Below are 72,089 nucleotides of genomic sequence, written 5' to 3' on the forward strand. Positions count from 1 at the left end.
AGGAGACGTTTACATTCCTATGAGGGAGAGCTGGATAAGATTGCATGATTAAATGAAGATGAAATGAAGACACTGTACATAAAGAGTGTCTGAGAGCCCATCTCCTGCTCTCGGTAGATATCTGTCTGAATTACAGACTGTGGGGTCATTATATATGGACCAGGCATTCAGTCAAGCCTGTGTTGTGGAAGTGTTTTCAAATCAGGACTATATTAATAGAACTGAATCTCATACCTCTCTCTCTCGCTCTCTCTCAAACACACACAACCCCATACTCTCTCTCTCTCACATTCCATTCGATCAGTCTCTCAGTATGGGAGGCACAGAGCCTGCCCAGAGTTGGACGTTCCAGCCCCCCCCCCCGTTAAAGCACCCCAAGCTCACAGACAGACAGGCAGACATGACGAACAGCACTCCATACAGACAGCCATGAGGAGGAGGATACAACACAGATCACTCCACTGTCTGACAATGTAGTCTACATCACACAACTGTGTAGTGTGGATCCCTGGCCTGGATCTGGACCAGCAGCAACAACTAACAAGACAACTGGTGATGAATTGGGATGAGTTCCACACTGAGACTTGAGAGGACTTCTCATCCATTCCTACTGATGGGAAGCGGCCATCTTTCTGGATCGACGATCTACCTCCCAACCGTCTGATTGACGACAGGACAGGAAGACATGCTGTGAAGAGAGACAGAAGACAGACAGACAGTCTAGTTGGAAGGAATAAAGGAGGACCGTTAGCCTGTGTTTCCTGCTGCCATGCCGTGGTACATCCTGCCCTGCCAGCCCAGCTGCCACATGATCTGGCTGGTTCTGGCTGCCCTTCTGCTGCTACTGACGGGCTGTGTGTCTGTGTCTCTGGAAGAGCTGCCCAGGGGCCCAGGGGACATAGCTGGCAGCGGGTCCATGAGCGCCAGCACTAACACGAACGCTCGCCAGTACAACTCTATCCAGCACGGATCCTGCACCTATACCTTCCTGCTACCAGAGAACGCTGGTGGGAACAGGCCGTGCTGGACGGAGGCCGAGGGGGGCGGCAGCTCCAGCACCAGCCAGGGACAGGGCCAGTACCAGGGGAACACTCTACAGGGAGATGCCCCCCTGATAAAGCCCAAGCTCCCAGGACTGGCCCCGGCTCTGGGCAGCCAGAGGATCCAACACCTGGAGCACGTCATGGACAACTACACACAGTGGCTTCAGAAAGTAAGAGCATGTTCTCCACACATACAGTATAGTAGTAGTTGATACAAAGATTAAAGCCTGACATTTCAGTCTAAACAGAGCTTTATCAGATATCTATACTCTGGAAGGAAATGCATGCCATGTCTCATGGCTGTGCAAGTCAAAATAATCAGCTTTTTATCAGATTGAACTATGTGCTATTGCATTTATAACACATTAGCCATTGTTGTTTTCAAAGTTATATAGAGGTGGAACATCTGGCCAAAGCTAGAAAGTATACTGCATTTCATCACATTAAAATCTATCTTTAGTGTTTTATACTGTATTAAAGCTGCAATATCTAACTTTTTGGGCAACCCGACCAAATTCACGTAGAAATGTGAGTTATAGATCTGTCATTGTCGTTGAAAGCAAGTCTAAGAAGTGGTAGATCGGCAAACTATTAGAATTTTAGCAACCAGGAAATGGGGGAACAATTTCAGCACAGTGCATCTTTAAGTGCACATTATCAGCATTGAGTGTGTTTCAACCCCATGAACTATTTGGGCCGAGCCAAATGTGTCCTGCCATAATGAATATTATTATTATAGGACAACATTTGGCTCGGTCCCACCTGGATCCATCTCTTTCCTCTGTCTCTGTTTACTCAGGAGCAATATGATATAAGATACCCCAGTACAATTCATCATTGCTTTACAGTCTATCTACATTTTACTCCCCATAGTACAGTATACAATAGATACTGTATATTTGGGGAGATCTGTTGTTTGGATTACTCCATACACCGAACAGCTCTAAATGACATGAGCACCAACCCAACAGAAACAGAAACCTTAAGGATACTAAAAAATCTCTCTCTTACCCCATCAGTGAGGAATGCACCATATCACCCGCATTATTAACTAAAAACACTGTCATTTCAAAAGGACTATTGTTCCAGTGTGTGTGGACCCAGGGACTATGTTGCAGCCCCAGGGATGAGAGATTGATGGCAGGGAATTGTTTGACTGGGCCGTGGTAAAATGTGACAAACTGGCTGTGGCTCTTGGTCGCTGGGTTGTGATGTTCTGAGTGTGTCCGGCTGGCCTGGCTGTCCTTAAGAAAACACTGTGTTGTCTGTTTGAACCCTCTCACACTATGTCACATTGACCCAATCCAGGGCTGGGGGTGGGGGAGTCAATTTCAAGGAATGGGCTCAGCGTTAGGCAGTGCTCTGTCTGTGTCTGTCTATCTGTCTGTGTCTGTTGTCTGTCTGTCTGTCTGTCTGTCTGTCTGTCTGTCTGTCTGTCTGTCTGTCTGTCTGTCTGTCTGTGTCTGTCTGTCTGTCTCTGTCTGTCCGTCTGTCTGTGTGTTCCCTGACCCACCGGGACCTAGGCCAGCAGCATTCACATTCCAAGGAATACCAGAGATGATTCTGTCAGGGAGAACAAGGCCACTTCAGTAGTAACAGACTACCACTTCAGTATTACCAGTGCTGTGTTTGGTAATTGAATTTGGTAAAATGTAATACAGGCTATGCTTAAGAGTGAGCACTTGGAACCCTGCATATATGCAGTGAATATAAAATGACAAACTATTCTTCGTCTCACTGCACCCTCAAATGTTTTTGATATGTGCTTCTGAAAACGGCCAGGAGATCAGTTGACAGTTAAGAAAGCAACAATAATATAGTTTTTATGTGGGGCCATGCTTTTCAGAGGACTACAACCTCAGTGTTTTTGTGGGATATCAGTTTCACTGTCTTCATAGTTTCAGGAGTTCCTCTCCATGGCCATTCTTTGATTAATTCAAATCAAATGTATTTATTTAGCCCTTCTTACATCAGCTGATATCTCAAAGTGCTGTACAGAAACCCAGCCTAAAACCTCAAACAGCAAGCAATGCAGGTGTAGAAGCACAGTGGCTAGGTAAAACTCCCTAGAAAGGCCAAAACCTAGGAAGAAACCTAGAGAGGAACATGGGGTGGCCAGTCCTCTACTGGCTGTGCCGGGTGGAGATTATAACAGAACATGGCCAAGATGTTCAAATGTTCATAAATGACCAGCATGGTCAAATAATAATAATCACAGTAGTTGTCGAGGGTGCAACAGGTCAGCACCTCAGGAGTAAATGTCAGTTGGCTTTTCATAGCCGATCTCTACCGCTCCTGCTGTCTCTAGAGAGTTGAAAACAGCAGGTCTGGGACAGGTAGCACGTCCGGTGAACAGGTCAGGGTTCCATAGCCGCAGGCAGAACAGTTGAAACTGGAGCAGCAGCATGGCCAGGTGGACTGGGGACAGCAAGGAGTCATCATGCCAGGTAGTCCTGAGGCATGGTCCTAGGGCTCAGGTCCCCCGAGAGAGAGAAAGAAGGAAAGAAAGAGAGGAAGAGAGAATTAGAGAGAGCATACTTAAATTCACACAGGACACTGGAGAAATACTCCAGATATAACAGACTGACCCTAGCCCCTTGACACATAAACTACTGCAGCATAAATACTGGAGGCTGAGACAGGAGGGGTCAGGAGACACTGTGGCCCCATCCGATGATACCCCCGGACAGGCAGGATATAACCCCGGCCACTTTGCCAAAGCACAGCCCCCACACCACTAATGAATGCTATAGTGTGGTACTGAGGTAATGTGTTTTCCTCTTTGATTGATAAAATGAATGCTATAGTGTGGTACTGAGGTAATGTGTTTTTCTCTTTGATTAAATGAACGCTATAGTGTGGTACTGAGGTAATGTGTTTTCCTCTTTGATTAAATGAACACTATAGTGTGGTACTGAGGTAATGTGTTTTCCTCTTTGATTAAATGAACGCTATAGTGTGGTACTGAGGTAATGTGTTTTCCTCTTTGATTAAATGAATGCTATAGTGTGGTACTGAGGTAATGTGTTTTCCTCTTTGATTAAATGAACGCTATAGTGTGGTACTGAGGTAATGTGTTTTCCTCTTTGATTAAATGAATGCTATAGTGTGGTACTGAGGTAATGTGTTTTCCTCTTTGATTAAATGAATGCTATAGTGTGGTACTGAGGTAATGTGTTTTCCTCTTTGATAAAATGAATGCTATAGTGTGGTACTGAGGTAATGTGTTTTCCTCTTTGATAAAATGAATGCTATAGTGTGGTACTGAGGTAATGTGTTTTCGTCTTGATTAAATGAACGCTATAGTGTGGTACTGAGGTAATGTGTTTTCCTCTTTGATTAAATGAATGCTATAGTGTGGTACTGAGGTAATGTGTTTTCCTCTTTGATTAAATGAATGCTATAGTGTGGTACTGAGGTAATGTGTTTTCCTCTTTGATTAAATGAATGCTATAGTGTGGTACTGAGGTAATGTGTTTTTCTCTTGATTAAATGAACGCTATAGTGTGGTACTGAGGTAATGTGTTTCCTCTTTGATTAAATGAACGCTATAGTGTGGTACTGAGGTAATGTGTTTTCCTCTTTGATTAAATGAATGCTATAGTGTGGTACTGAGGTAATGTGTTTCCCTCTTTGATTAAATGAATGCTATAGTGTGGTACTGAGGTAATGTGTTTTCCTCTTTGATTAAATTAACGCTATAGTGTGGTACTGAGGTAATGTGTTTTCCTCTTTGATTAAATGAATGCTATAGTGTGGTACTGAGGTAATGTGTTTTCCTCTTTGATTAAATGAACGCTATAGTGTGGTACTGAGGTAATGTGTTTTTCTCTTTGATTAAATGAACGCTATAGTGTGGTACTGAGGTAATGTGTTTTCCTCTTTGATTAAATGAACACTATAGTGTGGTACTGAGGTAATGTGTTTTCCTCTTTGATTAAATGAACGCTATAGTGTGGTACTGAGGTAATGTGTTTTCCTCTTTGATTAAATGAACGCTATAGTGTGGTACTGAGGTAATGTGTTTTCCTCTTTGATTAAATGAACGCTATAGTGTGGTACTGAGGTAATGTGTTTTTCTCTTTGATTAAATGAACGCTATAGTGTGGTACTGAGGTAATGTGTTTTCCTCTTTGATTAAATGAACACTATAGTGTGGTACTGAGGTAATGTGTTTTCCTCTTTGATTAAATGAACGCTATAGTGTGGTACTGAGGTAATGTGTTTTCCTCTTTGATTAAATGAACGCTATAGTGTGGTACTGAGGTAATGTGTTTTCCTCTTTGATTAAATGAATGCTATAGTGTGGTACTGAGGTAATGTGTTTTCCTCTTTGATTAAATGAACGCTATAGTGTGGTTCTGAGGTTATATATTTTCCTCATGTGAAAGTTTCTAACAGAGGTTAAACTGAATGAACTGAACATTTGTTCGTGTTTGGCACCAATTTGTTCCACAATGGTTTGGAAGAGTGTTTATGATATATGAACATAATATAACATAAATGCTAATTAATAAGATGGCAAGTGTTGTAGATAGCCGTCGTTTATTTGTTTAATCAAAAGTCATAAACATTGACGTATGATAGCTCATGGCCACATGTTAAAGAACCTCTATGTAAACTCCAGATTTCCCATAATATGTGCCAAGATAATACAATCTTAGAGGGGTTGATTGTGTGAAAGTATTCTGTATGCTGCATACATTGCCAACCAACAAAATGACACGTAAAGACTTTCCTCAATATTCATTCTGGTTATCTTGTGTCGATTACAACTACTCAGGGCTGGATTACCTAATGCGCACGCAGGACAAGTGCCCCGGGGCCCCCGACCCCCTAGAGGCAATGGCAAAGTGTGTAGAATTGCAGGAAATTCAATTTAAAACTGCAACATTTTCTCTCAGCTTCATGGCAAAATGTGAAGACTAGCATGAGATGAAAACACGACATCTTTCTCTCCACCCCATGGAAAAATATGTAGAATAGAATTATAAAACTGCACATTTTACTCTCTGCCCCATGGCTAAATTTGTTGAAATGCAGGATGTTGGCTGTTTTCCTAAAATAAATTTGTTTTCCCAAAACTAATAATAAAAAATGATATACAGTACCAGTCAAAAGTTGACACACCTACTCATTCCAGGTTTTTTCTTTATTTTTTAACTATTTTCTACATTGTAGAATGATAGTGAAGACATAAAAACTATGAAATAAACATATGGAGTCATGTAGTAACCAAAAAGGTATTCTTTTATATTTGAGATTTTTCAAAGTAGTTAAAAGTAGACAACTTTGCACACTCTTGGCATTCTCTCAACCAGCTTCATGAAGTAGTCACATGGAATGCATTTCAATTAACAGGTGTGCCTTGTTAAAAGTTAATTTGTGGAATTTCTTTCCTTAATGCATTTGAGCCAATCAGTTGTGTTGTGATTGGTAGCCTAGTGGTTAGGTCATTGGGCCATTAACCGAAAGGTTGCTAGATTGAATCCCCGAGCTGCCCCTGAGCAGCCCCTGAGCAAGGCAGTTAACCCACTGTTCCTAGGCTGTCATTGTAAATAAGAATTTGTTCTTAACCGACTTGCCTAGTTAAATAAAGGTAAAAAAAATGTTTGCACTATTTGGTAAAATACCTAGTCCATATTATGGCAAGAACAGCTCAAATAAGCAAAGAGAAATGACAGTCCATCATTACTTTAAGACATGAAGGTCAGTCAAAATGACAAGAACTTTGAATGTTTCTTCAAGTGCAGTCGCAAAAACCATCAAGCGCTATGATGAAGCTGGCTCTCATGAGGACCGCCACAGGATAGGAAGACCCAGAGTTACCTCTGCTGCAGAGGATAAGTTCATTAGAGTTAACTGCACCTCAGATTGCAGTCCAAATAAATGCTTCATAGAGTTCAAGTAACAGACACATCTCAACATCAACTGTTCAGAGGAGAATGCGTGAATCAGACCTTCATGGTCGATTTGCTGCAAAGAAACCACTACTAAAGGACACCAATAAGAAGAAGAGACTTGCTTGGGCCAAGAAACACGAGCAATGGACATCAGACCGGTGGAAATCTGTCCTTTGGTCTGATGAGTACAAATGTTATATTTTTGGTTCCAACCACTGTTTTTGTGAGAATCAGAGTAGGTGAACAGATGATCTCAGCATTTGTGGTTTCCACTGTGAAAAATGGAGGAGGTGTGATGGTGTGGGGGTGCTTTTCTGGTGACACTGTCTGTGAATTATTTAGAATTCAAAGCATACTTAACCAGCATGGCTACCACAGCATTCTGCAGCGATACGCCATCCCATCTGGTTTGCGCTTAGTGGGACTATCATTTGTTTTTCAACAGGACAATGACCAAAAACACATCTCCAGGCTGTGTAAGGGCTATTTGACGAAGACGGAGAGTGATGGAGTGCTGCATCAGATGACCTGGCCTCCAGAATCACCCGACCTCAACCCAATTGAGATGGTTTGGGATGAGTTGAACCGCAGAGTGAAGGAAAAGCAGCCAACAAGAGCTCAGCATATGTGGGAACTCCTTCAAGACTTTTGGAAAAGCATTCCACATGAAGCTGGTTGAGAGAATTCCAAGAGTGTGCAAAGCTATCATCAAGGCAAAGCGAGGTTACTTTGAAGAATCTCAAATATAAAATATATTTTGATTTGTTTAACAGGTTTTTGGTTACTGCAAGATTCCATTTGTGTTATTTCATAGTTTTGATGTCTTCACTATTATTCTACAATGTAGAAAATAGTAAAAATAAAGTAAAACCCTTGAATGAGTAGGTGTGTCCAAACTTTTGACTGGTACTGTATATTTGGTAGGTTCCCCGGGGCCCCTAATGTGGTAATCCAGCCCTGCAACTATTCCTCTCTGGACACTGTAATAAAGAGACAGCCACTTGACACGTTTTATCCTGCTCAACATGTGTACAGTGCACTAGACCTTCTCTTCCTTTCCTCTGCATTGACATTGGCATCTTAATGCACTCTGATCTTACAGATGAATTCATTCCTGAAGGATTCCATTAGCCGACTATTCAATTGTCTTCGTGGGAAGCTGCTCAGACCACATAGCAGCAGAGATAAACAGTCTGACACTGCACTTTCAGTAAGTGTCATAGAGACCAGGTCTTTCTTCTGTCTGTGCAGAGGGAATCTTTCAGTAAGTGTCATAGAGACCAGGTCTTTCTTCTGTCTGTGCAGAGGGAATCTTTCAGTAAGTGTCATAGAGACCAGGCCTTTCTTCTGTCTGTGCAGAGGGAATCTTTCAGTAAGTGTCATAGAGACCAGGCCTTTCTTCTGTCTGTGCAGAGGGAATCTTTCAGTAAGTGTCATAGAGACCAGGCCTTTCTTCTGTCTGTGCAGAGGGAATCTTTCAGTAAGTGTCATAGAGACCAGGCCTTTCCTCTGTCTGTGCAGAGGGAATCTTTCAGTAAGTGTCATAGAGACCAGGCCTTTCTTCTGTCTGTGCAGAGGGAATCTTTCAGTAAGTGTCATAGAGACCAGGCCTTTCTTCTGTCTGTGCAGAGGGAATCTTTCAGTTAGTGTCATAGAGACCAGGCCTTTCTTCTGTCTGTGCAGAGGGAATCTTTCAGTAAGTGTCATAGAGACCAGGCCTTTCTTCTGTCTGTGCAGAGGGAATCTTTCAGTAAGTGTCATAGAGACCAGGCCTTTCCTCTGTCTGTGCAGAGGGAATCTTTCAGTAAGTGTCATAGAGACCAGGCCTTTCTTCTGTCTGTGCAGAGGGAATCTTTCAGTAAGTGTCATAGAGACCAGGCCTTTCTTCTGTCTGTGCAGAGGGAATCTTTCAGTAAGTGTCATAGAGACCAGGCCTTTCCTCTGTCTGTGCAGAGGGAATCTTTCAGTAAGTGTCATAGAGACCAGGCCTTTCTTCTGTCTGTGCAGAGGGAATCTTTCAGTAAGTGTCATAGAGACCAGGCCTTTCCTCTGTCTGTGCAGAGGGAATCTTTCAGTCAGTGTCATAGAGACCAGGCCTTTCTTCTGTCTGTGCAGAGGGAATCTAGCCACAAAGTAGACATGCTCAAGTTGAAAATCATACTTAGGGTGATCTGTTACGTTATTAAATCAGGGATAAAGTGAGACATGAAATTCTAACTTTGCAATGTAAATATTTCATATACCATTATTGTGACTACCTAACTGTAATTTCCAAACTGTACATTTTTGAAAATACATAGTTTAAAAAGCTGTCCAAGGCTAAACTGATTCACATGAACTGAAAAAGCCATGGCTTGAAAGCCGGGGTAACAGGAAAACTATAAACTTCAATGAATCACTGAATGACCCTGAGCTATCACAAAAAAAACAATATATTTTTTAAAGCACATTGCTGGGAAAGACCTCTCCTCATTGTAATCATCATCAGGATAGTGAACTTCAGATGGATAATGTCATTGGCAGCTGAGCCCTGTCCACATGATGTATCTGTGGCAGAAAACATACAGATGCAGTCCCATGACTGATCTCTCCTGGTTGACTAAAAGGAAATGACTGAACTCAACAACCCTGAAAGATCCCTCCCTAAGTAGCTGACCAGGGGCCAAGGAAATCCTTAGACAGGACCATATCGATGCAGTCAATCCTTCAATACACAATTGCTGAAGGGAATGAATACATATCCAATCTTTTTTCTTCCCTGGATATAATTTGGTTATTTATGGTTGGTTCCTTGGAAGTTGTGGGAACGTATGTTTTTGGTTTCACATTGGTTGTGGGAACGAAGCCATACGTTTCCTGACCGGTAAAACAACGTTTTCAAACGTTCTGAGAACAGAAGATTTTGTCTCTGTTCTGGGAACTTTTATTTTTAGGTTGCAGAGAGGTTCTGGAAACGGATATTATAGGTTATATTGAGGTTTTTTAATAACTTCCTTAAAACATTCACCATGTCTCAGTAAGACTTTTAATAACACTACTAGCTTATTTGGGGTTTACTTTTTTGAACTGCAAGCACAGATAGACCAATTGGTTGTTTAGCAACAAAACCAACGCTTCCACAAATATGGGGTAAAACAGACGGGGTTGGCTTAGATTGTTGACAACATGTAAACTATATTTTGTCTTCAAATGTTTATTGAAAACATAAATACATTTTCACAACGAGCACAAATACATCGTTACAGTTGTTGGTTAGCTAGCTATCGAATTTTAGCCATATAAGCATTGACATGAAATCAGTCAAAACACGACATGGTTTCAAGAACAAGATAAAACTAGCTGAAAAAAGCCACCTACGATTGCCCACATGGCAGATTCTTTGTCATTGTTGCTTGCTATCTTATGGTTCAGAATCATAACAAAGCACATTTTCATGACGTTGTCAGACAACTCATCTATCGGACACTAATCCTATAAATGTGTTTGCATTAATCATCCAAACACATTTCTTTTTTATTGTGACATGGCATCATCTTCTGTCGTCTATCCATGGAATTAGTCCAGTGCGCCACCAGTATGGAGCTAGCGTGTCATGTTTTTTTACGCATTCACAGTTGTTATTTTTTGTCTATTCAAACAGACCCCATTTTAAAAGGAAACAAACACTCATTAAGATCGAACACTTAACAAGACAGAGGATAGAGTTTTGTTGATGCTGAGAATGGAACTCTTTTATGGAACGTTTTCTTAACGTTCTGAGAACGGGATGTATGTTTTTAAATAACATTTTACAACATTCTCTGAACATTACAAAAGTTTTCTTGTGTTTTTTATGGAAAGTTTTCTTAACGTTCTTGGAACAATTTGAGAACATGACTTTAACTAGAACCAAGAGGAAACCTGTAGGAAACGTTATGCTGAAGTACTGAAACTCCCACAGAAGGAAGTTGTTTTCTGAACTATGTGAGAACATGTTCAATGTTAAGCCAGTTGGAGAATGTTCCTAGGACATTACCAAAATTGAAATTAAATGTGAGTGTGCAGAACATCCGGAGTCTGGCGAGAGAGGTAAAGCCCTAAACATCCCTTCATACCTCCTCTGTGTTTGTGTGTCAGATTGAGAGATATGTGAAGGACAGTCTGAATGTGGAGATGGCTCAGCTGCAGCAGAGTGCTGTCCACAACCACACAGCTGCCATCTTGGATCTAGGCACCAACCTCCTGACCCAGACTGCCCAGCACACACGGAAACTGACAGACGTAGAGATCCAGGTGCATTATGAATCATATACAAATATCCCTCTCCAAAGAACATTCAAGTGCATGTTATGATATCAGTAACACTTACTATTAATCATGTAGCCTACTCAGCAAGTATCCTCATTTGATTGGATAAATAGGCCTATGACGTACATTAAAATACATGGTGCCACTTTTAGCCTATATAGATGTCTATACACTTGGGTGAAAATGAATGATAGTAACAGCTTCCTGATGGACAGGTGTTGAATCAGACCTCCAGGCTGGAGATTCAGCTCCTGGAGAACTCTCTGTCCACCAACAAACTGGAGACCCAGCTCCTCCACCAATCTACAGAGATCAGCAAGCTGCACGACAAGAACAGGTCAAATCAACATGAATGATTTTCTTCCCATGAACAGTTCTGTCTTGATTTATTGGCTGACTGACTGATCGACTGATCAACTGATTTTCAAATCACTTGTATTGATCAGGCTCTTAGACCAGAAGATGCAGGATCTGGAGTCTGGGCACCATGAGGAGCTGGTCACCTTCCAGGAGGAGAGGTCCAGCCTGCAGCAGCTGGTAGCCAGGCAGAGCAGTGTGATCACAGAGCTGCAGACCCATCTGGACCAGGCCACTGGCAACAACAGTATCCTGCTTAGCCAACAACAGCAGCTCACTGACACCGTCAACAGTCTGCTGAAACTCTGCTCTAAGGACAGAGGGTCTGGAGGTACTGGATGGATACTGGGGCCAATGTTTGCTGTTAAAGAAAGTATAAACTAAATACTCTGGGGTATGAATATCGTAGCATAGATAGTAATTATTTGCAGGAAGAAGGAGTTGGCTTTAAAAACTCTAGGTAGGGTTAAATACAACAGAGGTACTGGAGGATATATTGTGTGTTCACAGGTTCAGACAAGATATTCTCTGTGCACAGATAAAGCCTGTAACTGGACTAAGAAGGCTGGACTAACCCAGTGAGCACCGGCTGACGTCCATGGACGTTGAAAATAGGTTGAAACTTGGTTCGAACCGGGCTTAATTTCAATGTCCACATGTTCTAAGATCATAAGAAGATGCATTCCAGAACAGAATAACCTGTTCTAATAGGAACCGACCCAGTCTGGGCTGTTGATTACATAAGAACCTGTTCTAATAGGACCTGACCCAGTCTGGGCTGTTGATTACATAAGAACCTGTTCTAATAGGAACCGACCCAGTCTGGGCTGTTGATTACATAAGAACCTGTTCTAATAGGACCTGACCCAGTCTGGGCTGTTGATTACATAAGAACCTGTTCTAATAGGAATTTACCCAGTCTAGGCTGTTGATTACTTAAGAACCTGTTCTGATAGGACCTGACCCAGTCCGGGCTGTTGATTACATAAGAATCTGTTCTAATAGGACCTGACCCAGTCTGGGCTGTTGATTACATAAGAACCTGTTCTAATAGGACCTGACCCAGTCTGGGCTGTTGGTTACATAAGAACCTGTTCTGATAGGACCTGACCCAGTCTGGGCTGTTGATTACATAAGAACCTGTTCTGATAGGACCTGACCCAGTCTGGGCTGTTGATTACATAAGAACCTGTTCTAATAGGAACCGACCCAGTCTGGGCTGTTGATTACATAAGAACCTGTTCTAATAGGAACTGACCCAGTCTGGGCTGTTGATTACATAAGAACTTGTTCTGATAGGAACTGACCCAGTCTGGGCTGTTGATTACATAAGAACCTGTTCTAATAGGAACCGACCCAGTCTGGGCTGTTGATTACATAAGAACCTGTTCTAATAGGAACTGACCCAGTCTGGGCTGTTGATTACATAAGAACTTGTTCTGATAGGAACTGACCCAGTCTGGGCTGTTGATTACATAAGAACCTGTTCTAATAGGACCCGACCCAGTCTGGGCTGTTGATTACATAAGAACTTGTTCTGATAGGACCTGACCCAGTCTGGGCTGTTGATTACATAATAACCTGTTCTGATAGGAACTGACCCAGTCCGGGCTGTTGATTACATAAGAACCTGTTCTAATAGGACCTGACCCAGTCCGGGCTGTTGATTACATAAGAACCTGTTCTAATAGGACCTGACCCAGTCCGGGCTGTTGATTACATAAGAACTTGTTCTGATAGGAACTGACCCAGTCTGGGCTGTTGATTACATAAGAACCTGTTCTGATAGGAACTGACCCAGTCTGGGCTGTTGATTACATAAGAAGCTGTTCTAATAGGACCTGACCCAGTCTGGGCTGTTGATTACATAAGAACCTGTTCTAATAGGACCTGACCCAGTCCGGGCTGTTGATTACATAAGAACCTGTTCTAATAGGACCTGACCCAGTCCGGGCTGTTGATTACATAAGAACCTGTTCTAATAGGACCTGACCCAGTCTGGGCTGTTGATTACATAAGAACCTGTTCTAATAGGACCTGACCCAGTCCGGGCTGTTGATTACATAAGAACCTGTTCTAATAGGACCTGACCCAGTCCGGGCTGTTGATTACATAAGAACCTGTTCTAATAGGACCTGACCCAGTCCGGGCTGTTGATTACATAAGAACCTGTTCTAATAGGACCTGACCCAGTCTGGGCTGTTGATTACATAAGAACCTGTTCTGATAGGAACTGACCCAGTCCTGGCTGTTGATTACATAAGAACCTGTTCTAATAGGACCTGACCCAGTCTGGGCTGTTGATTACATAAGAACCTGTTCTGATAGGAACTGACCCAGTCTGGGCTGTTGATTACATAAGAACCTGTTCTAATAGGACCTGACCCAGTCTGGGCTGTTGATTACAAAGGATTTTGGATGCATTCAAATTGGAGCCTAGCTGATAATGTGTTTGCTCTTGTTTCATTATCTACTTAAACAGTTGTCCCAAACAGCAACCTTGCCTTTAAGCAGAGAGATTCATCTCATGAGGAGAGAAAGTATCGGGACTGCTCTGAAATCTTTCAAGCTGGCTTCAACAACAGTGGAGTATATACTATTCACATCAACACACAGGAGACCAAAAAGGTACGGAAAACTTGATATATTATCTTCAATAAATATTAGAGGGGGAAAAGAGATGTAAATTCTATTAGCAGAATGTGTAATATAGAGGCATATATTAGATGATATATGCAGGCCTGGCTTTACCTCTGCATGGAAACAGCAAAAACAGACATGAAAAAATAAACGGCTGCACTTTGTTTGACTGTAACCTACTTTAGTTTACTTGCAAGTGAAGTGTCAGCATTTAATATACGGTACTCTAAAGCCGCTTGCCAAAAGATTCAACAACAATATCCCAGGAATATGTCAGGTATTGGCTGGCTGGGTGATATGCTGGAGCTGGAAATACTCTTGGCTGGCCTCTTCAGCACAGCTACACAGCAGATGTCCTCCTCCTCAGTAGTGTCCTGCCAAGCCGCAGATGGCTGACTGGCAACAGTGTTGCTGTCCATTATCAGCTGTGCTGCTGTCAGTGTCCATGGTTACACTGAGCTACGTCCCTGGGCTTAGGACACATTCCGTCATTGTGGCCTGACCATGGTACACAAAACTAAGGACCAGGGAGCCTCATCTACAGGAGTCACTCCTTTTACATGAAACAGTCTTTATTGTCATGATATGCACTGCATGTGTGAGAGTAGTGTGTAAACTACTCATGTCACGGTCTTTCTGTCTCTCTCTCTGTAGGTTTACTGTAACATGGAGGCAGCAGGGGGAGGATGGTCCGTCATTCAGAGGAGAAAAGATGGAACCATGGACTTCCAGAGGACGTGGAAGGAGTACAAGATGGTGAGGAGGACAGGGTGGGATATCCTCACAGCATTCTTCTGATGTTGGTGAATACATAGCACCAGGGATTGACATGGGTAATCGGGATCCCGGGACTTTAGCGGGAACACTCTTCACGTTTACCCCCAAAATACATGACAAGACCCGGGAAATTACAATAAAATTCCCCAATGTCTGCACTAATGAAATCCCTCAGCAATAGATCAACAAAAACATTTATTGGACATTATCCAAACAGGTTGTCACATTGAAGCCTTTAGTCTAGCATATTTGACACAAAGTCGCTATAAATTCAAAGCGCACGCATAATTGACACTGCCGGTCGTGCACACGACCCGAATACAGTTAATAAACCCCACAGGAAACCCTACATTATAGCCTTTTAAAGAGCGTGTGCCTCTTTAAGCTGTCATTGTAAATCTTCAGACAGTCACAAATTTGATAGGCCTATGTACAATTCACTACATAGGCATCTCTGTTACAGGCATGAAGTCTGTTAACAAGGCACAAGGGAAAATTATATATTCTCATCCTAGAACCTAGGCTATTTCCCTATCTAATCCCAATCCTAATGAAACCCAAAATCCTGACTCCTGTCTCACTCCTGTAGCTCATTTTATTCTGTAATCCACAGGATGCATTATCAAAGCATGTCTCTCACCTATGCATGTCAAAATACCTCTTTCCCCCCTTCTCTGTGCTGTCTCATAGAGAATGTGTGATCAACAAATGATATAGAGAGTAAGAGAAGATATGGATATTTTTTAAACAGTCCTCGTTAAGATACCTTGATATTTAAACTATTTCCACTTCCTCTCCCCGTTATTCATGAGCTGATCTGCTTTCTGTATAATCATCAACTTGATTTAGCCAAATATGGGAGATATTCTGTCATTCATTGAAGGAGGTTATCTATCAAGTTTAGCAACTTTGGTCACTTGACTTTTGTTTGACTGCTGTTACAAAGAAACACCGCTTTACTCAGAGTGTGCTCTGTGGGGCTACTTCTGAAATGCGCTGGCGATCAAAGATAGAACAACTATCATGACTAAATGTACATTTCATTTGCTCTGAAATCTTTTCATAGTGGCGCAGCACCCCTCTTATTTGGGGAGAACCCTAGCATAGTGACCATCTTGGTTTTAAAAGGGCACTTCTGATTTTTGCAGTATTTCCCAAGACTCTCGGGATAAATAGGAATTATTCCCGGTATTGAAACTTGGTAGATTTTTGGGAAAATACGAATCTGTACATTGCACAACATTCCACCATATGAATGTATATGTCAAACTACAACAGAAAAAGGAGCATGTACAAACGCATAGCACAAAACAGACTTTGTGCATCCCAAGTGGCACCCTATTCCCTATATAGTGCACTACTTTTGACCAGAGCCCTATGGGGCAATAGGGTGCCCTATGGGGAAATAGGGTGCCCTATGGGCCCTGGTCAAAAGTATTGTACTTTAAAATGAATAGGGGCCATTTAGGACAAATCCACTGTGTTGCCACTGCCAGCCCCATTAGGCCTTGATAGAGCCCTGTGGCTATAAAGGCCTCGGCCTCAGGGCTGAGCGGACTGTCCTCCAGTCAGGGGCTAAGGAAGTGTGGAGTATAGCCTGGCAAAGACGCTGGCTTACAACGGGTATGTGTTTGCTCGGTGACCCCTCTGTTGGGAGTGTTTCTTAATGACACTAATGGCCTCTGATTGAACTCTTCTGAGAGAAAATGACAGGAGAGAGGAAACTGTTTAAGTTGAGTCTAAACATAGTGTGCTTAGATCACCATTCAAATGTTGATATATTGTAAAATGTCTCTGGTAAAGAAAGATGAATTCCAAGGTCTGGTCTAGTACTGGTGCTGCAGAATCCAACCTATCTCTCTATATCTATATATCTCTTTATATATATATCTATATATCTCTATCTTTCTATCTATATCTCTATCTCTCTCTATCTTTTATCAATCAATCAAATGTATTTATAAAGCCCTTTTTACATCAGCTGATGTGACAAAGTGCTATACAGAAACCCAGCCTAAAACCCCAAACAGCAAGCAAAGCAGATGTAGAAGCACGGTGGCTAGGGAAAACTCCCTAGAAACGCAGCAACCTAGGAAGAAACCTAGAGAGGAACCAGGCTCTGAAGGGTGGCCAGTCCTCTTCTGGCAGTGCTGGGTAGAGATTATAACAGCACATGGCCAAGATGTTCAAACATTCATAGATGACCAGCAGTGTCAAATAATAATAATCACAGTGGTTGTAGAGGGTGGAACAGGTCAGCACCTCAGGAGTAAATGTAAATTGGCTTTTCATAGCCGATCATTCAGAGTTAGAGACAGCAGGTGCGGTAGAGAGAGAGAGAGAGAGAGTCCAGTGAACAAGGCAGGGTTCAATAGCCGCAGGCAGAACAGTTGAAACTGGAGCAGCAGCAGGTAGACTGGGGACAGCAAGTCATCAGGCCAGGTAGTCCTGAGGCATGGTCCTAGGGCTCAGGTCCTCTGAGAGAGAGAGAAAAGAGAGTTAGAGGGGGCATACTTACACAGGACACCGTATAAGACAGGATAAATACTCCAGATATAACAGACTGATCCTAGCCCCCCGACACAAACTATTGCAGCATAAATACTGGAGGCTATAATTCAATTCAATTCAAGGGGCTTTATTGGCATGGGAAACATGTGTTAACATTGCCAAAGCAAGTGAGGTAGATAATATACAAAAGTGAAATAAACAATACAAATTAACAGTAAACATTACACATACAGAAGTTTCAAAACAAAAAAGACATTACAAATGTCATATTATATATATACAGTGTTGTAACAATGTACAAATGGTTAAAGCACACAAGTTAAAATAAATAAGCATAAATATGGGTTGTATTTACAATGGTGTTTGTTCTTCACTGGTTGCCCTTTTCTTGTGGCAACAGGTCACAAATCTTGCTGCTGTGATGGCACACTGTGGAATTTCACCCAGTAGATATGGGAGTTTATCAAAATTGGATTTGTTTTCGAATTCTTTGTGGATCTGTGTAATCTGAGGGAAATATGTCTCTCTAATATGGTCATACATTGGGCAGGAGGTTAGGAAGTGCAGCTCAGTTTCCACCTCATTTTGTGGGCAGTGAGCTATATATATCTATCTCTCTATCTATATATCTCTATCTCTCTCTCTATATATATATCTCTCTATCTATATATCTCTATACCTCTCTATCTATATACCTCTCTATCTATGTCTCGCTAGCTATATCTCTCTATCTATATATCTCTATATATCTCTCTCTATAGGGGCGGCAGGTAGCCTAGTGGTTACAGCGTGGGGCCAGTAACCGAAAGGTTGGTGGATCAAATCCCCGAGCTGACAAGGTAAAAATCTGTCGTTCTGCCCCTGAACAAGGCAGTTAACCCACTGTTCCTAAGCCATCATTGTATAAGTCAGTCTTAACTGACTTGCCTAGATAAATAAATGTATCTTTATCTCATCTGTCTGTCTCCCTCAATTCCACACTAGTTATAAAAAATTAAAAAAGAGAATAAAGATTCACTGAGTAGAACATCCCTCTAACAGTCTTAAGGTTCTACCTTTTTGTGATCTTATGTAGAAGAACCCGATATGACATTCATTATTTTTCTATAGCTCCATGTGTTGCTGGGACAAGGCAGGTGTCTTGTCAAGGTGTCCTGTCCAAGGGGTATACTTGTACATCAAGCTGCTTTACACTACAGAAACAGGAGACAAGGCTTACGTACACAAGTGTTGCTGTGCTGTTGTGTTGTTTCAGGGCTTTGGGAGTCTGTTTGGAGAACACTGGCTGGGGAATGAGTTTGTGTTCCTGCTGACCAGTCAGAGGCCCTACAACCTGAGGGTGGAAGTGACCGACTGGGACGGACAGCAGGCCTTCTCCCACTACGACCGCTTCTATATCGGCAGCGAGAAGCAGAATTACAGGTAGGATACCAGCAAGAGTCTCACAGTAGGAGTGCTGATATCAGCTTCAGATGTAGGATCTTAATTTGATCACTCTTTTGTTGCTGAGAATTTTCCTGCACAGAAGGAAATGCTGAGTTGAGTTTAAAAAAATCTTCTAAAGTTTGTAATTTCCACTTTGAAAACTCAGACTTGATTTGCCCTAAAGAAAAATGTTTTAACCCTGACATAAATTTCCATTAATTATAATCCACATAATTAACATTTCCTGTTGCTGCAGGATTATTTTCCTGCTCTAGCAAACTGGCTCAAATTAAGATCCTACATCTGTATGTACCCTAAGTGGAGGAAAGGAAGTTTTGTCGTATCTCAGCGCATTGTATCGTACCTACAGTACAGTTTTTAGGATCATAGGACATTCCCCACTACATACGCCCACATTACTATTTAAATAGTCACTCAACTACTCAACTGTGGTTGCATTTACTTGCTTGAGGAACTGCAGTATATTTTTAATGAAGTGGGAATGAGATATTGGACTTTGTTCTATCACTGACAATGATGTGCTTGGTGTTGTATTTCCATCACAGTAACGATGGTGAGGCACTGGTGACTCAGATCATGATTTGTAATCAATTAATGTATACATTTTTCAGTTTGCTTGACTTCTTTGTCCATAACCTTCTGATTGAGGCTTCTAGGACTTCAGCAGATCATAATTCTTACTTTTTTATTTATTGTCTCTTCAAAAACATACTGGAAACATGTTTTGCGTTCTGGAATGGAATCAATTTTGGTCTCTAGATTCTTATTTCATTGCCATTCTGTAATACTTGTCATGGAGATGGTCCAAAACAAACTATTGTCACACAGCTTCTTAGGGAAAGAGAGGCTCTGCCTCATTTCACAATGCCATTACTAACTAAATAAAATGTAAGATCGTAAAAGGGAATTATTATATTTCCTAGAATGATAACCAGCAAACTTTGTCTCAATCTGATTTAGTTCACCCACACACGGACGTGTGATCACACAAACGAACACACTTGTACCATTTCTTTTTTACCTGGCTCACATTTGTACTAACCAGTTAAAAACAAGGAAGGATGTACAAAGAGCTATTAGAGTAACTCTTGAGTAGTATTGAGAGGGAGAGTTAAGAGTCCATCAGTGGAAATGGAAAAGTAATTTACAGTACATAGCAGTCAGTATATACTGTGTAATCCGTTATTGGGAATGTATGTAAATAATGACCATTATTTTAAACATGGCTTATAGAGGAAGATCACAGCCTTTAAAAGGAAACATATTCTATGGAGTGTGGCGTTAAATGGGCCTACAGCTCAAATCCAATAAAATGTTACTGGTTGTGTACACAAGGCTTGTGTTCCTAGCTCCAACAGTGCAGTAATACCTAGCTAAATGCTTGTGTTCCTAGCTCCAACAGTGCAGTAATACCTAGCTAAATGCTGGTGTTCCTAGCTCCAACAGTGCAGTAATACCTAGCTAAATGCTGGTGTTCCTAGCTCCAACAGTGCAGTAATACCTAACTAAATGCTGGTGTTCCTAGCTCCAACAGTGCAGTAATACCTAACTAAATGCTGGTGTTCCTAGCTCCAACAGTGCAGTAATACCTAGCTAAATGCTGGTGTTCCTAGCTCCAACAGTGCAGTAATACCTAACTAAATGCTGGTGTTCCTAGCTCCAACAGTGCAGTAATACCTAACTAAATGCTGGTGTTCCTAGCTCCAACAGTGCAGTAATACCTAGCTAAATGCTGGTGTTCCTAGCTCCAACAGTGCAGTAATACCTAGCTAAATGGGGAGGTACATTTTTGCCTTAAGTAACAATCTGTCTCATGTAACCATACGAAACGAAACATATAATATTAAATGGAGTGTCTCGGATTTATGTACAGAATAATATGAAATGAAATGATCATAGAAATGTGGTCTCGTGCTGTGAGGCCTGATGTGTTGAACTAATCAACCCTCTCAAAGTGACTGTTGTACTGTATCTATGATGGTCTAACATAGACACAGTATTCAACATAGACACAGCATTCAACATATACACAGTATTCAACATAGACACAGCATTCAACATATACACAGTATTCAACATAGACACAGCATTCAACATAGACACAGCATTCAACATAGACACAGTAATCAACATAGACACAGTAATCAACATAGACACAGTATTCAACATAGACACAGTATTCAACATAGACACAGTATTCAACATAGACACAGTATTCAACATAGACACAGTATTCAACATAGACACAGTATTCAACATAGACACAGTATTCAACATAGACACAGTATTCAACATAGACACAGTATTCAACATAGACACAGCATTCAACATAGACACAGCATTCAACGTAGACACAGCATTCAACGTAGACACAGTATTCAACATAGACACAGCATTCAACATAGACACAGCATTCAACATAGACACAGCATTCAACATAGACACAGCATTCAACATAGACACAGCATTCAACATAGACACAGCATTCAACATAGACACAGCATTCAACATAGACACAGTATTCAACATAGACACAGTATTCAACATAGACACAGTATTCAACATAGACACAGCATTCAACATAGACACAGCATTCAACGTAGACACAGCATTCAACGTAGACACAGTATTCAACATAGACACAGCATTCAACATAGACACAGCATTCAACATAGACACAGCATTCAACATAGACACAGCATTCAACATAGACACAGCATTCAACATAGACACAGCATTCAACATAGACACAGTATTCAACATAGACACAGTATTCAACATAGACACAGCATTCAACATAGACACAGCATTCAACATATACACAGTATTCAACATAGACACAGCATTCAACATAGACACAGCATTCAACATAGACACAGTATTCAACATAGACACAGTATTCAACATAGACACAGCATTCAACATAGACACAGCATTCAACATATACACAGTATTCAACATAGACACAGCATTCAACATAGACACAGCATTCAACATAGACACAGCATTCAACATAGACACAGCATTCAACATAGACACAGTATTCAACATAGACACAGTATTCAACATAGACACAGTATTCAACATAGACACAGTATTCAACATAGACACAGCATTCAACATAGACATAGTATACAAGACCACTGACTAAGAATAGGGCCTCTCTCTTGCGTGAATTATCCATCACCTGGTTCTGGAAAGACATCAAAGATGTCTGACTCATAAACCACAGTTGGAGCTGCCGCTGCTTGACATGCAGTACAGTAGATAGGGCCAAACAATGCAGGAGGAGGGAGTGCAAAGGGTGCGCAGGGAAGTACACATACGGCTTGAGACAAACGAGGAAACCAACAATGTCCTCATAAACCAGGATTTTCTTTATAAAAGCAACAGGTGTGATTGGATTTTAATATAGTGTACGAGAATTTCAAAGACACTTATTTGGAAGGGTACATATTCCTTGTAGTAGATTAGAAGAACAGTGTGGTGGTGAATTTATGTCCTCAAACGTTCACACAGTGAGAACAAGGGGAGGTACATTTTTGCCTTAAGTAACAATCTGTCTCATGTAACCATACGAAACGAAACATATAATATTAAATGGAGTGTCTCGGATTTATGTACAGAATAATATGAAATGCTCTGAGACCAGGTTGCAAGGGGAGGTACATATTATTTAGATTAGAAGAACAGCGTGGTGGTGAATTTCTGTCCTCCAGCGTGCACACAGTGAGAACAAGAACAAAGCATTCTCCAGCTGCTAAAGGGCACTAGCATTGTGTTTCTGCTTTATTTCCCTCTGTGTTTCCCTGGCGACTGTGTCAGGCTGTTCCTGAAGAGTCACAGTGGAACGGCAGGCAGACAGAGCAGCCTGGTCATCAACGGAGCAGACTTCAGTACCAAGGATATGGACAACGACAACTGCATCTGCAAATGTGCTCTCATGCTCACCGGGGGTATGTCTGAGGTTAAAGTCCACATTAACCCCTAAACACATGCACTCGGTATGTACTCCTGTAGAACTGAAACAATTTGATAAGTAGAAGCTATAAGACAACAACAACCACCCACCCAGACTATGCTAGGTGAAGCATTTGTCATTTTGGTAAAACATTTTCAACCCATTGACCTCCCTGTCACCCTCACCCACTTTATCTCCGGTCTAGAAGAACTACAGAGCAGGCCAGAGCCAGTTAGTATGTATTCAGCACTGTTACTGACATATCAAAGCAGAGAATGGTATCTCAGCTGGTGAAGCCAGGTGGCAGCCTCATTTTACAGAATGATTGACACATGCCATGGCTGGTTTAGAAGTCCAGGGAACTGGCCAGCAGAATAAATCAAAATGACAGTGAAATTCCTATTTGAATGAGAATGAGAAGCTACAATCTCATCAGGATTTAGATCCAGAATGTACATCAGAAAATACATGACAAACATACATGTCTTTATCCTCTTATCAATGTCTAGACCAGCATTTCCCAAACCCGGTGTCCCCCCCCCCCCCCCAAGTAGCTGGTCCAAACGTGTTGGGCTCACAGAGATTGTTGTAGACTATTTATGTTTTGTTAGTTGCCCTCATACTCCGCTCTCACCTGTAATGAAAGGTCAGAGGTCAGAATGGGGCAAAGCTATCCAAAGAGAGGAGTGCTGGAGTCTGCTCTAGTGTTGACTACTTGGCGTTGCAACAAAGCTATCCAGAGATAATCAGAGGTTACAGGGAGGTCACACAGTTATGACTTTGATAGTTCTCTGATAGTGTAACATCATCAAGCCTAAAATCTATTTTCTTTGTTTCTCTCTGCGTTTCTCTCTATGCCTTCAGGTTGGTGGTTCGATGCCTGTGGACCATCGAACCTGAACGGGATGTACTACAGTCATGGTCAGAACATGGGTAAACTGAATGGGATTAGATGGCACTACTTCAAAGGGTCTAGTTACTCTCTCCGTGCTACCACCATGATGATACGACCAGCAGACTTCTGAGATGACCTTTTGGTGACTGTCGTTGTGTACATTGTCCATAGACATATTTGCATCATTAGCCATGTTTCCATCCAACTGTTTTTATGCGATAAAGTACTGTCCTGATGCATAAAAGAAAGTCACAACAGGTGTGACGGAAACACAAAATACAAGGTGGGATAATTGTTTGTACTTTGACTTAAAAATTAGCAACATCATTTTGCTTTCTATGAGGAACTTGGATTCTGACTTTCTGGTGCTTACATGTCCTCTTGAAAGACATTGATTGTTTGAGACAGTATGCTTGAGCACCAGCTCTGCAATGAATCAAACTGTAGAAGTGGGTTACATGAAGAGGATATGAACGTAAGACTTGGTGCTTTTGAAAGACTTTCATTTGGCTCGCTCTCATTTGTCTCCCTTTCATTTGTCTCTCTTTTCATTTGTCTCTCTTTTCATTTGTCTCTTTTCATTTGTCTCTTTTCATTTGTCTCTTTTCATTTGTCTCTTTTCATTTGTCTCTTTCATGTATCTGTTGTGTATTGTTCTTCTATGGGTAAGGTATTCCTGTTAACACGTTGTGAATCAGTGTACTGCTCTCTTAGTCTGCACTGTGGGCAGAGATGCCTGATGGCCTAGACTGGATACACTTCAGAACACTGTTATGGATATTATTTGCCTATATAGTGGATTGCTGGTGTTTGTGTGTGTGTGGAGTGTACTGTGTTTTAAAACATTATGTTTAAGGCAAGGTGTCTAAGTGTCTCTCACCACACTGTAATATTTAATGGAATAGAGATAAATAATTGATGTCTTCACTTTCATGTAAGTGTTCAGTATTAAAAGCATTGTTGCTCTTATACCCTTCCTAGATTTGTACAAACATGACCCACCCAAAGGCAGACACATGGAAGTACTCTGTCCTCGCTATCAGCATCCATACCAGCAGACCAAACACCTGAGGGGACAGGGAAGCATATAGCCAGCATTCCAAATGGTATCCTATTCCATTTATAGTGCACTACTTTTTAACAGGGCCCATAGGGCTCGAGTAGAAAGTAGTGCACTATACAAGGAATAGGATGCCATTTGGGACACACCCATAGTCAGTGATGGCTGTGCTCTGGTGGTGTCTACTTTATCGTGTATTTAAATGCATTTGCTGTGCTTATCTTGATGGCATACTGTAGAAAGACATTACAATGAAAGGAAATAATATAGCCTAAATCAAATCAAATCATATGCACAGGATCCAGTGCAGTGTAGAGTGAAAACAGTACAACAGCTATATGATTTTTCATAGTTTTTTTCTGGAACAGAAATTAACCCTGCAGCTGACTGACACCTATCTGATCTGACAGCATTCTGAAAGAACGTCATCACACATTGATCATGATAAATCTATAGATGCAGTTTGTTATACTGCGTGCTACCGTAAATAATGGAACGTTTTGTCCTCTGTTGCACTGCAAATGTGACAGGTTAAAGGAAATACTCATAGCCTGTTATACATAAAAAAATTATTACTAAGTTCATAGTATGTGAGGATCTTAAAACATCTAAGGTTAAGAAGATCATGCATTCAGCATTAGTTGATAGAGATTGATATTATTCATATAATTGTGTTAAAATCCGTCAAGCGTACAAAGGGTACGAATTGTGAGAGGAATGTGTAAACGTTATGTTGATTACTTTATTTTGTCGTGTGTAAAAGTGTTCATCTGTGATCTACTAAATGCTCTTAATCTATGAGCCTGAGATCGATTGCTCTGGTCTCCACTCAAGTTCCCGGGGAAATCGGCGGTCTTTTCTCATTGCACTAAAGTTTTCATTGAAGAAACAATTCCGTATCACACTCGTGATTATTTCTCTCCTTTTTCAGGGCCGTAACACAAACCTCCCTTCCTGTTATTAAAAGACAAGAATGTTTCATTGGTTGCTTCATGTCACAGGAAAACATTATGTCTGGCCTAAGTGGAAGAGGAGACTCTCTTGTTCACATTCTCCTCTGATGCTGGAAGGAAAAGGGACAATGAAACTGACCTTGTTTTTAAGCAACTTCCCTTTCCGAAGAAAAATAAAACACTGTATTGTGAACCAATGTCTATCTAAACAGAAAGTAGCCTATATTACAGAAAGTAGTATATATTACAGAAGGTAGTCTACATTACAGAAAGTAGTCGATATTACAGGAAGTAGTCTATATTACAGAAAGTAGTAGATATTACAGGAAGTAGTCTATTTTATAGGAAGTCGCCTATATTACAGAACTAGTCTATACTACAGGAAGTAGTCAATATCACAGGAAGTGTCCAATTTTACAGGAAGTGTCCTTTTTTACAGAAAATAGTCTATATTTCAGAAAGTAGCCCGTGTTACAGGAAATAGCCTATATTTCAGGAAGTAGGTTAAAATTATGTTCATTTTCTCCAGTTACATTTCCTTGAACAATGTTAAATAATTGAACCTTCACTTCAGTGCAGTGTTCAGTACAATGTCATGTCACCATCTGTGAAAAACCGTCATTAGCCTATGCAAAATGTGTATAAAATGCACATAAAATATACAGGTCGAATAGAATGCAAATATGTATAAAAGTAACGGGATTCAGCAAATGACAAACTCTTCCCTTTATCAGAACTAATTGTGCCCCTATGATAAGTGAGGATGTGAGGATTGTCAACAACACCTCCTCCACACTGACTCTTAACTCAGGGGTGCCCCAGGGGTGTCCTCAGTCCTCTGCTGTACCCCCTGATCATCCACAACTGCGTGGCTTTGCACGACACCAACTCCCTCATTAACTTTGCTGACCACAACACGGTTATAGGTCTGATAACCAACGACAACGAGTCAGCCTATAAGAAGGATGTAAGTGAACTGGCATTGTGGTGTCATGACAACAACCTCTCCCTAAAAGTCAGCAAAACAAAGTAGTTGATTGTTAACTTCAGGAAGCAGGGGTGTGAACATGCCCCGATCCACATCAACCGGACTGCAGTAGAGAATGTCACTAGTTTTAAGTTCCTCGGCATCCACATCACCTAGGACGTGACATGGACCAACACCACCTCCACTGTTGTAGACGTTATCACAGTGCGCGTCGCTGCTCCTTCCATCTTCAATATCGAACTACCGCTTTTGGATCCTGGCCCTATGAATGAAGAACAGCTCTAATCAGTGTGCAACTCTAATCAATGGAAGGTGGAAAACTAATCAATGGAAGGTGGAAAAATAGCCATGGTCTTTCCTGAGTAGACAACAAGACTTCTGCGGAACTCTGTGAATTTGTGAAACAACTCGTTTTTGTTTATTTTAGATAATAATGTCTAGGACCTCTCTGAATGTTATTCTGTCGTCGTATAACAAAGCCTACTGTATGTAGGCAAAGTCACTGAGTTGAGAGGGGTTGCATAAAGAGGAACTTATTTTTGATGGTAGGTAAATCGGCCTGCCAGAAAGTATTGCCTTTTCATGCTCGTATGGTTGGTAATGTTTTGCATAGGGTGCTGTATTTCAGAGGACTAAACCTGCTGGTGCATGTCCAATAAGGATCATAGTCCTGGCCTAATGTACCTTCACTAAATCAGACAGTTGTTGATGTAGTTTTCAATCATTGATTAGTTACTACTCTCCAGTTAGAAACTCGATATCCATCATCATGTCCTCAGTGTGACAGCAATAAATGTGTTCTGTGGTGGTGTCTAAACTGTACCAGCAGATGGCAGCATATAGACAGACAAAGATCATGGGGAAAGGCAAAGGAAAATGTGAAAACAGCTCGAGGCTTAACTACAACTTTTATATAGTCTTAACAACCAATGTAACAGGCGATGTAATTACATCAAAACAAAATATTATACACGTGTTAATACTGCTAAGAAATGTAAGTATGGACACTTAAGTTCACCCTGTAACAAACTGAAGGGGAGTGCATGGCCAGGGACAGGTTGAGAGAGCAGTGGGGAGAGGGATGGTGTGTTAATACTAGGCTCCTATCTGGGAACCCTCCTCATCACAAATAAATAAATGCAACACAGGACTTAATCAATTAATTCATAAGTGACTTGTGTTTGACTGTGCTACATCTTGTGACATTGTCATTAAGAATATTCGTAGTGAATATACCATACATGGTATGGAGGCCAAAAGATCACTGTGACACTCCATAGTAACCTTCATCAAACACACATCCACTTTGTTGTTTGCATTGTTTATTTATGATTATACAATGGGTGGGTCTTATTCTGAATGCTGATTGATTATAACCGCATTCCAGCCTTAAAACCGCATTCCAGACGGTGTCTAGTCCACAAGTTACCACCGGAAAAATCTATAATGTTAAAATGCTGTCAGGGCCGTCGTAAGGAGGAGACCAAGGCGCAGTGAGGTAAGCGTACATTCTTCTTTAATAAAATAACGAACACTGAACAAACAAACAAAATGACAAAACGAACCGTGAAGCTAATATGGATAGTGCAGACAGGCAACTAAACATAGATCAAGAACCCACAAAACCAAAAGGGAAAATGGCAACCTAAATATGATCCCCAATCAGAGACAACGATAAACAGCTGCCTCTGATTGGGAACCAAGTCAGGCCACCATAGACATGCATATACCTAGACTTACCAAAACCCCTAGACATACAAAAAACCCTAGACAATACAAAACAAGCATACCCACCCTCGTCACACCCTGACCTAACCAAAATAATAAAGAAAACATAGATAACTAAGGTCAGGGCGTGACAAATGCCTATTTACTCTGTTCCATTTGCCTGCGCAATCCACTGTCTCCTCAGCCCAGCCAGGCAATTTATAAACTTGATCTCCACTATAAAAAGCATCTAGGCCTCCTGGGTGGCGCAGTGGTCTAGGGCACTGCATCGCAGTGCTAGCTGCGCCACCAGAGTCTCTGGGTTCGCGCCCAGGCTCTGTTGCAGCCGGCCGTGACCGGGAGGTCCGTGGGGCGATGCACAATTGGGCTAGCATCGTCCGGGTTAGGGAGGGTTTGGCCGGTAGGGATATCCTTGTCTCATCGCGCTCCAGCGACTCCTGTGGCGGGCCGGGCGCAGTGCGCGCTAACCAAGGGGGCCAGGTGCACGGTGTTTCCTCCGACACATTGGTGCTGCTGGCTTCCGGGTTGGAGGCGCGCTGTGTTAAGAAGCAGTGCGGCTTGGTTGGGTTGTGCTTCGGAGGACGCGTGGCTTTCGACCTTCGTCTCTCCCGAGCCCGTACGGGAGTTGTAGCGATGAGACAAGATAGTAATTACTAGCGATTGGATACCACGGAAATTGGGGAGAAAAGGGGAGAATTAAAAAATATAAAAAAATTATAAAAAAATTTAAAGAAAAAAATGAAAAAAAGAAATAGCATCTAGACATTACCTCAAGTTTCTTTTTGACTAACATTTCGTTTTCAACAGCGGAGATTTGCATAAACCTTGGGGTCTGTCTCTCCGACATTTGCAACATTGTTTCAATATTCAAGCTGTTCCATAGTAATGAACGTGTCGGGAAAAGACAGACAGGCAGGCCGCATTTCTCAGCCAGTCGAAATCATGAATCAGCTGGCATAATATTTATGGATATATACAAAGAAATGTCAATAGAAAGCAGGTCAAATGAAACGAAGTGCAGCTAGTATGTAGTTTTTCCAGCTTTAGTTTGATGTGATTGTGTTAGCTGTGTTGTTGGCTAGCTCCTCTGAACAACACTGTCCTGACAAGAGACCACATTTCCTATGCCAGGTGAAATTGCGGCCAGGTGGCCTCCCTAATCAGCCCTGACCCTAATGGTTGACTATCTAGGGCGTGCACAGGGAAGGGCATATCCACAGGAACAAGGGGGATCCCTAAACTATGGGCAAATGAACGGTCTTCGCCTGAATCTACGAGCGCCTTATGCTGGGAATGCGGGGAAAACTCCGGAAATTTAATAAACACATACATGTGAGCAACAGGGGGCTCCGGAGCCTGGTGCCGACTCACCTGGGGTGACACGAGAGTGCCCTGCCTGCTGCCTCGACTCCCAGAGGAACCTCCCCAGCACCGACCGGCAGTGTGCCCTCTGCGGCCACAGATGGTGCATGGACCGGCCCCTCCTCCGGTCGCCCTAAGCGCAGCACCTCCCAGCTCCATGGGCGTCGGAGCGGAGGTGCTGGGGGATGGATCTGACAGGCCCCGATCCGGACGTCCGTGGGTAGCCAGCAAGTTGTCAAGCCGGATGGACAGGTCCACCAGCTGGTCCAACTTGAGGGTGGTGTCTCAGCAGGCCAACTCCCGACGGACATCCTCGCGCAGACTGCACCGGTAGTGATAGATCAGGGCCCTGTCGTACCATCCCGCGCTGGCGGCCAGGGTCCGGAAGTCCAAAGCGAAATCCTGCGCGCTCCTCATCCCCTGCCTCAGGTGGAACAGACGTTCACCCGCCGCTCGACCCTCGGGTGAACTCTGCGTAATGGTCCAACGCCGCGTCTCCTTCACTCCATAAGGCGTTGGCCCACTCCAGGGCTTTGCCTGAGAGGCAGGAGACGAGGGCGGACACGCTCTCACGTCCCGAAGGAGCCGGGTGGACGGTCGCAAGGTAGAGCTCCAGCTGGAGTAGGAACCCCTAGCATCTGGCAGCCGCCCCATCATACTCCCTCGGGAGCGAGAGCCAAATCCCGCTGGAACCGGGTGAAGGAGGGGTGGACAGTGGGGCCTGCTGTAGTGGGGCTGGTGGAGGCGTTGGAAGAACTCCTTCTCTCTCCCATCTATCCATCGTCTGCAGCACGCGATCTATGGCGGTGCCCAGATGTTGCAACAAGGTCGCGTGCTGCTGGGCGCGCTCCTCGACCGTGAAAGGGACCGTCTGCTCCTGCTGACTCCATTTACGGGTGAGTGATTCTGTAATGGTATGCGTGAAGGGCTGTAGGAAGTCAGGCGCAGGAGAGCAGATAGTTGGTAGCAAAACGGAGCCTTTATTTGGCGACCCAAAAGCACACGGCACAAACTAACACGAAATACAAAATAAGGGTTTAACATAACCCAGCGATACCAGCCGAACGTGCGCATACAATGAACAGATAAACAATCACTCACAAACAAACATGGGGGAACAGAGGGTTAAATAATGAACAAGTAATTGAGGGATTGAAACCAGGCGTGTAAGACAAAGACAAAACAAATAGAAAATGAAAAGTGGATCGGCGATGGCTAGAAGGCCGGTAACGTCGACCGCCGAACACCGCCCGAACAAGGAGAGGGACCAACTTCGGCGGAAGTCGTGACATCTCATCTATATTATTCGTGGCCATCTTTTTACCACCACAGAACGAAGCTGGCTCTAAGACAGCTCTCAACCAACTCTATAAGGCCATAAGTAAAAAAGAAAATGCTCACCCAGAAGCGGCGCTCCTAGTGTTCGGGGACTTTAATGCAGGCAAACTTATATCAGTTTTACCAAATTTTTACCAGAATGTCACGTGCAACCAGAGGAAAAAAATCCTAGACCACCTTTACTCCACACACAGAGATGCATGCAAAGCTCTCCCCCGCCCTTCATTTGACAAATCTGACCATAATTATATCCTCCTGATTCCTGCTTACAAGAAAAAACTAAAACAGGAAGTACCCGTGACTCGCTCAATACAGAAGTGGTCAGATGACGCGGATGCTACACTACAGGACTGTTTTGCTAGCACATACTGGAATATGTTCTGGGATTCATCCAATGGCATTGAGGAGTACACCACCTCAGTCATGGGATTCATCAATAAGTGCATCAACGACATCATCCCCACAGTGACCGTACGTATATATCCCATAACCAGAAGCCATGGGTTACAGGCAACATCCGCACCGTGCTAAATGCTAGAGCATCTGCTTTCAAGGAGCGGGACACTAATCCAGATGCTTATAAGAAATCCCGCTATGCCCTCAGATGAACCATCAAACAGCCAAAGCGTCAATATAGGATTAAGATTGAATCCTACTACACCGGCTCTTCGGATGTGGCAGGGCTTGAACACTATTATGGACTACAAAGTGAAACTCAGACGCGAGCTGCCCAGTGATGCGAGCCTACCAGATGAGCTAAAAGCCTTTGATGCTCGCTTCAAGGCAAGCAACACTGAAGCATGCACGAGAGCACCAGCTGTTCTGGATTTTGGCATATTAATGTAATTGTTATTTTGTTTAGTGTATATCTTTTTAAAATTCCTATCAGTGGTGTGTATTCATGGATGCCAAGGGCAACCAGGATTCCCCCAAAGAAATCCAAGAAAGAAAGATATAAAATAATGCATCTTTCGTCTGTCAGTGTGTTTTGCTGATAGTGCTGATAGTGTATCATCATCAAGCCTAAAAACGATTTTCTTTGAAGGGAAGACGTGGTGCTTTTGAAATACTTTAATTTGTCTCTTTCATTGTTCTCTTTTCATTTGTCTCTTTTAATTTGTCTCTGTTGTGTATTGTTCTTGAATGGGTAAGGTATTCCTTTGCAATCTGTTAACACGTTGTGAATCAGTCTACTGCTCTCTTAGTCTGCACAGTGGGCAGAGAGGCCTAGACTGGATACACTTCAGAACACTTGTTGTTATTTTCTTCCTGTACAACTTTGAAACACCATGTAGACAATGTTACACGTATTTCTTCCTGTGTGTGTGTGTGTGTGTGTGTGTGTGTGTGTGTGTGTGTGTGTGTGTGTGTGTGTGTGTGTGTGTGGAGTGTACTGTGTTTTAAATCATTATGTTTAAGGCAAGGTTTCTAAGTGTGTCTCACCACACTTTAATATTTAATAGAGATAAATAATGTATGTCTTATACCCCTCCTAGATTTGGACTAATATGCAGCATCTATTGGGGCCTTTGTTGAACTTTGTGTCGATGACAAAAGTACTGTTTCTTGGGGGCCGATCAACATATTCTCCCTAAAAGCCAATCATTTTTCTGCTCCATAAAGTAGTCAAACAGGCTAGACACTGCAGTGAGATCATGAGCTTAGGCGACACTTTCTGGATCTGGGTTGAACTTTCCTATTGTTTTGATGTTTAAGCTCAGTGACAGAAAGATATATCCCCATTCCATTATATTCAGCAGGCAGGCAGGCTGTGGGAAACTGTTCAAATTGTCAGTATCTGTTTCTCTTGCCAGACAGGAGAGAGATATATCTCCACACACAGGTGTATTTTAGAGTTATGAAACATTCACATGAAATGTTAGAGATGGCAGAAAGTTGCTGCCATCTGTCAGTTAACCATATTTTATATGACATACATGATTTTTTGTTAACTAGTAAATAGTTGCCTACAGCAAAGTGTGTTTAAATAATTTCTAACTTGTTAATAATTTTTGCTAGTTAGTTTTTGCTACCATGTGGGTTTTAGCTTGCTTGAGCCTGCTAACTGAGGAGTGTTAATTCACCTGTTTCCAGATATGTTTTATTTAAAAAAAATTATCTTACAAAGGAGTTGTTTAATCTAACTGAACTATTTATCTGTACATGGAATTGTATTTGTTGTTTTTTTACTCATTCTTTTCTATTCTTTACAGGAAAATGCCACGGGTACTATCTGATGTGTGGAGCCATTTCACTGCTGCTAATGTAGAAGGAAAATCTGTGTACATTTGCAAATGCTGTGCCGAATCATATGTGAAGAATGCAACAAAGATGCAAAATCATCTGGCCAAGTTCATAAAGTTCCCTCAGCGCTCACAACAAGCAACCTCTGACAAAAGTCCCTCTACTTCTATTCGAGGTGAAAATGATGAATCAGACACCTTATCGATAGCAACAGCTCATGGTCCTCCTGGAATCAGAAGTTTTTTTGACTCAATGGAGGAACGTAGTCAGAGAAATGCTGATGAATGTCTTGCTCGAGCTGTGTATGCAACTGGTTCACCTCTGATGCTCACAGGCAATGTGTATTGGAAGAGGCATTTCAGAATGTTCTTCACCCAGCATACACCCCTCCAACCAGACATGCTTTATCTACTCAATTGCTGGATGCAGAGTTCAACAGAGTTCAAGTGAAGAGAGCCAAGGAAATGGTTAGGTAAGTGAAGGGTCATCAAGTTATAGCAGCAATATACCTCACCAAGCAAAATGAGAAGAATAAGAGCACCACATTGATGCTGCCCAGCAACATACGTTGGGGTGGTGTTGTCATCATGTTTGACAATCTCCTGGAGGGGAAGGAGTCTCTCCAAGAAATTGCCATATCACAGTCTGCTGATATGGACAGCCCCATCAAGAGGATCCTCCTGGATAATGTATTTTGGGAGAGAGGGGTAAGCAGCCTGAAACCTATAGCAGTAGCCATTGCACGGATTGAGGGAGACAATGCCATCCTGTCTGATGTTCAGACTTGCAGATGTAAGAGAAGAAATCCGTTCTGCCCTGCCCACTTCACTTTTACTCCAAGCAGAGGAAACTGCAGTTCTGAAATACATCAAAAAGCATGAAGACTTCTGCCTGAAGCCCATACACGCTGCAGCGTACATGTTGGACCCCAAGTATGCTGGCAAGAGCATCCTGTCTGGTACAGAGGACAACAAGACCTATGGTGTCATCACTACCGTGTCTCGCCACCTTGGCCTGGATGAGGGCAAGGTTCTTGGCAGTCTGGCAAAGTACACGTCCAAGCAAGGGCTTTGGGATGGAGATGCAATATGGCAGTCGTGCCAGCTTATCTCATCACCCACCTGGTGGAAGGGACATTAGGATCTGAGGCTCTTTCCCCTGTTGCCTCCATCATCCTCCAAATCCTACCAACATCAGCCGCCTCAGAGCGCAATTGGTCCTTGTTTGGGAACACACACACCAAAGCACACAACAGGCTGGCCAATACAAGGATTGAAAAATTGGTGACCATCCGGGCAAATATGAGGTTTCTTTTGCCTGACAACGAGCCATCCCCAAAAAGGTTGGAAAGTGACAGTGAAGATGAGGCCTCAGAGTCTGATGTTCAAGAGATGGACATTGAGGAGGTCCAGGGAGAAGACATGGAAGCCTGAGAGGAAGACAACCAAAGCTTTAGTTTCTAGACTATCATTTTACAGATGTATGTTGAAAACGTTTTTGGGAGACGCGATGGTTCAATGGGGATCATTCAATAATCCCTTTCTTTTGTTGTTCAGTGAAATCATCCCATGTGAAGAGTCAACCCATTTAATTAAAGTTCAATTCGTAACTAAATATTTGTTTTTATTTCTATTGGAAAGATTTATTAATTTGCAATTATGTCTACTTATGATAAGGTAAAAGGTGTATGTTTCTGTCTCCATATGATATGGTAAATATATCCAATGCGTATTACTTTGCATATATTTGTCACAGCTGCTAAAAGAAGAGGACCAAGGTGCAGCGTGGTGAGCCATGGATCATCACTGGAGGCTTCTTGCCATGGATCATCACTGGAGGCTTCGTGCCATGGATCATCACTGGAGGCTTCTTGCCATGGATCATCACTGGAGGCTTCTTGCCATGGATCATCACTGGAGGCTTCTTGCCATGGATCATCACTGGAGGCTTCGTGCCATGGATCATCACTAGAGGCTTCTTGCCATGGATCATCACTGGAGGCTTCATGCCATGGATCATCACTGGAGGCTTCTTGCCATGGATCATCACTGGAGTGAGGAGACGTATGGGCAGTCTGGTACGTGGAGCTGCCACAGGGCTCACCAGGCTGGGGAGACATACAGGAGGCCTGGTTCTGGCAGCAGGCACAGGACTCACCAGGCTGGAGAGACATACAGGAAGCTTTGTCCTTGGCAGAGGCACCGGATACACTGGGCCGTGGAGGCGCACTGGAGGTCTGGAGAGCAGGGCTGGCACAACCCGTCCTGGCTGGATGCTCACCCTAGCCCGGCAGATGCGGGGAGTTGGGTCACCACGGTAAGCACGAGGAGTTGGCTCAGGTCTCCAACCTGACTCAGCCAATCTCCTCGTGTGCCCCCTCCTCGGCTGCCTCTCGGGCTTCCTCGCTAACCGTGTACGTCTCTCCGACTCCATTCTCCGGTATCCCTCTTCGCACTGCTCAATTGAATCCCAGGCGGGCTCTGGCACTCTCCCTGGGTCGACCGACCACCTCTCTACCTCTTCCCAGGTTGTCTCATACTCCTGGCCACGCTGCTTGGTCCATTGGGGGTGGGAAGTTCTGTCACGGCCGTCGAATGAAGAGGACCAAGGTGCAGCGTGGTGAGCGTACATATTCCTTTATTAAGAATGACGCCGACAAAAACAATAAAAAATACAAAAACAACCGTGAAGCTTAAGGCTATGTGCCACAAACAAAGTTAACTTCCCACACTGAAAGGAGGGGAAAAGGCTACCTAAGTATGGTTCACAATCAGAGACAACGATAGACAGCTGTCCCTGATTGAGAACCATACCCGGCCAAAACATAGAAATACAAAATCATAGAAAACAAAAACATAGAATGCCCACCCCAAATCACACCCTGACCAAACCAAATAGAGACATAAAAAGGCTCTCTAAGGTCAGGGCGTGACAGGTCAATAAAAAAATACATAGACAATATATTTCAAATTCATCTGATTTTTAAAAATCAATGTTTAAATGTTTAAATGATGTTTAAAAATGTGGGGATACCTAAAGGGGTCCTACAATTCTAAATCAAATAGCTAAATGATCCATAGTGTGACAATTTTAAAACAATTCCATATGTCAGTTTATACCACCCACCCATTGTTTTAGACTCTAAAGAAATAAACATTTTGGCCCTATTGCCTCTAAATGTTCTGTCCTTCTGCCTCCCCATACGGAATGCCTACCACTTAGTGTGGATCCTGGAAGAGGACGAGTGGAAAACTGCCTTCAACACGACCAGCAGTCACTGCAAGTATCTGGTCATGCCATTTGGCCTCAGCAACAGCAATGCCCCTGCTGCGTTCCAGGCTCTGGTTAATGATGTTCTCTGCGACATGTAGAACCGGTTTGTCTTCATCTACCTATATCTATAATTTTCTCCTGCTCCACCCAAGAACACATGTGGGTCGAAAACGGCTGCAACACGGGCCTATCACCTTTTGAGTGTTCCCTGGGGTTTCTTTTACACTGTCTGCATCTGAGTCATACCTGATAGCAGAATGTTCTCAAACCTGTCCGTCAGTGTTCTTGGCTGTTTGGCAGTGCATGAGTAATAACAATACAATTCTGAATTATAATAATGAATTAATACGTTTTATGTTTTCACTTCAAATTGTCTTTTTCAGTTACGTCTCAATTCAATCCGTATCGCGGAAGTTCCCCTTTATAGCGCGATTGAACTGTAAAGGCAATGTCCTGCGTTGGTGGAGACTGCATTCAAGGGAAAAACTGCATATGTCAGCTCAATAGGAAATCATCTTCAACCTCACAGCACACACACACACACATTTACACACACAAACACACACACACACACACACACACACACACACACACACACACACACACACACACACACACACACACACACACACACACACACACACACACACACACAAATTGATTAATGGGCTGCTGAATGTGTTTTTTTCTCTTGCTTTGTTTAATACTTTCTATATTATGTCTATATCTGATAAGCTACCTGGGAAAGGGCTGAAAAATGCCCATATTAATATTTGTAGCCTTAGAAATAAGGTTCATGAAATCAGTAACTTGCTAACATCAGATAGAATAAATATATTTGCCGTTTCTGAGAATCACTGAGATAATTAATTTGATGATACAGCAATAGCAATACAAGGACATAACATCTATAGAAGAGACAGGAATGCTTATGGGGGAGGTGTTGCTGTAAATATTCAGAGCCATATCCCTGTAATGCTTAGAGAAGTTCCTATGTCAAGTGTTAATGAAGTGTTGTGGTTGCAGGTTCACCTGGCACATCTAAAGCCTTTTCTTATGTGGTGTTGCTATAGGCCATCAAGCGCTAACAGTCAGTATCTAAATAATATGTGTGAAATGCTTGATAGTGTATGCAATGTAAACAGAGAGGTCTACTTTCTTGGGGACCTGAATATTGACTCGTTTTCATCATGTTGTCCGCTCAAGAGGAAGCTTCTCACTGTAAACTGTAATCGGGTTCAGGTTATTAATCAACCTACCAGGGTGTTTACAAACACTACAGGAACAAGATAACCCACATGTATTGATCACATTTTTACTAATACTGTAGGACTTTGTTCTAAAGATGTATCCATACCTATTGGATGCAGTGATCACAATATAGTGGCTGTATCCAGGAAAGCCACAGTTCCAAAAGCTGGGTCTAAAATAGTGTACAAGAGATCATCCAAAAGATTTTGATGTGACTCTTAGGTGGATAATGTTACAAATATTTGTTGGTCTGATGTGATTAATAAGGAGCATCCAGATGCTGCACTTTATACATTTACGAAATTGCTTCTTCCAGTTATTGATAAACAAGGACCTGTTAAGAAACTTACTATTAGAACTGTTAAGGCTCCATGGATTGATGAGGAACTGAACAACTGTATGACTGAAAGAGATGGGGCAAAAGGAGTGGCTAATAAGTCTGGCTGCTCATCTGACTGGCTGACTCACAGCAAATTGAAAAATGATGTGACTAAACTCAACAAAAAGAAGAAGAAGAAACTGTATTATGAAGCCAAGATCAATGATATCAAGAATGATGATAAAACACTTTGGAGTACTTTAAATTAAATTTTGGGCAGAAACACAAATTCAACTCTTTCTTTCAATGAATCAATTGCAGATTATTTTAATGATTACTTTATTGGCAAAGTGGGCAAACTTAGGCAGGAAATGCCAACAATCAACAGTGAACCATCGTACTCATGTATAAAAAAATAATAATAATGAAAGAAAAGCATTGCAAGTTTGAATTTTGTCAAGATAGTGTGGGAGAGGTGGGAAAGTATTGTTATCAATCAATAATGACAAGCCTCCTGGCATTTACAACTTAGATGCAATGCTACTTAGGTTGCTAACGGACTCTATCGCCTCTCCTATCTGTCAAATCTTTAATCTGAACCTAGAGGAAAGTCTTTGTCCTCAGGCCTGGAGGGAAGCCAAAGTCATTCCCCTACCTAAGAGTGGTAAAGCAGCCTTTACTGGCTCTGAAAGCAGACCTAGCAGCTTGCTGCCAGCTCTTAGCAAACTGTTAGAAAAAATTGTGTTTGACCAAATACAATGCTACTTCTCTGCAAACAAATGATCAACAGACTTCCAGCATGCTTATAGAGAAGGTCACTCAACATGTATTGCACTGACACAAATTACTGATGAATGTTTGAAAGAAATTGATAATAAGACGATTGTCAATAATCAAATCGATAATTTGCATTTTTCCACAGCTGGCCATGCTTTCCACCTGGCTACCCCTACTGTGGCCAACATCTCAGCACCCCCTGCAGCCTCTCAGCACCCCCCTGCCGCCTTTCCTTCCAGTTCTCTGCTGCCAATGACTGGAATGAATTGCACAAATCTCTGAAGCTGGAGACGTACAGTGGGGCAAAAAAGTATTTAGTCAGCCACCAATTGTGCAAGTTCTCCCACTTAAAAAGATGAGAGAGGCCTGTAATTTTCATCATAGGTACACTTCAACTATGACAGACAAAATGAGAAAAAAAAATCCAGAAAATCACATTGTAGGATCTTTTATGAATTTATTTGCAAATTATGGTGGAAAATAAGTATTTGGTCAATAACAAAAGTTTATCTCAATACTTTGTTATATACCCTTTGTTGGCAATGACAGAGGTCAAACGTTTTCTGTAAGTCTTCACATCGTTTTAACACACTGTTGCTGGTATTTTGGCCCATTCCTCCATGCAGATCTCCTCTAGAGCAGTGATGTTTTGGGGCTGTTGCTGGGCAACACGGACTTTCAACTCCCTCCAAAGATTTTCTATGGGGTTGAGATCTGGAGACTGGCTAGGCCACTCCAGGACCTTGAAATGCTTCTTACGAAGCGACTCCTTCGTTGCCCGGGCGGTGTGTTTGGGATCATTGTCATGCTGAAAGACCCAGCCACGTTTCATCTTCAATGCCCTTGCTGATGGAAGGAGGTTTTCACTCAAAATCTCACGATACATGTCCCCATTCATTCTTTCCTTTACACGGATCAGTCGTCCTGGTCCCTTTGCAGAAGAACAGCCCCAAAGCATGATGTTTCCACCCCCATACTTCACAGTAGGTATGGTGTTCTTTGGATGCAACTCAGCATTCTTTGTCCTCCAAACACGACGAGTTGAGTTTTTACCAAAAAGTTATATTTTGGTTTCATCTGACCATATGACATTCTCCCAATCTTCTTCTGGATCATCCAAATGCTCTCTAGCAAACTTCAGACAGGCCTGGACATGTACTGGCTTAAGCAGGGGGACACGTCTGGCACTGCAGGATTTGAGTCCCTGGCGGCGTAGTGTGTTACTGATGGTAGGCTTTGTTACTTTGGTCCCAGCTCTCTGCAAGTCATTCACTAGGTCCCCCCGTGTGGTTCTGGGATTTTTGCCGTTCTTGTGATCATTTTGACCCCACGGGGTGAGATCTTGCGTGGAGCCCCAGATCGAGGGAGATTATCAGTGGTCTTGTATGTCTTCCATTTCCTAATAATTGCTCCCACAGTTGATTTCTTCAAACCAAGCTGCTTACCTATTGCAGATTCAGTCTTCCCAGCCTGGTGCAGGTCTACAATTTTGTTTCTGGTGTCCTTTGACAGCTCTTTGGTCTTGGCCATAGTGGAGTTTGGAGTGTGACTGTTTGAGGTTGTGGACAGGTGTCTTTTATACTGATAACAAGTTCAAACAGGTGCCATTAATACAGGCAACGAGTGGAGGACAGAGGAGCCTCTTAAAGAAGAAGTTACAGGTCTGTGAGAGCCAGAAATCTTGCTTGTTTGTAGGTGACCAAATACTTATTTTCCACCATAATTTGCAAATAAATTCATTAAAAATCCTACAATGTGATTTTCTGGATTTTTTTTCTCATTTTGTCTGTCATAGTTGAAGTGTACCTATGATGAAAATTACAGGCCTCTCTCATCTTTTTAAGTGGGAGAACTTGCACAATTGGTGGCTGACTAAATACTTTTTTGCCCCACTGTATATCTCCCTCTCTAACTTTAAGCATCAGCTGTCAGAGCAGCTTTCGACTCTGTCCATCACCGCATTCTTATCGGCAGACTCAATAGCCTTGGCTTCTCAAATGACTGCCTCGCCTGGTTCACCAACTACTTCTCAGATAGAGTTCATTGTGTCAAATCGGAGGGCCTGTTGTCCAGACCTCTGGCAGTCTCTATGGGGGTGCCACAGGGTTCACTTCTCAGGTCGACTCTTTTCTCTGTATATGTCAATGATGTCGCTCTTGCTGCTGGTGATTCTCTGATCCACCTCCACGCAGACCACACCATTCTGTATACATCTGGCCAATGACTGGAATGACTGGAACGAATTGAATATATCTCTGAAGCTGGAGACTTATACCTCCCACTGACTTTCAGCATCAGCTGTCAAAGCAGCTTACTGATCACTGTACCTATACACAGACAATTTTTAAATAGCACACCCAACTACTTCAACCCCATATTATTACTTACCCTCTTGCTCTTTTGCACCCCAGTATCTCTACTTGCACATCATCATCTGCACATCTATCACTCCACTGTTTAATTGCTAAATTGTAATTATTTTTGCCTCTAGGGCCTATTTATTGCCTACCTCCCTAATCTTCTACATTTGCACACACTGTACATATACATTTCTATTTATTTTCCTTTGTGTTATTGACTGTACGTTTGTTTATGTGTAACTCTGTGTTGTTGTTTTTTTTTGCACTGCTTTGCTTTATCTTGGCCAGGTCGCAGTTGTAATTGAGAACTTGTTCTCAGTTGGCCTACCTGGTTAAATACAATTGTGGGTACTGTACTGTTAGATTTCTGTGCAACCTTTGATATTATTGACCATAACCTGTTGTTAAAGAAACGTATGCGTTATGGCTTTTCAACATCTGCCATATCGTTGATTCAGAGATATCTATCTAATATAACTCTGATGTTTTTTTGGACGCTTCTCTAATGTCAAACATGTGAAGTGTGGTGTACCACAAGGCAGCTCTCTCGGCCCTCTACTCTTTTCTATTTTTACCAATGACCTGCCACTGTCATTAAACAAAGCATGTGTGTCCATGTATGCTGATGATTCAACCATACTCTATATGCATCAGCAACCACAGCTAATGAAGTCACTGAAACCCTTAACAAAGAGTTGCAGTCTGTTTTGGAATGGGTGGCCAGTAATAAACTGGTCCTGAACATCAAATCAAATCAACGTTTATTTGTCACGTGCGCCGAATACAACAGGTGTAGACCTTACAGTGAAATGCTTAATTACAGGCTCTAACCAATACTGCAAAAAATGTATTAGGTGAACAATAGGTAAGTAAAGAAATAAAACAAGAGTAAAAAGACAGGCTGTATACAGTAGCGAGGCTATAAAAGTAGCGAGGGTACATACAGACACCGGTTAGTCAGGCTGATTGAGGTAGTATGTACATGTAGATATGGTTTAAGTGGCTATGCATATATTTACATTTACATTTAAGTCATTTAGCAGACGCTCTTATCCAGAGCGACTTACAAATTGGTGCATTCACCTTATGATATCCAGTGGAACAACCACTTTACAATAGTGCATCTAACTCTTTTAAGGGGGGGGGGGGGGGGTTAGAAGGATTACTTTATCCTATCCTAGGTATTCCTTAAAGAGGTGGGGTTTCAGGTGTCTCCGGAAGGTGGTGATTGACTCCGCTGACCTGGCGTCGTGAGGGAGTTTGTTCCACCATTGGGGTGCCAGAGCAGCGAACAGTTTTGACTGGGCTGAGCGGGAACTGTACTTCCTCAGAGGTAGGGAGGCGAGCAGGCCAGAGGTGGATGAACGCAGTGCCCTTGTTTGGGTGTAGGGCCTGATCAGAGCCTGAAGGTACGGAGGTGCCGTTCCCCTCACAGCTCCGTAGGCAAGCACCATGGTCTTGTAACGGATGCGAGCTTCAACTGGAAGCCAGTGGAGAGAGCGGAGGAGCGGGGTGACGTGAGAGAACTTGGGAAAGTTGAACACCAGACGGGCTGCGGCGTTCTGGATGAGTTGTAGGGGTTTAATGGCACAGGCAGGGAGCCCAGCCAACAGCGAGTTGCAGTAATCCAGACGGGAGATGACAAGTGCCTGGATTAGGACCTGCGCCGCTTCCTGCGTGAGGCAGGGTCGTACTCTGCGAATGTTGTAGAGCATGAACCTACAGGAACGGGTCACCGCCTTGATGTTAGTTGAGAACGACAGGGTGTTGTCCAGGATCACGCCAAGGTTCTTAGCACTCTGGGAGGAGGACACAATGGAGTTGTCAACCGTGATGGCGAGATCATGGAACGGGCAGTCCTTCCCCGGGAGGAAGAGCAGCTCCGTCTTGCCGAGGTTCAGCTTGAGGTGGTGATCCGTCATCCACATTGATATGTCTGCCAGACATGCAGAGATGCGATTCACCACCTGGTTATCAGAGGGGGGAAAGGAGAAGATTAATTGTGTGTCGTCTGCATAGCAATGATAGGAGAGACCATGTGAGGATATGACAGAGCCAAGTGACTTGGTGTATAGCGAGAATAGGAGAGGGCCTAGAACAGAGCCCTGGGGGACACCAGTGGTGAGAGCACGTGGTGCGGAGACAGATTCTCGCCACGCCACCTGGTAGGAGCGACCTGTCAGGTAGGACGCAATCCAAGCGTGGGCCGCGCCGGAGATGCCCAGCTCGGAGAGGGTGGAGAGGAGGATCTGATGGTTCACAGTATCAAAGGCAGCCGATAGGTCTAGAAGGATGAGAGCAGAGGAGAGAGAGTTAGCTTTAGCAGTGCGGAGCGCCTCCGTGACACAGAGAAGAGCAGTCTCAGTTGAATGACTAGTCTTGAAACCTGACTGATTTGGATCAAGAAGGTCATTCTGAGAGAGATAGCAGGAGAGCTGGCCAAGGACGGCACGTTCAAGAGTTTTGGAGAGAAAAGAAAGAAGGGATACTGGTCTGTAGTTGTTGACATCGGAGGGATCGAGTGTAGGTTTTTTCAGAAGGGGTGCAACTCTCGCTCTCTTGAAGACGGAAGGGACGTAGCCAGCGGTCAAGGATGAGTTGATGAGCGAGGTGAGGTAAGGGAGAAGGTCTCCGGAAATGGTCTGGAGAAGAGAGGAGGGGATAGGGTCAAGCGGGCAGGTTGTTGGGCGGCCGGCCGTCACAAGACGCGAGATTTCATCTGGAGAGAGAGGGGAGAAAGAGGTCAAAGCACAGGGTAGGACAGTGTGAGCAGAACCAGCGGTGTCGTTTGACTTAGCAAACGAGGATCGGATGTCGTCGACCTTCTTTTCAAAATGGTTGACGAAGTCATCAGCAGAGAGGGAGGAGGGGGGAGGAGGGGGAGGAGGATTCAGGAGGGAGGAGAAGGTGGCAAAGAGCTTCCTAGGGTTAGAGGCAGATGCTTGGAATTTAGAGTGGTAGAAATTGGCTTTAGCAGCAGAGACAGAAGAGGAGAATGTAGAGAGGAGGGAGTGAAAGGATGCCAGGTCCGCAGGGAGGCGAGTTTTCCTCCATTTCCGCTCGGCTGCCCGGAGCCCTGTTCTATATGATATATGTATATATATCATATAGAACATATATCATATATGAACATATAACATATATCATATATCATATATCATATATATATCTATATATATGATGAACAGAGAGTAGCAGTAGCGTAAAAGAGGGGGTGGCGGGTGGTGGGTGGCGGGACACAATGCAGATAGCCCGGTTAGCTAATGTGCGGGAGCACTGGTTGGTCGGACCAATTGAGGTAGTATGTACATGAATGTATAGTTAAAGTGACTATGCATATATGATAAAAAGAGAGTAGCAGCAACATAAAAAGAGGGGTTGGGGTGGGGTTGGGGGGGCACACAATGCAAATAGTCAGGATAGCCATTTGATTACCTGTTCAGGAGTCTTATGGCTTTGGGGTAAAACTGTTGAGAAGCCTTTTTGTCCTAGACTTGGCACTCCGGTACCGCTTGCCATGGGGTGGTAGAGAGAACAGTCTATGACTGGGGTGGCTGGGGTATTTGACAATTTTTAGGGCCTTCCTCTGACACTGCCTGGTGTAGAGGTCCTGGATGGCAGGCAGCTTAGCCCCAGTGATGTACTGGGCCGTACGCACTACCCTCTGTAGTGCCTTGCGGTCAGAGGCCGAGCAATTGCCATACCAGGCAGTGATGCAACCAGTCAGGATGCTCTCGATGTTGCAGCTGTAGAACCTTTTGAGGATGTAAGGACCCATGCCAAATCTTTTTAGTTTCCTGAGGGGGAATAGGCTTTGTCTTCACAACTGTCTTGTTGTGTTTGGACCATTCTAGTTCGTTGTTGATGTGGACACCAAGGAACTTGAAGCTCTCAACCTGCTCCACTTCAGCCAGTTGATGAGAATGGGGGCGTGTTGGTCCTCCTTTTCCTGTAGTCCACAATCATCTCCTTAGTCTTGGTTATGTTGAGGGATAGGTTGCTATTCTGGCACCACCCGGCCAGGTCTCTGACCTCCTCCCTATAGGCTGTCTCGTCATTGATCAGGCCTACCACTGTTGTGTCGTCTGCAAACTTAATAATGGTGTTGGAGTCGTGCCTTGCCATGCAGTCGTGGGTGAACAGGGAGTACAGGAGGGGACTGAGCACGCACCCCTGCGGAGCTCCATTGTTGAGGATCAGCGTGGCAGATGTGTTGCCCTCACCACCTGGGGGCGGCCCATCAGGAAGCCCAGGATCCAGTTGCAGAGGGAGGTGTTTAGTCCCAGGATCCTTAGCTTAGTGATGAGCTTTGATGGTACTATGAGGGTACTAACATCTCTAAAACTTAGAGCATTGTATTTGATATAAATCATTCCCTAAATTCTAGACCTCAGCTCAATCTGGTATTGAATAGTGGTGCTGTTGAACAAGTTGAGGAGATTAAATTACTTGGTGTTTCCTTAGATTGTAAACTGTCATGGTCAAAATATGTAGATTCAGTGGTTGCAAAGATGGGGAGAGGTCTGTCCAAAATAAAGAGATGCTCTGCTTTTTTGACACCACACTCCACAAAGGAGGTCCTGCAGGCTCTAGTTTTATCTTATCTTGATTATTGTCCAGTGATATGGGAAAGACCTAGTCAGTTGTACAACTGAACACATCTTCCACATTTAACCCAAACCCTCTGAATCAGAGAGGTGCGGTGAGCTGCCTTCATCGACATCCATGGCACCCATAGTTAATTGCCTTGCTCAGGGGTAGAACAACATATTTTTTCCTTGTCAGCTCAGGGATTCAAACCAGCAACATTTCAGTTACTGGCCCAATGCTCTAACCACTAGACTACTAGTCAAGTATTACAAGGAAAGACCTAGTTAAGCTGCAGATGGTTCAGAACAGAACTGCACATCTTGCTCTTCATTGTAATCAGAGGGCTAATATTAATAATATGCATGCCAGTCTCTCTTGCCTAAGAGTTGAGGAAAGTCTGACTGCGTCACTTCTTGTTTTTATAAGAAACAGTCATGTGTTGGAAATTCCAAATTGTTTGCATAGTCAACTTACACACAACACGACACACACACTAACCCCACCAGACAATCCACCAGGGGTCTTTTCACAGTCCCCAGGTCCAGAACAAATTCAAGGAAACAGTATTAGTGAATGAGTCAATGGAAGACCCTTCCATTTCATATAGCCCAAGTGAACAGCAAACCTGGTTTCAAAAAACAAATATAGCATCACCTCACGTCACAACCCCTCTCCCCCATGTGACCTACTTGTTGTGTGTTTGTACTGAAATGTATGTGTAACTGATAGATGCACACACACACTCAGTACATGTTAATGTTTTTAAACTTTTGTCTGTAATACCTTTTTGTTATATGTCGGACCCCGGTAACACTAGCTGTCACCATAGGCGTCGGCTAATTGGGATCCGAATAAATAAAATTCAATTCAATTTCAATCGAGCTATAACGCAGAACTTCTGCTTTATGGATTGAATCTAGCCCTTAGACAACCTCTGATGGATAATTCCAATGCAGAATGTACTTTTAAAATTAAAATTGTAAACCGGGTGGTTTGAGCTGACAGCTGTGGTCTAAGCTAGCATATTGAATTGTTTTAAGATGGTCATACCATGGATCATTTCACTTTTGATTTTGAATTTTAGGACACCCTTATGGATAGAAAAAAACATGTAAAAAAACAAATATATACAATTTTGAATTTGGCCGTTACTACTATAGCCCATAGAATAGCATTGAATAACACATTCATAAATGGCAAAAATAGTCAAAAAATTTAAGTTTTGAAGTGTCTGTCCTATATCTAGGAGAAAGCTCTGGAACATATTTAAATAGTTTTTTAGGCCAAACCGTTCTGAGAAAACCGATTTTCGGGATGTCTCATGGTCTGACAAATACTTCTGTAGCTCGGCCACTTTCCACCGCAGATGTGGAAGGCTACCATAGGCAGATGTGGTGGATTGAGACGCAGCCCATGCAAAACAGATATCTCTACCTTAAACTTTTTGATAGGGATTTTTTAAAATAATGTTACAATAGACTCTAGGGGGGTTTAAACTCTGTAACTGTTGTCATGACTTGCCATGTTGGGTGAGGATCATAGGTGCCAAATCCCCCCCCCCCCCCATCTCTCTCTCTCCCAACAGTTTAATGACCGGTCGTAAATACTGTGTAGAAACTCTGCCGTTGGGTTTGGCAGGATTGAGGGGTAAGATTAAGGCCACATTTGTGGCCTGCTGGAAGTCATTTTGCAGGGCTCTGGCAGTGCTCCTCCTTGCACAAAGGCGGAGGTAGCGGTCCTGCTGCTGGGTTGTTGCCCTCCTACGGCCTCCTCCACGTCTCCTGATGTACTGGCCTGTCTCCTGGTAGTGCCTCCATGCTCTGGACACTACGCTGACAGACACAGCAAACCTTCTTGCCACAGCTCGCATTGATGTGCCATCCTGGATGAGCTGCACTACCTGAGCCACTTGTGTGGGTTGTAGACTCCGTCTCATGCTACCACTAGAGTGAAAGCACCGCCAGCATTCAAAAGTGACCAAAACATCAGCCAGGAAGCATAGGAACTGAGAAGTGGTCGGTGGTCACCACCTGCAGAACCACTCCTTTATTGGGGTTGTCTTGCTAATTGCCTATAATTTCCACCTTTTGTCTATTCCATTTGCACAACAGCATGTGAAATTTATTGTCAATCAGTGTTGCTTCCTAAGTGGACAGTTTGATTTCACAGAAGTGTGATTGACTTGGGGTTACATTGTGTTGTTTAAGTGTTCCCTTTATTTTTTTGAGCAGTGTATATGGGAGGCGGGAAAATACCTTTCACTGAGCTTTGTAAAGACAGATTGACAGGGGTGAGACAATTAATTTTTGATTTATTTATTTATTTTTATTTTACCGTTATTTTACCAGGTAAGTTGACTGAGAACACGTTCTCATTTGCAGCAACGACCTGGGGAATAGTTACAGGGGAGAGGAGGGGGATGAATGAGCCAATTGTAAACTGGGGATTATTAGGTGACCGTGATGGTTGAGGGCCAGATTGGGAATTTAGCCAGGACACCGGGGTTAACACCCCTACTCTTATGATAAGTGCCATGGGATCTTTAATGACCTCAGAGAGTCAGGACACCCGTTTAACGTCCCATCCGAAAGACGGCACCCTACACAGAGCAGTGTCCCCAATCACTGCCCTGGGGCATTGGGATCTTTGTTTAGACCAGAGGAAAGAGTGCCTCCTACTGGCCCTCCAACACCACTTCCAGCAGCACCTGGTCTCCCATCCAGGGACTGACCAGGACCAACCCTGCTTAGCTTCAGAAGCAAGCCAGCAGTGGTATGCAGGGTGGTATGCTGCTGGCGTAAATTGTGATAAATTGTAATTTATCACAATGTTCTTTTGTTGTTTGCAGGCACACTATCCGTCTGACCCTATGCAGCCAGGTCCCATCTACTTTTTAACTCCTCACAAGTGTGGCTTATTTGGTGTCTGCTGTGAAGGAATACCACAAGTCAACTACTTGATTGATGAAGGCTTGTCATCCAGCAAAGGCAGCAGCGCAACTGCATGCACCATTTCTTCACCAACTACAGAGTTGGGGAAACACAGTTGGACCTGAATTGTGATAACTGTAGTGGCCAAAACAAGAACAAGTTTGTGCTCTGGTATTGTGCCAGGCGGACCATGCACAAGCTCCACCACAGTCTAAAATACTACTTAAGTATTTTTGGGGGGTATCTACTTTACTTTACTATTTATATTTTTGCCAACTTTTCCTTTTTCTTCACTACATTCCGAAAGAAAATAATTCCAAACATTTTCCCTGACACCCAAAAGTACTCGTTACATTTTGACAGGAGAATTGTCCAATTCACACACTTATCAAGAGAACATCCCTGGTCATCCATACTGCATTTGATCTGGCAGACTCACTTAACACAAATGCTTCATTTGTACATTAGTGTTGGAGTGTGCCCCTGGCTATCCGTCAACAAAATATAAATAAAAAAAATTGGTCCGTCTGGTTTAATATAAGGAATTTGAAATGATTTATACTTTTACTTTTGATACTTAAGTATTTTTAAAACCAAATACTTTTAGACTTTTTCTAAAGTAGTATTTTACTGGGTGACTTTTACTTCTGTCATCTTCTATTAAGGTATCTTTACATTTACTCAAGTATGACACTAATACTTTTTACACAACATGATGTGGCTGGGGGTTATAGCGTTTCTTTCACATGACCCATCAATTTAGACAAGTGTGTCTGGGTAAGAGTCATCTAATATCTATTAAGTATTTTTATCTGGACACTTTCTGTTTACCTGGAATGTTTCCATATTGTTGGTTACTACCACTGTTAGTATTAATCTTTACTACACTACTCACTGTTTAGCATATGACCTCACATGTGAATCCTTAAAGAGATGGGTGGGGCTGGCTTAAGAGTGTGTAAACAATGCTGAATGGGTGTAGACAAAGGAGGGTTCTCCAGTAGGTACCAAAATATTAAAAGTCCCTTTTCTCAAAAGTGAGTTAACAAGTTTATCAGCTTTCAAAGCATAATTACTTTCCCATTGTTCCTCAAAAATGCAGTGTATGACATATCATTTTGTAGCTCTGAGTCTCTACTTTTTACCAATGTAAAAAGGCCAGTTTCAAATGTTGCTACATAAGACCGAATCTAGGTGGTGAGTCACATTTGGTTTGCCTCCTGTTGTGCTGTCTATCTGTCTCGGCATCTTCTCTGCTGTCACTCTGTGCTTCTTCTTGTTCTCAGTCTACCTGTCTGTCTGCTTAAGCCTTATACTTTATAAAAGCAAATCTAACAACTTAGGCTATATCTTAAATCCTGTGTTCCCCTGATTGAACATCTACCCTAAGTGTTACTACTATAGAGCTCCAGAATAACATTTTCCTCTGGTGTCACAACATTTTACAGTTGGGGGCACTAGCCCCGAGTAATCATCTTATTGAGTCATTCTTATTGCTTTATTAAGAAGTATAAATAATAAACTACTGGGGAATTCAAGTTGTTTCATCTAACATGTCCAAGCAGGAATGCATGATGAAACCTAATCCAGTGATTGTCACAAACTTTGGGTTGACAACAGACTATAGTTCTTATATTTTACTGTCAAAGTAGGACTCCAGAATGTCCAGATGTTGTTGTTTTATTCATTAGAGATGAATTACATACATCTTCATGTGAACTAACTATTGTACACTGAACAAAAAATATAAAAGCAACATATACAATGTTGGTCCCATGTTTCATGAGCTGAAATGAAAGATCCCAGAAATGTTCCATACGTACAAAAATAGTTAGCATTTCTCCTTTGCCAAGATGATCCATCCATGTGACACGTATTGCATATCAAGAAGCTGATTAAACAACGTGATTATTATACAGATACACCTTGTGCTGGGGACAATAAAAGGCCCCTCTAAAATGTGCAATTTTGTCACACATCACTGATGTCTCAAGTTTTGAGGTAGTGTGCAATTGGCATGCTAAATGCAGGAATGTACACCAGAGCTGTTGCCAGATAATTTCATGTTAATTTGGCAGTACGTCCAACCGGCCTCACAACCACAGACCACGTGTATGGCGTCGTGTGGGCGAGCGCTTTGCTGATTTTGATCAGAGTGCCCCATGGTGGCGGTGGGGTTATGGTATGGGCAGGCATAAGCTATGGACAGTGAACACATTTGTGTTCCCAGTCATGTGAAATCAATAGATCAGGGCCTAATTTATTTATTTCAGTTGACTGTTTTCCTTAAATGAACAGTAACTCAGTAAAATCTTCGTAATTGTTGCATGATTCATTTTATAGGAAGTTAGCAAAGGTGTTCTTTGTCATGCTCCTTCCATCTAGAGCTGATGGAATGTTCAGCAGGTGTAAATGTTGTTTGTTAGGTCACATTTCTCAATTCCAAAAAGTGTATTTTCTTTTCCCCCCTTGGGGTGGTTGACCTGACAGGTATAATGACTCACTTGTTTTTGTGAACTACAATGAAAAACATTATTAACAAACTTATTTCAAGTTTTACCATTTGAAGTGAAATGGAGTGAAAGTGAAACTGAGTGGTATGAATGGTCCTTTGTAATGATGACTATCTTCGGCAGAATGTTCTCAATCTTGTTTGTCACCACATGATCACCATGTGTTTGATGCCATTCCATTTGCTCAGTTCCAGCCATTATTGTGAGCAGTCCTCCCCTCAGCAGCCTCCACTCCGTCAGTGTTCTTGGTCAGCTGCTTGGCAATGCGTGAGACAAAACTGATGGATTCAATCATTGCAGAATGTGCTTTAGTTAATTAATCTGCACTTTATTCAAAATGTAAAGATCTTTGAGAAATGTGTTGGTAAAATTAAAATGATGTATACATACATTTTTATTATTAATATAGTGAATATATTGCCAATGTTATTTTAGCCAGTGGTGGGCCGTCAGGGCCAGCAAGGCCTTCTCTGCTGGCCTAAACATCATCAGAATATAATTTAAAAATATATTTTCCCACAAATATGTATTAAATTATTCCCCAGAGTAAGAGTTATACTCTTCATTTCATAGCTTTCCTCTTGGTTGCACTGCTTCCAGCCCCAGGTTGAGATTTGGAGGGCTGGTCTTTATGTTAGATCTTTTATCCAATCATATTCAGCCATCATGTGTTGCCAGGGGTCTAAAATCTGCCCTCAGGCCTTCAGAATCAACAGTGCGGGTGCTTGTAGCTTAAAGTGAATGGAAATGAAAATTTAGTGTCAACCAATCAGCTTTAGAGTTGGCTATTGTACGCCTGCTGGCTGGCTCCAGTGTTACACAGGAGCCAGCTAGCAGGCGTAGTGCATGCACGTCTTTTGATTGGATTACCAATATTGAGAGGCAGGTCCTATGGGCAGGTCTATGCAGAACCTCAGAACTAGGAAACTGAATTTGATAAACAAATTAATTCGCGTACTACTAAGCTGTTTTTTCAACCCACAATGGCGGAAGGAGGAGAAGATATCGATTTGGTCGAGGATATAATTATAACGCCATTCTCAAGACGAACTTTTCAAGAAAAGTTAGACATTGTAAGGAGAGGTCGCCCGACGCCGACGCTACAAAGCCTGTCACAGGCGGGAAAGGGGTTCGTTCGCCACTTTCAAAGTTCCAACTACGAGCGCTATCAATGGCTCACAGGCTCCGAGAAGCACTGCAAACTGTACTGCTGGGAATGCCTATTATTTGCAAGTGATCGATTTGGTGTTTGGAGCCACACTGGCTTTGCAAACTTGAGTTGTCTAACCAAGGCAGCAACGAGACACCAAAGTACGGTTGGGCACTTACAAGCGATGATGCTTTTGAAAACTTTTGGGGACACCTGAGTGGATCTACAGCTCAACGAACAAGCGCGCAGACAATGAAAAGGTGAAGAAAAATAGGGAAATATTGAAAAGACTCGATTGTGTCATGTTTTTGGGTAAACAGGAACTTTCATTTAGGGGACACGATGAAAGTGCTGACTCCACAAACAAAGGGAACTACGTGGAGCTTCTTTCTTTTCCTTCTGAAAGCAACACAGATTTACAATACCACCTGTCCACTAACAAAGTGTTCATTGGGACGTCAGGCAAAATACAAAATGACCTAATTTATGCTATTGCTGAAGTGATGGGAGAAGAGATCAAAATGGAGATTAAAAAAGCTCCCTTTGTTGCTGTTATGGTGGACGAGATAACAGATGTGGGAAATGCAGCACAGCTCTCACTCGTCCTGCGTTATGTGACGGACACAGGAGTCAAGGAGCGATTTATCCAATTTGAAGATGTGACAAGCGGCAAGCGAGCTGATGACATTGCCGCTCTTATTTTCCGTTTCTTGGAGGAAAATGATGTAGTCTGGATAAAGTTGTGGCACAGTGTTTTGATGGCGCAGCAGTCATGGCATCTGAACTCAATGGGGTGCAGGCTAAAGTTAAGGAGATGTTACACAATACATGTATGTTTTGTTCGGTAAAGTTCATATTTATATCCAAAAATCTGAGTTTAGGCGGGACGCTACTGTCTCACTTGGCAAAAAGCCTGAGAAAATGCAGAGCGCCAAATAAAAATGTATTACTATGAAAATTACTATAAAATCAAACTTTCATTAAATCACACATGAAAGATACCAAATTAAAGCTACACTGGTTGTGAATCCAGCCAACATGTCAGAATTCAAATAGGCTTTTCGGCGAAAGCATACGATGCTATTATCTGAGGATAACGCCATTGTAAACAAAGAGAGATAAGCCTATTCAACCCTGCAGGCGCGACACAAAACGCAGAAATAAAAATATAATTTATGGCCTTACCTTTGACGAGCTTCTGTTGTTGGCACTCCAATATGTCCCATAAACATCACAAATGGTCCTTTTGTTTGATTACTTCCGTCGATATATATCCAAAATGTCCATTTATTTGGCGCGTTTGATCAAGAAGAACACAGGTTCCAACTTGCTCAAACGTGACGACAAAATATCTCAAAGGTTACCTGTAAACTTTGCCAGAAAATTTCAAACTACTTTTGTAATACAACTTTAGGTACTTTTTAACGATTTAATGATCTGTGTTCAATACAGGATTAAAACAAACTGTAGCGTGCCTTCTGGTCTCGCGCCTCTAACAAACAGGACACGTCGAGTGACTCTCTTTCAAGATGGCCGTACTTCTTCATTACACAAAGGAATAACCTCAACCAATTTCTCAAGACTGTTGACATCCAGTGGAAGCGGTAGGAACTGCAAGCATGTCCCTTAGAAATCTGGTTTCCCAATGAAATATCATTGAAAAGAGAGTGACATCAAAAAGAAAAAATCTGAATGGTTGGTCCTCTGGGTTTCGCCTGATAAATAAGTTCTGTTATACTCACAGACATGATTCAAACAGTTTTATAAACTTCAGAGTGTTTCCTATCCACATCTACTAATAATATGCATATCTTATCTTCTGGGGATGAGTAGCTGGCAGTTTAATTTGGGCATGCTTTTCATCCAAAATTCCGAATGCTGCCCCCTACCCTACAGAAGTTAATCACCTCAACTTGCTCAATTTCCACATTATTCATTATGAGATGTAGTTGAGGTTTAGCGTTTAGTGAATGATTTGTTCCAAATACAAAACTTTTCTTTTCTAAAATAATTAGAACTAACTTATTCCTTGCTACCTATTCCGAAACGAGCTGGAGCTCTTTGTTAAGTGTTTCAGTCATTTCAGTTGCTGTAGTAGCTGACGGGTATAGTGTTGAGCCATCTGCATACATAGACACACTGGCCTAACTCAAAGCCAGTAGCATGTCGTTAGTAAAGATTGAAAAAAGCAAGGGGCCTAAACAGCTACCCTGGGGAATTCCTGCTTCTACCTAGTTCTATGTTTGAGAGGCTTCCAATAAAGAACACCCTCTGTGTTTTGTTAGACAGTAACTCTTTATCCACATTATAGCAGGGGGTGTAAAGCCATAACACATATATTTTTCCAGCAGCAGACTATGATCGATAATGTCAAAAACTGTACTGAAGTCTAACAAGACAGCCCCCACAATCATTTTACCATCAATTTCTCTGAGCCAATCATCAGTCATTTGTGTAAGTGCCATGCCTTCCCTATATGCGTGCTGAAAGTCTGTTGTCAATTTGTTTACTGTGAAATATCATTGTATTTAAAAAATGAAATACAAATATTTAACTAGGCAAATCAGTTAAGAACAAATTCTTATTTACAATGACGGCCTACCGGGGAACAGTGGGTTAACTGCCTTGTTCAGGGGCAGAACAACAGATTTTTACCTTGTCAGCTCGGGGATTCGATCCAACAACCTTTCAGGTACTGGACCAACATTCTAACCACTAAGTTACCTACCACCCCCGGGCATCTGGTCAAACACAATTTTCCCCAGAAGTTAACTAAGGGTTGGCAACAGACTGATTGGTCAGCTATATGAGCCAGTAAAGGGGGCTTTACTATTCTTGGGTAGGGAATGACTTTAGCTTGCCTACAGGCCTGAGGGCACACACTTTCTAGTAGGCTTAATTTGAAGTAGTAGCAATATCGTCCACTATTTTCCTCAGTAATTTTCCAACCAGATTGTCAGACCCCGGTGGCTTGTCATTGTTTATAGACAACAATTTAAAAAAAATACCTCTCCACACTGACTTTACGGAATTCAAAAGTACAATTCTTGTCTTTGATAATTTGGTCAGATATACTTGGATGTGTAGTGTCAGCGTTTGTTGCTGGCATGTCATCCCTTAGTTTGTTTATCTGAAAAGTAATTAAAGTAGTTTGCAATATCAGTGGGTTTTGTGATAAATGAGCAATCTGATTCAATGAATGATGGAGCCGTGTTGGCTTTTTCCCCCAAAATGTCATTTAAGGTGCTCCAAATCTTTTCACTATCATTCTTTATATCATTTATATTTGTTTCATGGTATAGGTTATTTTTCTTTTTATTAAGCTTAGTCACTTGATTTCTTAATTTACAGTACGTTTGCCAATCAGTTGGGCTGACAGACTTATTTGCCATACCTTTTGCCTCATCCCTCTCAACCATACAATTTTTCTATTCCTCATCAATCCAAGGGGATTTAACAGTTTTTACAGTCATTTTCTTAATGGGTGCATGCTTAGTAGTAACTGGAATAAGCAATTTCATAAATGTGTCAAGTGCAGCATCTGGTTGCTCCTCATTACACACCACAGACCAGCAAATATTACTTACATCATCAACATATGAATAACTACAAAACGTATTGTATGACCTCTTATACACTATATTAGGCCCAGTCTTTGGGACTTTGGTTTCCCTAGATATGGCTATTATATTGTGATCAATACATCATATGGATTTGGATACTGCATTAAAGTTAATTTCTGCAGCATTAATAAAGATATGATCAATGCATGTTGATGATTTCATTCATATGAATTAAAATACATCTTTATGTGAACTAACTACTTTACACTCAACAAAAAATATAACTGCAACATGTAAAATGTGGGTTTCATGTTTCATGAGCTGAAATAAAAGATCCCAGAAATGTTCCTTACTTTTCTAAAATTTTGTGCACAAATTTGTTTACATCCCTGTTAGTGAGCATTTCTCCTTTGCCAAGATAATCCATCCATGTGTCATCTATGGCATATCAAGAAGCTGATTAAACAGCATGATCATTATACAGATACACCTTGTGCTGGGGACAATAAAATGCCACTCTAAATTGTGCAGTTTTGTCACACAACACAATGTCACTGAAGTCTCAAGTTTTGAGGGACCATGCAATTGGCATGCTAAATGCAGGAATGTCCACCAGAGCTGTTTCCAGATAAGGTAATGTTAACTTCTCTTCCATAAGCCGCCTCCAACGTTGTTTTTAGATCGTTTCGCAGTGCGTCCAACCGGACTCACAACCACAGACCACATGTATGACATCGTGTGGGCGAGGGGTTTGCTGATGTAAATTTTGTGAAAAGAGTGCCCCATGGTGTATGTGGGGTTATGGTATGGGCAGGCATAAGCTATGGACAACGAACACAATTGCATTTCATCAAAGACAATTTGAATGCACAGAGATACCGTGACAAGATTCTGAGGCCCTTTATCCTGCCGTTCATCTGAAAACTTCACCACATGTTCCAGCATGATAATGCACGGCCTCATGTCGCAAGGATCTGTACACAATTCCTGGTTCCCAGTTCTTCCATGGCCTGCATACTCACCAGACATGTCACCCACAGAGCATGTTTGGAATGCCCCCGATCAACGTGCATGACAGCGTGTTCCAGTTCCCGCCAAAGTCCTGCATCTCCGCACAGCCATTGAAAAGAAGTGCGACAAACATTCCACAGTCAACAGCCTGATCAACTCTGTCAAGGTATCTGTGACCAACAGATGTATATCTGTATTCACAGTCATGTGAAATCCATAGATTAGGGCCTAATTTATTTATTTCAATTGATTGATTTCCTTATATGAACTGTAAGTCAGTAAAATCTTTGTAATTGTTTCATGATTCATTTTATAGTAAGTTAATAAAGGTGTTCCTTGTCATGCACCTTCCATCTAGAGCTGATGGAATGTTCAGCAGGTATAAATACAGTTCTAAGAGGAAGCAGTAGACTAGAAGGACCTGGCAGAGACAGAGAGACAAGAAGCGTTCACAGGTTTTCACACACATCTCAAGATACTGTGGGTAACTACACAACTAACTAAATAGAAAATGTGCACTTGTATTTAATGCATAATACTTGTGTGGGAAATGTTATGAAGTTAATACTCATCATCTCTTAGTACTTGGGTACAAACATTTTTGCCTCATTGCTTTTACATTTAAACTTCTTGTCAATAGGGGGGCGCTAATTTCACTATGGAAACAATCGTGCCCAATTTAAACGGCCTCGTACTCTATTCTAGATCATACAATATGCATATTATTATTACTATTGGATGGAAAACACTCTCAAGTTTCTAAAACTGTTTGAATTATATCTGTGAGTAAAACAGAACTCATTTGGCAGCAAACTTCCAGACAGGAAGTGAAAATTCTGAAAATGGGTCTCTGTTTCAGGGCCTGCCTATTCAACTGGCTTATATTTATCGATATACATGCACTTCATACGCCTTCCACTAGATGTCAACAGGCAGTGGAAGGTGGAATGGGGTGTCTAGCTTGATCTGAGGTCGAACAAGAGCTTTTGGAGTGGCAGGTCAGGAATTTCCTTTCTCTACCTAGGCGCGTGAAGCACCTCCATATTGTCTTCTGATAAGCGTTCAGTATTCATGGCTAATATCTCCGGCTCTGATTTTATTTGATACATGTGATAATAACATCGTAAAGTATGTTTTTTCAACCAAGTTTTATCAGATTATTCAACGTTTATTGGGACTTTTGGAGTTTTCCGTTCTTTGCGTCGAGAGAAAATGGGAACGTCATCAACATTGGCTAGCATTGTGGCGCGAATTCGACAGGAGAAAAGGACATTCTAAAACCAAACAATGATTTATTCTGGACCAAGGACTCCTTGTACAAGATTCTGATGGAAGCTCAGCAAAAGTAAGAACAATTAATGATGTTATTTCGTATTTCTGTGGAAAATGTTATTTCTATTCTCCGCCGTTTTGGCGGGCGCTGTCTCGCAATAACGCAAGCTGTTTGTTATGGTAAAGTTATTTTAAAAAATCTAACACGGCGGTTGCATTAAGAACCAGTGTATCTTTCATTTGCTGTACAACATGTATTTTTTAGTAAAGTTTATGATGAGTTCTTTGGTCAGATTAGGTGAGTGTCCAAAATAGCTCCTGACATTCTGGGGAAATGTTGCTACATTTTCACAATGTATAACCACGGTTTGCAGCTCTAAATATGCACATTTTCGAACAAAACATAAGTGTATTGTATAACCTGATGTTATAAGACTGTCATCTGATGAAGTTGTTCAAGGTTAGTGATTCATTTTATATCTTTTGCTGGTTTTTGCGAATGCTATCTATGCGGTGAATAAATGTGTTTGTGTGTTTGGCTATTGTGGTAAGCTAATATAATGCTATATTGTGTTTTCGCTGTAAAACACTTAAAAAATCTGAAATATTGGCTGGATTCTGTAACGGCTTTCATAATCTTCCTCCTCCTCGGTCGAGGAGAAGGAGTAGGGATCGGACCAAAACGCAGCGTTGTATGCAGACATAATGAATTTATTTAAACAAGACAAAAACACGAAGAACACTTGAATAGATTACAAAACAACAAAACGACGTAGACAGACCTGAACATGAAAACTTACAATATAACACGAAGAACGCACGAACAGGAACAGACTAACCAAACGAACGAAAACGAAACAGTCCCGTGTGGTGCGACAGACACAGACACAGGAACAATCACCCACAAACAAACAGTGAGAACAGCCTACCTTAATATGGTTCTCAATCAGAGGAAACGTCAAACACCTGCCTCTAATTGAGAACCATATCAGGCAACACATTTAACCCCACATAGAAACACATAACATAGACTACCCACCCAGCTCACGTCCTGACCAACTAAACAAAGTTAAACAAAGGAAAATAAGGTCAGGAACGTGACAGATTCACAAGATGTTTATCTTTCATTTGCTGTACACCATGTATTTTTCATAAATGTTTTATGATGAGTATTTAGGTATTTCACGTTGCTCTCTGTAATTATTCTGGCTGCTTTGGTGATATTTTTGATGGTAGCTGCAATGTAAAACTATGATTTATACCTCAAATATGCACATTTTCGAACAAAACATAAATTTATTGTATAACATGTTATAAGACTGTCATCTGATGAAGTTGTTTCTTGGTTAGTGACTAATTATATCTCTATTTGGTCGGTTTTGTGATAGCTACCTATGCGGTAGAAACATGGTGAAAATATGCGGTTGAGTCTTTGGCTATTGTGGTTAGCTAATAGAAATACATTTTGTGTTTTCGCTGTAAAACATTTAAAAAATCGGAAATGATGGCTGGATTCACAAGATGTTTATCTTTCATTTGCTGTATTGGACTTGTGATTTCATGAAAATTATATTATATGATATCCCTGTCCCGTTAGGCTAGGCTATGCTAGTCAGCTTTTTTTGATGAGGAGGATCCCGGATCCGGGATGGGTATCACTGAAAGGTTAAATTCAATGATCTGACATTATTTTGAATGTGACAGTAGCACAGCACTACAAGGGTGATTGTAGTAAACAAGACTACGTTTACCTTTTTAAAGCTGTTTTAGAACATTTCACATTCAAGAATGGTTTGTTAATTGTTACGTCACATTTCACAATTCAATAAAGTGTATTTTCTTCACCCTAGGGGTGATTGACCTGACAGGTAAAATGCCTGACTTGTTTTTAAGTGCTACACTTAAAGTGCTACATTACATATTGTATTACTATCAAATCATATCAAATTTTATTGGTCACATACACATGGTTAGTAGATGTTAATGCGAGTGTAGCGAAATGCTTGTGCTTCTAGTTCCGACCATGCAGTAATATCTAACAAGTAATCTAACAATATCTTAATTGAACTATCACATTTATAGATAGGTAGTAACAAGTGCCTCAGGGTATTTCACTTAGTAATGTGTATATAAACTTTTATTTATTTTCTCACTTTGTAACTTCTACTGATATTTATCTGGTTAATCTGCAGAAAATGAAATCAGATTGTTTTCCTGTAGTAACATGTACAGGTTGCCAGTGAATTAATGAATATGTGAGTATTGTAACAGACTGCAGAAAATGTCGGAAAATAATGGAGACTAAACATTTTGAATCTCATCTGCACATCTAGAATTAAATTGAAATACATGTACTGAAACAAATATTCTACAATAAAATACTGTAGGTTTTTAAGCAAACCAATGAACTAACCATCCTGTTAATGACCAGATCCACTTGTCTTTTTCAGCGTGTTAATGTTTGAAGGGAAGGAGTTCCTCTTTGTGTAATGAAACAACTGAAGATTGGGAGACTGATTTTGACCGATTTTCGTACACATTCATACGATTTTTGTATATTCTTCTAATTGTTCGGACGTTAGATTGTATATTTTTTTAATCCCTATTTCAGATCATTCATTTGTTACAATTCAAAGAATACAATTATTATTTCCTTATAGTATTTCCTTGATACTCCCTCCCAAAGTGGCCTTGACCAATTAGAAAACAATGTCTGACGTCTCTATAGTGACTGACTAAAGGTGTTCCATGTCATGCTCCTTCCATCTAGAGCTGATGGAATGTTCAGCAGGTATAAATACAGTTCTAAGAGGAAGCAGTAGACTAGAAGGACCTGGCAGAGACAGAGAGATAAGAAGCTTTCACAGGTTTTCACACACATCTCAAGATAGCACTGTGGGTAACTACACAACTAACTAAATAGAAAACTTGTATTCAATGCATGATACTGTTGTGGGAAATGTTATGAAGTTAATACTCATTATCTCTTGGTACTTGGGCACAAACCTTTTGGCCCTTTTACCTCTAAATTTAAATTCAATGATTTGACATTATTTTGAATGTGACAGCAGTTTAGCACTGCAGGAGTGATTGTAGTAAACTAGAGTAGGTTCAACCTTCTAAAGCTGTTTTAGAACATTTCACATTCAAGAATGGTTTGTTGATTGTTACGTCACATTTCAAAAGGTTATTTTCTTTTCCCTCCTAGGAAACACTGGTTGACCTGACAGGTAAAAGGACTTAGTTGTTTTGACAAACTACTATGAAAAACATTATTAACTACATAAGTTTTACCATTGAAAGTGAAACGGAGTGAGAGTAAAATTGACTGAAATTAAAGGTCTTAAGTATTGATGCCTCCCTTTTGCAGAATGTTCTTAATCCTGGTTGTCACAGTGTTCTTGGCTAGCTGCTGGGCATTGCGTGAGTAATAAAAATACAATTCTGAATTATAATGATAAAATAATAGCTTTTGTGCTTTCACCAACTTGTCTTTTTCAGTTAGACTTAGGAGTTCTTCTTTGAGACAAAAGCTGATGGATTAAATCATTGCAGAATGTACTTTAGTTAATTCATCTTCACTTTATTCATAATGTAAAGATCTTTCAGAAATGTGTTGGTAACATTAAAATGATGTATATATAAATATGTATTATTAATATTGTAAATATAGTAAACTTATTTCCCATGTTATTTTAGCCATCAAAGACCCGTACTCGTATTCCTCTGCGGTGGGTCAGGGACTTGGCACCCCATTTGCTTCCTACGGTGAAGGACGCATCACAGGAGTCAGAGTGTGGGAGACCAACAACAACTACTACTACTACTACTACTACTACAACAGCAACAGCAACAACTACATCAGCGGGTGAGCAGACCTTGACCCATGAACAGACACCACTGACTCAGCACAACTACACTACCCAGCAGACACCACGACTCAGTCCAACTACACTACCCAACAGACACTCTTTCTTTCTTTCTGTATTTATTTATTTGTTGTGTTTATTACATATTCAGTACATGACCAAACAATATTGTTATCGTATCTAACCCAGAGTACAATGTCAAATGTTATTCCTTGATATTCTCTGATGCTACCTGCTCTCTCTGTCTGAATGTGCCTTATCAAAACACAACCAACGTGAAAAGCTTCCTCTGTTTTAGGTTCCAGCTGAGATACGGCAACACCTGGTCTCCTGTGTTCGGTAGCGAAGGGGGCTTAAAGCAGGAGATAGAGCTGTTTAATGATGAGGCCATCGTCGAGGTGTCTGGGAAGTACAACCCAGCAGACTACATCTGCTACCTGGTGTTAACCACCAACATGGGGCGCACTCTGTCAGCCGGCCTGCCCAACCAAGTCTCCTTCAACTTCTACCCAGCCAACATGGGCAATGAGCTGAGGCTGCTCAGCGGTCGCTTCAACGGTGCCGGGATCACCTCCATCGGAGCCCACTGGGGATTTGTGTACATGGAAGGGTCTGGAAACGGAAACAGTACTCTGGAAACAGCACTGGAAACAGTAACTCCAATTTTTTAGGGAAAAAAAGTATGTCTTGATCTTTGGGATGGTATCCCGGATACAGATTAAGCCTAGTCCTGGACTAGTTACTTTCAATGGAGATTCTCCATTCAGCATGCTTTTTAGTCCAGGAGTAAACTTAATCTGTGTCCAGGAAACTGACCCTATATGTTGGACGGATGTTTGACATAGACGCTGACAGAACTGTTTTTTATATCACTATCTGATGGGCGCTTCATGAGAATTTAAACTGAATGAATTTGAATGTTTGGAGTACTTTGGAAGTATTTTTGAGGTGATTCCTCACTTGAAGCAGTACAAAAATACTTCTAAACATTCAAATTCATTCAGTTTAAATTCTCATGAAGCGCCCATCAGATAGGAATATTAAAACAGTCCTGTCAGCGTGGGTCACAGACCACATGCGTTGTTTCACATCATTTGAGGTTATCACATTTTATCTCAATAAATGAAAGAATCATATGGGATTTAAAGGATTAATTATATCTTTGATTAATGGAACAATCAAATATTATGGAGAGATAATAGCGTCTCAGGGTGCTTCACCTTCATTATTTTATACACTCTGTATTTGTTATTTGTTGTTCCTTTTCTGCTATATCTGCTTATGGACATTTTAATAAAAAGCATATCTTTAATCATTATATTTCTTTGTATTCCTTTTGATTAGAAAATACATACAGTAGTGGCCAGAAGCTACAATAAACTAATCTGTCATCTTAACAAACCCTACCTCAATGGTGTCAATAAGGAACTAAATGTATAACAGCAAGACCGTTAAAATGCCTATCCAATAGTAATGAAGGAAAGAAAATTGATAGTTACACATATTATTTCCACGATATTTTATTTCCACGATACAATATTTCCACGATACAATATTTTCCACGATATATCATGTTGTATCGCATCAACAATATCAAACTATTATTTTTGTGCTAGTTGGTTGTCCCTGCTCTAAAACTCTTATTTTCCTTCATAGACTGTTCTCCATTTTCATTTTAAATAGGAGCATATTTTGGGGGGCAATTTCCATTACTTTCTCATGCTTTCTAGTCTCTCTGCCACAGACATATAGTGAGCAATGTTTGGAACATCGAATCACAATAAAATCACAATATATAACTGCAATACTAGAATCACGAGAATCGTAATACATATCGTATCAACACCTTATAATTGTGATAAAATGGTGCTGCATAGTGTTTTAGTTAAAGCTATAGTCTGAGATTTGGAAAGCTGTTCAATGTTCAGCTGTATACCAAAACAAGTGGTGGGGAGGGACACCACTTTGTTGCGAATCACAGACTATGTGGATGGTCTAGATTAGACAGTTTGATAGATGGGGCTGATACAGTATATGCCTGGTTCAACAGTCAAAGCTGCTTAACTAGTTTTGGTGAGATAGAAGGAAATTAGGAAATGTTTTTTTATTGTCTTTGTTTTACAGAATAAGTCTGTGGTTCCTTGAAACAAATCAAATCAAATCAAATTGTATTTGTCACATACACATGGTTAGCAGATGTTAATGCGAGTGTAGCGAAATGCTTGTGCTTCTAGTTCCGACAATGCAGTAATAACCAACAAGTAATCTAACCTAACAATTCCACAACTACTACCTTATACACACAAGTGTAAAGGGATAAAGAATATGTACATAAAGATATATGAATGAGTGATGGTACAGAACGGCATAGGCAAGATGCAGTAGATGGTATAGAGTACAGTATATACATATGAGATGAGTAATGTAGGGTATGTAAACATAAAGTGGCATAGTTTAAAGTGGCTAGTGATACATGTATTACATAAAGATGGCAAGATGCAGTAGATGATATAGAGTACAGTATATACATATACATATGAGATGAGTAATGTAGGGTATGTAAACATTATATTAAGTGGCATTGTTTAAAGTGGCTAGTGGTACATTTTTACATAATTTCCATCAATTCCCATTATTAAAGTGGCTGGAGTTGAGTCAGTATGTTGGCAGCGGCCACTAAATGTTAGTGGTGGCTGTTTAAACTTCTTATGGCTGCAGGGGCAGTATTGAGTAACTTGAAAAAAGTGCCCATTTCAAACGGCCTCGTACTCAATTCTTGCTCGTACAATATGCATATTATTATTACTATTGGATAGAAAACACTCTCTAGTTTCTAAAACCGTTTGAATTATTTCTCTGAGTGAAACAGAACTCATTCTGCAGCCCACTTCCTGACAGGAAGTGAGATTTCTAGGGCTTTAGGGCTTGCCTATAAATGGGCATGATACGTATTAGTATACATGCACGTCATACACCTTCCCCTAGATGTCAAGAGGAAGTGAGAGAAGAAATGAGGTGATTATCTTGGTCTGAGGTGGAATAAATCCTCTTGGAATGACGTGTCCGCCATTTCCTGTTTTCTGAAAAGCGCGAAGTTGGACCTGGAATTGCCTTCTGGAAAGCTGTCGTTATAGGCGAATACTATCTCCGGCTTTGATTTTATTTGATACATGTTACAATATCATCGTAAAGTATGTTTTTTCAATATAGTTTTATTAGATTATTGAAATTTTTTCGGGACGTTAGGCGTGTTGCGTTGTCTGTGTTTGTTGACGATGGAGACCTTCGCGCCACTTGGCCAGTGCGCTTGCTAATTCAAGAGGGAAAAACGATGTTCTAAATCCAAACAATGACTGTTCTTGACAAAGGACCTCTTGTACAACATTCTGATGGAAGATCACCAAAAGTAGGACCCATTTTATGATGCTATTTCATATATCTGTCGAACTGTGCTATCGCTACCGTTTGCCTTGAATCAATGCTGTTGTGTGTTAGCTATTGTAGTAAGCTAATATAACGCTATATTGTGTTTTCGCTGTAAACCACTTAAAAATCGGAAATATTGGCTGTATTCACAAGATCTTTGTCTTTCATTTGCTATACACCATATCTTTTTCAGAAATGTTTTATGATGAGTATTTAGGTATTTGACGTTGGTGTCTGTAATTACTCTGGCTGCTTCGGTGCTATTTCTGACGGTAGCTGTGATGGTAGCAGCAATGTAAAACTGATTTATACCTCAAATATGCACATTTTTCGAACAAAACATAGATTTACTGTGTAACATGTTATAGGACTGTCATCTGATGAAGTTGTTTCTTGGTTAGTTTGGTTGGATCTTGGTTAGTTAGGTTGGCTTTGTGCATGCTACCTGTGCTGTGAAAAATGTCTGTCCTTTTTTGTATTTGGTGGTGAGCTAACATAAATATACGTGGTGTTTTCGCTGTAAAACATTTAAAAAATCGGACATGTTGACTGGATTCACAAGATGTTTATCTTTCAAATGCTGTATTGGACTTGTTAATGTGTGAAAGTTGTTTTGAATATGTTTTGAATTTCGCGCCCTGCACTTGAGCTGGCTGTTGTCATAAGTGTACCGGTGTCGGGCTTGCAGCCTGAAGAAGTTAACAGTCTGATGGCCTTGAGATAGAAGCTGTTTTTCAGTCTCTCGGTCCCTGCTTTGATGCACCTGTACTGACCTCGCCTTCTGGATGATAGCGGGGTGAACAGGCAGTGGCTCGGGTGGTTGTTGTCCTTGATGATCTTTATGGCCTTCCTGTGACATCGGGTGGTGTAGGTGTCCTGGAGGGCAGGTAGTTTGCCCCCGGTGATGCGTTGTGCAGACCTCACTACCCTCTGGAGAGCCTTACGGTTGTGGGCGGAGCAGTTGCCGTACCAGGCGGTGATACAGCCCGACAGGATGCTCTCGATTGTGCATCTGTAGAAGTTTGTGAGTGCTTTTGGTGACAAGACGAATTTCTTCAGCCTCCTGAGGTTGAAGAGGCGCTGCTGCGCCTTCTTCACAACGCTGTCTGTGTGGGTGGACCAATTCAGTTTGTCCGTGATGTGTACACCGAGGAACTTAAAACTTTCCACCTTCTCTACTACTGTCCCGTCGATGTGGATAGGGGGGTGCTCCCTCTGCTGTTTCCTGAAGTCCACAATCATCTCCTTTGTTTTGTTGACGTTGAGTGTGAGGTTATTTTCCTGACACCACACTCCGAGGGCCCTCACCTCCTCCCTGTAGGCCGCCTCGTCGTTGTTGGTAATCAAGCCTACCACTGTAGTGTCGTCCGCAAACTTGATGATTGAGTTGGAGGCGTGCATGGCCACGCAGTCGTGGGTGAACAGGGAGTACAGGAGAGGGCTCAGAACGCACCCTTGTGGGGCCCCGGTGTTGAGGATCAGCGGGGTGGAGATGTTGTTACCTACCCTCACCACCTGGGGGCGGCCCGTCAGGAAGTCCAGGATCCAGTTGCACAGGGCGGGGTCGAGACCCAGGGTCTCGAGCTTGATGACGAGTTTGGAGGATACTATGGTGTTAAATGCTGAGCTGTAGTCGATGAACAGCATTCTCACATAGGTATTCCTCTTGTCCAGATGGGTTAGGGCAGTGTGCAGTGTGGTTGCGATTGCGTCGTCTGTGGACCTATTGGGTCGGTAAGCAAATTGGAGTGGGTCTAGGTTGTCAGGTAGGGTGGAGGTGATATGGTCCTTGACTAGTCTCTCAAAGCACTTCATGATGACGGAAGTGAGTGCTACAGGGCGGTAGTCGTTTAGCTCAGTTACCTTAGCTTTCTTGGGAACAGGAACAATGGTGGCCCTCTTGAAGCATGTGGGAACAGCAGACTGGGATAAGGATTGATTGAATATGTCCTTAAACACACCAGCCAGCTGGTCTGCGCATGCTCTGAGGACGCGGCTGGGAATGCCGTCTGGGCCTGCAGCCTTGCGAGGGTTAACACGTTTAAATGTTTTACTCACCTCGGCTGCAGTGAAGGAGAGCCCGCAGGTTTTGGTAGCGGGCCGTGTCAGTGGCACTGTATTGTCCTCAAAGCGAGCAAAAAAGTTATTTAGCCTGTCTGGGAGCAAGACATCCTGGTCCGCGACGGGGCTGGTTTTCTTTTTGTAATCCGTGATTGACTGTAGACCCTGCCACATACCTCTTGTGTCTGAGCTGTTGAATTGCGACTCTACTTTGTCTCTATACTGGGACTTAGCTTGTTTGATTGCCTTGCGGAGAGAATAGCTACACTGTTTGTGTTCGGTCATGTTTCCGGTCACCTTGCCCTGGTTAAAAGCAGTAGTTCGCGCTTTCAGTTTCACGCGAATGCTGCCATCAATTCACGGTTTCTGGTTTGGGAATGTTTTAATCGTTGCTGTGGGTACGACATCGTCAATGCACTTTCTAATGAACTCTATTGTTGTTGGACGCAATGCGGAACATATCCCAATCCACGTGATCGAAGCAGTCTTGAAGCGTGGAATCAGATTGGTCGGACCAGCGTTGAACAGACCTGAGCGAGGGAGCTTGTTGTTTTAGTTTCTGTTTGTAGGCTGGAAGCAACAAAATGGAGTCGTGGTCAGCTTTTCCGAAAGGAGGGCGGGGGAGGGCCTTATATGCGTCGCGGAAGTTAGTATAACAATGATCCAAGGTTTTACCAGCCCTGGTAGCACAATCGATATGCTGATAGAATTTAGGGAGTTTTGTTTTCAGATTAGCCTTGTTAAAATCCCCAGCTACGATGAATGCAGCCTCAGGGTGTGTGGTTTCCAGTTTACAAAGAGTCAGATAAAGTTTGTTCAGGGCCATCGATGTGTCTGCTTGCTGGGGAATATATACGGCTGTGATTATAATCGAAGAGAATTCCCTTGGTAGATAATGCGGTCGACATTTGATTGTGAGGAATTCTAGATCAGGTGAACAGAATGACTTGAGTTCCTGTATGTTGTTATGATCACACCACGTCTCGTTAATCATAAGGCATACACCCCCGCCCCTCTTCTTACCAGAAAGATGTTTGTTTCTGTCGGCGCGATGCGTGAAGAAACCAGCTGGCTGCACCGACTCCGTTAGCGTCTCTTGAGTGAGCCATGTTTCCGTGAAGCAGAGAACGTTACAATCTCTGATGTCTCTCTGGAATGTTACCCTTGCTCGGATTTCATCAACCTTATTGTCAAGAGACTGGACATTGGCGTGTAGTATGCTAGGGAGTGGAGCGTGATGTGCCCGTCTCCGAAGCCTGACCAGGAGACCGCTTCGTTTGCCCCTTTTACGGCGTCGCTTAGGGTCGCCGGCTGGGATCAGATCCATTGTATTGGGTGGAAGGCAAAACACTGGATCCGCTTCGGGAAAGTCATATTCCTGGTTGTAATGGTGGTGAGTTGACGTTGCTCTTATATTCAGTAGTTCCTCCCGACTGTATGTAATGAAACCTAAGATTACCTGGGGTACCAGTGTAAGGAATAACACATAAAAAAACATAATACTGCATATTTTCCTAGGAACGCGAAGCGAGGCGGGCCATCTCGGTCGGCGCCGGAAGTCACTATTTCTGTAAGATAGGCCTGTTGTAGCTTAATAATGGAAAATTACTTACATGTTCAGTAGATATTGTTGAGAAGTTGTTGTTGTGAAGTCTTGCAAGTTTGTTTTAAGAAATACTGTTGGTAAATCCGTTTGCTGACAATTGAAACTTATCCGATGAAAGATGATGATAGCTCTGTCAGTGTACATCTGAGCAGTCTATGTATATAACATTGTCTTAGTCCCAGTAAGTCCGAGCTAATTTGAGGAACAGACATCGATTTAAATGGGGCAAAAATTATATGGATTTTTGTTATTTGCATTTAGTGTAATGTCGATGATACTGCAATGGGATGGTTGCAAATCTTAAAGAAATGATGTGCGATTTTGAAAATTTGTTAAACCATGAACAATGCTACATTATAGCTTATTATAGACCCTAAAATGTTACCTCGACTACTGCTTCCCTGCTGCATATTCAGACCAGAATCACTAAATAATCTGAGTAAATGTATCCCCCTGTATTGGACCCTCAGGGAATCACAAAGCAAAACCTGGGCAGCATTTCAAATGATGTACAGTAAGTGTTTTTGACAAGTTTTCATTGTATATACACTGAACAACAACAAAAACGCAACATGTAAAGTTGGTCCCATGTTTCCCAGAAATGTTTCACACACACAAAAAGATTATTTCTCAAATTTGTTTTGTTTACATCGGTTAGTGAGCATTTCAACTTTGCCAAGACAGGTGTGGCATATCGGGAAGCTGAACACACAACATGATCATTACACAGGTGAACCTTTCACTGGGGACAATAAAAGGCCACTGTAAAGTGTGCAGTTGTGTCACACAAAACATGTTCACAGATGTCTCAAGTTGAGGGAGCGTGCCATTGACATGCTGACTGCAGGAATGTCCACCAGCGCTGTTGCCAGAGAAGAATGTTAATCTCTCTACCATAAGCCGCCTCCAACGCCATTTTGGAGAATTTGGCAGTACTTCCAACCGGCCTGATAACCGCAGACCACATGTAACCACGCCAGCCCATGATCTCCACATCTGGCTTCTTCGACTGAGGGATCGCCTGAGACCAGCCACCCGGACAGTTGATGAAACTTTGGGTTTGCACAATCAAATAATTTCTGCACAAACTGTCAGAAACCGTCTCAGGGAAGCTCATCTGTGTGCTCGTCGCTCTCTCCAGGGTCTTGACCTCACTGCAGTTTGGCATCATAACTGACTTCAGTGGGAAAATGCTCACCTTCAATGGCCACTGGCCAGCTGGAGAAGTGTGATCTTCACAGATAAATCTCGGTTTCAACTATACCGGCCAGATGGCGTCGTGTGGGTGAGTGGTTTGCTGATTTCAACATTGTGAACAGAGTGCCCCATGGTGGCGCTGGGGTTATGGTATGGGCAGGAATAAGCGGACAACGAACACAATTCCATTTTTATCGATGGCAATTTGAATGCGCAGAGATACCGTGATGAGATCCTGAGGACCATTGTCGTGCCATTGATCCACCGCCTTAACCTCATGTTTCAGCACGATAATGCACGGCCCCATGTCGCAAGGATCTGTACACAATTCTTGGAAGCTGAAAATGTCCTAGTTCTTCCATGGCCTGCATACTCACCAGACATGTCACCCATTGAGCAAGTTTGGAATGCTCTGGACGAGCGTGTACAAAAGCGTGTTCCACTTCCCACCAATATAGAGCAACTTTGCTGGTGGAAAAACATTTCACAGGCCACAATCAACGGCCTGATCATCTCTATGTGAAGGAGATGTGTCACACTGCATGAGGCAAATGGTGGTCACACCAGATACTGACTGGTTTTCTGATCCCCACCCCTACATTTTTAAGGTATCTGTGACCAACAGATGCATATCTGTGTTCCCAGTCATGCGAAATCCTTAGGGCCTAATTTATTTATTTCAATTTACTAATTTCCTTATGTGAACAGTAACTGAGTAAAATCTTTTAAATTGTTGCATGTTGCATTTATATTTTTGATCAGTGTAGCAAACTTGTAAACTAAACAATGAACCATAATCCCAACTCATGACGTTACTACCCTGCATGAATCAACAGGTAGCTAACCAACCAGGTTCAATGTTAGCTAGCCAAGCAAATGGCTCTGAGATACGAATAATAAGATCATACATGTAGCGTTAGCTAGCGAGCCAGCCAGCTAACGTTAGTTAGCTAACAGTACACTTTAACTTGAAATGAAACCACTTTCTTACCCATATACATGGACGCATATCCTGTCATGGATGCAATGGTTGCCGTTAGTTTGAAGATGTAATCCGGAGACAGGTGTTTCTCCATCTCCTTAGCTATCATACTCGAAATGAAGAAAGTGGAGAGCAACACTTATGCATTTTACTATGCGATGCATTTTTTAAAGGATTACAGGATTACCAACACATTACTGACCAGCTCAAATAGACAAAAGCGTGCTGTACTCCTTGGGCTACAATACCTATTTTGCCAATTGTCCTGGACCCCTTTTACTACACGAAAGCCTGCTAATCCATCACGTCTTGACTACCGACGTAATCTGCCGAGGGTTCTTTTTGCAACAGGGCCCTCCGTCGCGACGTCCCCTGAATGCCCATCTGCTAGCCTGCTAGCCGCGGACCGCTAGCTGTCTAGAGCATATCGGAACCCTTCAACCCTT

The 72,089-nt window shown here is 42.1% G+C and overlaps 2 protein-coding genes across 4 annotated transcripts; both read left to right on the top strand.

Moving 5' to 3' along the window:
• The first annotated feature begins 378 nt into the window (after positions 1 to 378).
• LOC139573107 (angiopoietin-1-like) lies at positions 379 to 24,789 on the top strand. The gene is made up of 9 exons (XM_071396197.1): positions 379 to 1,213; positions 11,063 to 11,218; positions 11,449 to 11,570; positions 11,680 to 11,921; positions 14,073 to 14,218; positions 14,885 to 14,986; positions 18,774 to 18,940; positions 22,790 to 22,920; positions 23,790 to 24,789. Exons 1-9 carry the CDS (start codon positions 770 to 772, stop codon positions 23,948 to 23,950), a joined length of 1,671 nt encoding a protein of 556 aa, XP_071252298.1. The 5' UTR covers positions 379 to 769; the 3' UTR covers positions 23,951 to 24,789.
• A 36,483-nt stretch (positions 24,790 to 61,272) lies between these two features.
• On the top strand, positions 61,273 to 63,689 carry LOC139573108 (zymogen granule membrane protein 16-like). Of its 3 annotated transcripts, none has more exons than XM_071396198.1 (5): positions 61,273 to 61,401; positions 61,711 to 61,732; positions 61,873 to 61,925; positions 62,202 to 62,370; positions 62,670 to 63,689. In XM_071396198.1, exons 3-5 carry the CDS (start codon positions 61,874 to 61,876, stop codon positions 63,040 to 63,042), a joined length of 594 nt encoding a protein of 197 aa, XP_071252299.1. In that variant the 5' UTR covers positions 61,273 to 61,401; positions 61,711 to 61,732; position 61,873; the 3' UTR covers positions 63,043 to 63,689. The 3 variants fall into 3 exon arrangements, with proteins under 3 accessions (XP_071252299.1, XP_071252300.1, XP_071252301.1); XM_071396199.1 differs by having other exon boundaries at positions 61,273 to 61,397; XM_071396200.1 differs by lacking the exons at positions 61,711 to 61,732; positions 61,873 to 61,925 and having other exon boundaries at positions 61,328 to 61,454; positions 62,176 to 62,370.
• Positions 63,690 to 72,089: the final 8,400 nt, after the last annotated feature.

Source organism: Salvelinus alpinus, chromosome 4 (assembly GCF_045679555.1).
Source record: "Salvelinus alpinus chromosome 4, SLU_Salpinus.1, whole genome shotgun sequence".
Taxonomy (NCBI): Eukaryota; Metazoa; Chordata; class Actinopteri; order Salmoniformes; family Salmonidae; genus Salvelinus; species Salvelinus alpinus.

What these genes read in the sequence shown, in the direction of transcription:
- LOC139573107 (XM_071396197.1), top strand. Translation starts at nt 770, where the DNA reads ATGCCGTGGTACATCCTGCCCTGCCAGCCCAGCTGCCACATGATCTGG. An exon ending in AGCGAGAAGCAGAATTACAG is followed by an intron (nt 18,941 to 22,789) that starts GTAGGATACCAG and finishes CGACTGTGTCAG; the next exon opens with GCTGTTCCTGAAGAGTCACA. An exon ending in TGCTCTCATGCTCACCGGGG is followed by an intron (nt 22,921 to 23,789) that starts GTATGTCTGAGG and finishes CTATGCCTTCAG; the next exon opens with GTTGGTGGTTCGATGCCTGT.
- LOC139573108 (XM_071396198.1), top strand. Translation starts at nt 61,874, where the DNA reads ATGTTCTTAATCCTGGTTGTCACAGTGTTCTTGGCTAGCTGCTGGGCA. An exon ending in GGCTAGCTGCTGGGCATTGC is followed by an intron (nt 61,926 to 62,201) that starts GTGAGTAATAAA and finishes ATGTTATTTTAG; the next exon opens with CCATCAAAGACCCGTACTCG. An exon ending in AGCAACAACTACATCAGCGG is followed by an intron (nt 62,371 to 62,669) that starts GTGAGCAGACCT and finishes CCTCTGTTTTAG; the next exon opens with GTTCCAGCTGAGATACGGCA.